At 39.6% G+C, this 72,089-nt stretch overlaps 1 protein-coding gene across 1 annotated transcript; it reads right to left on the bottom strand.

Annotated features, from left to right (window-relative positions):
- Window positions 1–14,053: 14,053 nt before the first annotated feature.
- On the bottom strand, window positions 14,054–48,854 carry LOC114655857 (uroplakin-3b-like). The gene is made up of 6 exons (XM_028807132.2): window positions 48,666–48,854; window positions 30,867–31,034; window positions 26,147–26,312; window positions 23,499–23,575; window positions 22,600–22,729; window positions 14,054–14,380 (listed from the first exon to the last, which is right to left on the bottom strand). Exons 1-6 carry the CDS (start codon window positions 48,724–48,726, stop codon window positions 14,239–14,241), a joined length of 744 nt encoding a protein of 247 aa, XP_028662965.2. The 5' UTR covers window positions 48,727–48,854; the 3' UTR covers window positions 14,054–14,238.
- Between the last annotated feature and the right edge of the window lie 23,235 nt (window positions 48,855–72,089).

Genomic DNA, 72,089 nt, shown 5'->3' with positions numbered 1-72,089 from the left:
AGTAGAAACCATATGTTTATATGGTTATTTTTATATTGTCATGCTTGGGTCACAGATTTGCGCAGAAACACAGGAGGTTGTAGAGAGACAGGAACATTATTCAAACACTGCAAACAAACATTTGTCTCTTTTTCAAAAGTTTAAACTGTGCTCCATGACAAGACAGAGATGACAGTTCCATCTCACAATTAAAAGAATGCAAACATATCTTCCTCTTCAAAGGAGTGCGCGTCAGGAGCACAGGCTGTCAGAAACAGAGAGGAAAGCAAACAAATGAATAGGGCTGTTTGGCTTTTAAGTATGCGAAGCACCGCCGGTACAAAGCTGTTGAAGGCGGCAGCTCACACCCCCTCCGTCAGGAGCAGGGTGAGAGAGAGAGAGAGAGAGACAGAGAAAAACAAAACAGTGAAAAATCAATACGTGCCCTTTGAGCTTTTAAGTATGTGAAGCACCATGCAGCATGTCGCTTCACGAAGCAGCTGCACACAGAAGGTAGCAACGTGAAGATAATCTTTCAGCATTTTTAGACGAGCGTCCGTATCGTCTAGATGTGCGAACAGCCCCCCTGCTCACACCCCCTACGTCAGGATCAGAGAAAGTCAGCGCAAGAGAGACAGAGAAAAGTAAGTTGGGTAGCTTCTCAGCCATCTGCCAATAGCCTCTCTTGTATGAAATCAACTGGGCAAACCAACTGAGGAAGCATGTACCAGAAATTAAAAGACCCATTGTCCTCAGAAATCCGCGAACCAGCAAAAAATCCGCGATATATATTTAAATGTGCTTACATATAAAATCCGCGATAGAGTGAAGCCGCAAAAGGCGAAGCGCGATATAGCGAGGGATCACTGTAGTACCAGCTTGCAGCCTGAGAAGTTGTTTGCTTGTCAGTTTTTCAGGAGGAGCACAGCCTTTACAAAATCTAGCTAACACTGCCATCTGGTAGCATGCAGTGGAATAGCAGGCTGACAAGGCTCTATGTGATTTAAAAAACAAAATGCACTACTCTCACTGACTATTTTCTCGTCCATTCACTCTGTTCGTGGATGGAAAGGGGGGGTTAATGAATGCAGTTCTATGAATGAATTCAGTTTTAACGCAACTACATGTAGACAAACAAAGGCCAATAGCTTATTTTTCGAAAAAATTGGATCCTGTAGCTACTGCTCTCCCACCTTTCCTTAGGGCTGTGGCTGCTACAACTGAAGCTGTACTGGCTAGTATGGATATTGTGCTCATGAGCCCCCTAACAGTAAAGGTACCTCACGCCGTTCATTCTATTTTAGTACAGGCTAGGACCTCACATCTCACAACTGAAGAAGAAGGGGAGCCCCACAACTGTCATGATGAAATAACTAAGATTATAAAACCTACGATTGGAAAATGGAACATCTTCAACCAGCTTACAGTGGTCAAAGGTGACCTCCTGCTGGAAGCAAACCAAATTGTCAGAAGGGAAAATTATAACAATTTATACGGATTCCAGATATGCTTTTGGAGTCTGCCATGATCATGGAGCCTTATGGAAATTAAGAGGATTTAAGACCAGCGCTGGCAAACCGATCCAACATCAAAAACTGATTGAATCCCTCTTAGAAGCTATAACTAAACCATCAAAGTTAGCGATCGTTAAATGTCAAGCTCACATAGGAAAACAAGATCCTGTCAGCAAAGGAAACGAATTAGCTGATCACTTTGCTAAACAGGCTGCATATAATAACACACCAATTTCTTTATTCCAACAGAGAAATAACCAGGACCCTGATAATCAACTTGTTTCTTTACAGAGTGCAGCCACGGACAGAGAAAAAAGAAAATGGTCCAAAGAAGGGTCCCTTCTCTGATGGAGTCTGGACCCATAGGCAAACTCACAAACCTTTCCTACCAAAGGCTTCTTTCCCAGGTATGGCAAAAATCGCTCATGGCCTAGACCATGCTGGAAAGGACGCCATGATTCAAGATGTTGAAAAACACTGGGAAGCTGTAGGCTTCTCTACATATGCAGAGCAGTTCTGCAGGCGCTGTGCATTATGTCAAAAGTTTAATGTAGGAAAGGGCACCCAGGTAAGTCCAGGTAAGTCCCGCCGTTACACCTAATCCAATGGGTCCGTTTGAACACCTCCAAATGGATTTCATTGAACTAACTCCGTCTAAAGGTTACCGTTATTGTCTAGTAATTGTTGATGTGTTCTCCCGATGGGTAGAAGCTTTTTCCTTCTAAACACGCTGATGCTAAAACTGTAGCCAAAGCTTTAATCAAAGAAATTATTCCTAGGTGGGGCATACCTCAGAAATTACAAACTGATAATTGCACCCTAAAATCTAAATTAGCAAAAATCTGTGAGCAGACAAATTTATCCTGGCCGGACGCTTTGCCTCTGGCCTTAATGGGATTGAGGGGAAGAACACACCGGCAATTAGGACTGTCGCCGTTTGAAATTCTGACCGGACGACCCATGCCTGTGAGCATGGTTATGGGAAATGTTAACCTGCATACTGTGGACAATGATCTTCTCTCTTGTCTTACAGTCTCCGAGCTTCTCTGAAAGAAGTCCACGAGCAGGTTAACCAGGCCTGGAGGACTAATCTTCCATCTAAAGACACGCCGATTCCCTTAGACACTTGGATCCTCGTCCGTGACACTCGGAGGAAACATTGGCATCAGCCAAGGTGGAGAGGACCGTTCCAAGTTCTTTTGTCCACACCACATGCAGTGAAAATGGAAGGATTGCCCGCCTGGATTCACGCCTCACATTGCAAGAGATGGCACCCTTGATTGCTTTGCTACTATGCTTTTCTTTTCCCTTGTCTACTGCCCTGGTCACCTTGACTTTCCCGTTAGGAATCACCACATCAGTGCAGGTTGATTTCTGCTCTATTATCAACTGTGGGACTGGTCGACAACCCAGTGGACCTGATCTGACGAATACGTGTGTATGACTGTTACGAAGTATTATTGGGGGAGTAACTGTGACAACTGGCAATGGGTTTTTGCTAACACTGGAACTGAGGACTGGGGTTATCAACCCTTTGAGGCCCAAAAATACGGTTTGAAAAATCGGTTTTCTATCATAAAAGGACATGCTTCTCATAAATGTGCTGACAACCATTGTAACCCCTTGATCATCACTTTGAAGAACCCCTCTTTACATGACTTAGGAACCTATATATTAGGGGCATATGTATCTGGAACAGACCCTTTAGGGAGATTTCTAATTAAGATTGACAATCCTGTTACTAACACCTCTCATTCTCCTGCACACACACCCGTCTCCCCAACTTCTGGTTCAGACTTTTCTCCTGTTAAGATTATGAATATTTCCACCCTTTCATCCACTTTTTCAATTGAAACTGGCTATGGCGATCAGAACCGTTGGTTGCAGTGGGTATTATATTCGGCTAAGCAAGTAAATCAATCTGATTGCTACGCCTGTGCTACGGTCAGGCCACATTTGGCTACCGTCCCTTTCCCTCTTTCTAATATTTCTGACCCTGTTGGTCTTCCTTGTCTCCTTGCCCTTTTTACCTCTCCATCCACACCGAAAGAATCTAACTGCATTACACTTTCTCTCCTCTTTCCCCCCACTCCACATATGACTCCCCCGATGTTCCAGTCTCATGAAGGCAATTATACCTGCTTCTCTAGTAATTATAGTTCCCCCTTCATGCTTCTCGCCGAAAAGGGGGGTGTATGTACTATGTTTGGTGATGCGTGCTGCACTTACATCCCTAATAATACGGCTCCCGATGGATCAATCACCCGTGCTTTGCCAGGTTTAACTGCCCTTTCATATGAATTAGCTACCAATTCTGGCATTTCTAACCCCTGGGGCTGATGGCTCAGGTCGGTTTTTATTTCACTGGCCGTTGCTTTTATCATTCTGTTGCTTGTGGCCTGCTGTATCGTTCCCCTGATCAGATATATTGTTTCCCAGTATTTCACTGCCTCCGTGGCCAAGGCTTATATGTTACACGAAGGATGCATGCTTCCAATTTCTTCCTCCTTTTTTTCCACTCCTTCCCCTTCTCCTACTCTTTCCCGCGTTACTCCTATGTAACCCATATTTTTGTTGGTTCAAAAAGGGGGGAATGTAGAAGAAGAATGTTCTCCTCAGCACCATGTATTTTGTGTGTTTAGTAAATTAAAATTTTTATAATATCTATTTTTCTAACTTGCCAGTGAGAGACGCTTTGGCTTATGAACTAACAAAAATATGTTATTCCAGGGTTCAGGAGAAATAGTGTCCACATGAATAAAATCTAAGCTGTTTCTTGTTTTCCCTTTCTCAGAGTGAATGTTTCAGGGACAAGGTCACAAGGCTGCAGAAAGTACATGTAGTTTATGCAAAGGCGTCTCTCCTGTGCTTAGCTTTGAGAACACAGATAATGCTTAGCTCAACAGACATATTGTTTAACTTTACTGTTCTGATAAGGATGTTCTTTCTGTCTTATTAATCATGAAATGCTGAATTATAAAAACCCCTCCTAATTTTTTTCTCGGTGTTCAATTGAGATTTGCGGCAATAAGTTATGCTCTTTTGAATCTCTACTTACTGTGACTCCGAATGAATAAAAATAAAGAGACCTGAAGAAATATTATCTGCCTGCTTTCAGTGTGCCTTTTTCGTCCACAATACCAAGTTATCATGTTATGAATAAGTGTGAATGTGTTTAAATATAACAATCCTCTGTTTATATTTCATCATTATATTTTGTGTGTGCTGTATTTAGCTTTTCAAATTATACTTGTTATTACTACATAGCCTGCTGACTCGTAAGTGGAAGTGGGAGATGGCAACACATGATAAGAATAAATTGAACTAAACTAAAAAAGCTATGGATGCAAAAATCTACCTATTCTGCATATATTTAGAAATATATAAGGAGCAGAGCATTGATATTTACATAAAACATTTTTAATGGAAAAGGTTTTCATTTTTATATTCATTATCTTATTTGGGTTTAGAGTTGTGGAGTTTAGGTCTTAATGTGTCCAGATTCCCTGCATACCCATTTTGTTACATAACTGAGCTGTAATAATTTTTCCTGTAGAGAGTTCATTCTGCATATAGGCTAAAATGCTGCATATATGAGAATAAGGTTTTTTATATCATTTGTTCGGCGGCACGGTGGCGCAGTGGGTAGCGCTGCTGCCTCGCAGTTGGGAGATCTGGGGACCCGGGTTCGCTTCCCGGGTTCTCCCTGCGTGGAGTTTGCATGTTCTCCCCGTGTCTGCGTGGGTTTCCTCCGGGCGCTCCGGTTTCCTCCCACATTCCAAAGACATGCCGGTTAGGTGGATTGGTGATTCTAAATTGGCCCTAGTGTGTGGTTGGTTTGTGTGTGTCCTGCGGTGGGTTGGCACCCTGCCCAGGATTGTTTCCTACCTTGTGCCCTATGTTGGCTGGGATTGGCTCCAGCAGACCCCCGTGACCCTGTGTTCGGATTCAGCGGGCTGGAAAATGGATGGATGGATGGATATCATTTGTTTATCAAGGACTTGTTCCAGTCTTATGTCCAGTTCTGGGCTGCTGTAATAAGCTCTGGTCCCTTGCAGTTTGAATAGGCGCAACCAAGTTCAACAATGGATGAATGGATAAACACACATTTCACTCTGTCATCAAAGTCATGGAATTAGTTTCTTAAAGTTCTATAGTGACATCCAATGGATATTAAAGTGAATTGCATTTAAAGAAAATCAGAATCATCTCTTTAGCAGAGATAAGTGGAACAAAAAAATTGCCCAAAAATTTTCTACAGCCTGAGTCATCTCCTATTACATGTGTAGCTTTATAGTTGTATCACATTCTCGCTTTTTTTCCAATTTTTCTTTCCATACAACTGATACATATTATACATGCATTTTTATCACTCTTTAATTTTATATTGTTTTTTATCAATATGCTGCTGGAGTATGTGAATTTCCCCTTGGAATTAATATAGTATCTATCTATCTATCTATCTATCTAAAATGCCAAAGGGATTACTACTGAACACAGTGACATCTAAAGAAATATCTTCAATATCCCACTTCAGCAAGGCCAGGTAGCTCAGCAGGCTAATGCAGGTTTACAGAACAGGCATGGAAACTGTTTTATCATGCAGAACAAATAGCCAGGAGTCTAAAAAATTCACATATTTTGTTACTGAGACTGGGCTGGATTTTCTCCTGACCCAGAAGTTTCACCTGCTGAATGACATATGCCAATTATTCCAAATGAAATATGAAAGATGAACTACTTTCTGTTATCCATCTATTGAAATGAATGATGCCAAAGCAAATTCTATTGAATATTCCTGTCCCTAGAGCACAACATTAATACATCAGTCTACATCCACTGTTGGATGTGGAAAAGATATAAAGAAAAAAATTAGTGTTCCCAGACATAACTCCAACTGCACCTTTAAATTTGTTGATTACACCACCATCATAGGCCTGATCATCAACAATGATGAAAAGTTCTGACTCAGTAATGCCAGAAAATGTCATATAGCTGGACATAGACTTCAGAAAGCAAAAGGAAGAATACTGCATTGGAGAAGATCCTGCTGAAGGTCTAAGTAGCTTTAAATTTTTTTTTAATGACCATCACTGATGAAATGAAATGTGCATAACACATTTTGTCTCTTGTCAAAAAGGCTCAGCAGCAGTGCTACTTCTTCAGACACCTGAGGGTAGCTAACATTTCTCCATCTGTTCTCACAAACTTCTACAGTTGCACAGTGGAGTCCGTCCTCACTGGCTGCATCATATCTTGGTATGGCACCTGGTCAGCAAAATAACCTAAAGTGTTGCAGAGGGTAGTGAAGGTGGCTCAGAATATTACTGGCACTGCCTTCTTTTCAGTATATATACTGTATATACAGTGGTGTGAAAAACTATTTGCCCCCTTCCTGATTTCTTATTCTTTTGCATGTTTGTCACACAAAATGTTTCTGATCATCAAACACATTTAACCATTAGTCAAATATAACACAAGTAAACACAAAATGCAGTTTTTAAATGATGGTTTTTATTATTTAGGGAGAAAAAAAATCCAAACCTACATGGCCCTGTGTGAAAAAGTAATTGCCCCCTTGTTAAAAAATAACCTAACTGTGGTGTATCACACCTGAGTTCAATTTCCGTAGCCACCCCCAGGCCTGATTACTGCCACACCTGTTTCAATCAAGAAATCACTTAAATAGGAGCTGCCTGACACAGAGAAGTAGACCAAAAGCACCTCAAAAGCTAGACATCATGCCAAGATCCAAAGAAATTCAGGAAAAAATGAGAACAGAAGTAATTGAGATTATCAGTCTGGTAAAGGTTATAAAGCCATTTCTAAAGCTTTGGGACTCCAGTGAACCACAGTGAGAGCCATTATCCACAAATGGCAAAAACATGGAACAGTGGTGAACCTTCCCAGGAGTGGCCGGCCGACCAAAATTACCCCAAGAGCGCAGAGACGACTCATCCGAGAGGTCACAAAAGACCCCAGGACAACGTCTAAAGAACTGCAGGCCTCACTTGCCTCAATTAAGGTCAGTGTTCACGACTCCACCATAAGAAAGAGACTGGGCAAAAACGGCCTGCATGGCAGATTTCCAAGACGCAAACCACTGTTAAGCAAAAAGAACATTAGGGCTCGTCTCAATTTTGCTAAGAAACATTTCAATGATTGCCAAGACTTTTGGGAAAATACCTTGTGGACTGATGAGACAAAAGTTGAACTTTTTGGAAGGCAAATGTCCCGTTACATCTGGCGTAAAAGGAACACAGCATTTCAGAAAAAGAACATCATACCAACAGTAAAATATGGTGGTGGTAGTGTGATGGTCTGGGGTTGTTTTGCTGCTTCAGGACCTGGAAGGCTTGCTGTGATAGATGGAACCATGAATTCTACTGTCTACCAAAAAATCCTGAAGGAGAATGTCCGGCCATCTGTTCGTCAACTCAAGCTGAAGCGATCTTGGGTGCTGCAACAGGACAATGACCCAAAACACACCAGCAAATCCACCTCTGAATGGCTGAAGAAAAACAAAATGAAGACTTTGGAGTGGCCTAGTCAAAGTCCTGACCTGAATCCAATTGAGATGCTATGGCATGACCTTAAAAAGGCGGTTCATGCTAGAAAACCCTCAAATAAAGCTGAATTACAACAATTTTGCAAAGATGAGTGGGCCAAAATTCCTCCAGAGCGCTGTAAAAGACTCATTGCAAGTTATCGCAAACGCTTGATTGCAGTTATTGCTGCTAAGGGTGGCCCAACCAGTTATTAGGTTCAGGGGGCAATTACTTTTTCACACAGGGCCATGTAGGTTTGGATTTTTTTTTCTCCCTAAATAATAAAAAACACCATTTACAAACTGCATTTTGTGTTTACTTGTGTTATATTTGACTAATGGTTAAATGTGTTTGATGATCAGAAACATTTTGTGTGACAAACATGCAAAAGAATAAGAAATCAGGAAGGGGGCAAATAGTTTTTCACACCACTGTACATATGCTGCCATAGAAAGGTTCATAATCTTATTAAAGACTTCAGAAACATTGTACAGTTTCTTTTTTTCAGTCCTCTCTTCTGGTAAATAGTACAGGACCATTTACTCTTACACCTCTGTGTTCAATTATAGTTTGTAAACATAAGTTTTAAGGTTGAGGAACAGTCCATCATAACAATTCAAATATTTTATATGTTGTAACAGACATGGGCGCAAATAGTTTGGGCACCAACCTGATGAAATATCATTTAATGAAGTTAAATGAATGGAGAAGGAACTCCGAGTCCAGCTCAGGGTGGCGAAGGAGCAGTACAGGAGAAAGCTGGAGCAGAAGTTGCAGAATAACAGCATGAAGGAAGTGTGGGATGGGATGAAGATCATCACTGGCTGCAGCTCGAAGCGGGGTGCCACCATTGAGAGAGACGTGAAGAGAGCAAACCAAATGAACAACTTCTTTAACAGGTTTGATCACCCTAACCCACTCTCACTCTCACCTCGGAGTACTGCACCCTCCACACATCCTTCTGCTGATACCAGCATAGGAGAGACATCCCCACCCATAATTACAACAGCGCAGGTGAGCAGAGAGCTGAGGAGACTTCGTGCCAGCAAAGCAGTGGGTCCAGATGGAGTATCGCCACGTCTGCTGAAGGTCTGTGCATCGGAGCTGGGGGGTCCTCTACAGCGCATATTCAACCTGAGCTTGGAACAGGGGAGAGTCCTAAGGCTTTGGAAAACATCTTGCATCACCCCAGTCCCAAAGGTATCATGTCCTAGTGAGCTGAATGACTTCCGGCCTGTTGCTCTGACATCACATGTGATGAAGACCATGGAGAGGCTGCTGTTTCACCACCTGAGGCCACAGGTTCAACACGCCCTTGACCCTCTGCAGTTTGCATATCAGGAGAAGGTGGGAGAGGAGGATGCCATCATCTATATGCTACACCGATCCCTCTCCCACTTGGACAGAGGCAGTGGTGCTGTAAGAATTATGTTTCTAGACTTCTCTAGCGCCTTCAACACAATCCAACCTCTGCTCCTTAGGGACAAGCTGACAGAGATGGGAGTTGATTCATACCTGGTGGCATGGATCGTGGACTATCTTAAAGACAGACCTCAGTATGTGCATCTTGGGAACTGCACGTCTGACATTGTGGTCAGCAACACAGGAGCGCCACAGGGGACTGTACTTTCTCCGCTCCTGTTCAGCCTATATACATCGGACTTCCAATACAACTCAGAATCCTGCCACGTGCAAAAGTTCGCTGATGACACTGCTATCGTGGGCTGCATCAGGAGTGGGATGGAGGAGTATAGGAACCTAATCAAGGACTTTGTTAACTGGTGCGACTCAAACCACCTACGCCTGAACACCAGCAAAACCAAGGAGCTGGTGGTGGATTTTAGAAGGCCCAGACCCCTCATGGACCCCGTGATCATCAAAGGTGACTGTGTGCAGATGGTGCAGACCTATAAATATCTGGGAGTGCAGCTGGATGATAAATTAGACTGGACTGCCAATACTGATGCTGTGTGCAAGAAAGGACAGAGCCGGTTATACTTCCTTAGAAGGCTGGTGTCCTTCAACATCTGCAATAAGATGCTGCAGATGTTCTATCAGACGGTTGTGGCGAGCGCCCTCTTCTACGCGGTGGTGTGCTGGGGAGGCAGCATTAAAAAGAAAGACGCCTCACGCCTGGACAAACTGTTGAGGAAGGCAGGCTCTATTGTTGGCATGGAGCTGGACAGTTTAACATCTGTGGCAGAGCAAAGGGCGCTCAACAGGCTCCTATCAATTATGGAGAATCCACTGCATCCACTAAACAGTGTCATCTCCAGACAGAAGAGCAGCTTCAGCGACAGACTGCTGTCACTGTTCTGCTCCACTGACAGATTGAGGAGATCGTTCCTCCCCCAAACTATGCGACTCTTCACTTCCACCTGGGGGGTAAACGTTAACATTTAACATTATACAAAGTTATTGTCTGTTTTTTACCTGCATTATTATCAATCTTTAATTTAATATTGTTTATTGTATCAGTATGCTGCTACTGGAGAATGTGGATTTCCCCTTGGCATTAATAAAGTATCTATCTATCTATCTATCTATCTATCTATCTATCTATCTATCTATCTATCTATCTATCTATCTATCTATCTATCTATCTATCTATCTAATTGCAAACAAGCATCAACAAGTGGTATTGATGCACTTTACAATGATGTTCTCATCAATTTAAACTTAAATTAGCTGAAAACATTGTCTCAACTGGCATTTAAAGGTGGGGCTAGGTGATGTCTCCGGGGGAACATTCAAGGTGTAGAGGAGAAAAATGGAGATTCTGTTAGTGTCAGCCACATGGTGGTATTGTTGGTCTTACATGCACATGTGACTATATATATATATATATATATATATATATATATATATATATATATATATATATATATACAGTGGTGTGAAAAACTATTTGCCCCCTTCCTGATTTCTTATTCTTTTGCATGTTTGTCACACAAAATGTTTCTGATCATCAAACACATTTAACCATTAGTCAAATATAACACAAGTAAACACAAAATGCAGTTTGTAAATGGTGTTTTTTATTATTTAGGGAGAAAAAAAAATCCAAACCTACATGGCCCTGTGTGAAAAAGTAATTGCCCCCTGAACCTAATAACTGGTTGGGCCACCCTTAGCAGCAATAACTGCAATCAAGCGTTTGCGATAACTTGCAATGAGTCTTTTACAGCGCTCTGGAGGAATTTTGGCCCACTCATCTTTGCAAAATTGTTGTAATTCAGCTTTATTTGAGGGTTTTCTAGCATGAACCGCCTTTTTAAGGTCATGCCATAGCATCTCAATTGGATTCAGGTCAGGACTTTGACTAGGCCACTCCAAAGTCTTCATTTTGTTTTTCTTCAGCCATTCAGAGGTGGATTTGCTGGTGTGTTTTGGGTCATTGTCCTGTTGCAGCACCCAAGATCGCTTCAGCTTGAGTTGACGAACAGATGGCCGGACATTCTCCTTCAGGATTTTTTGGTAGACAGTAGAATTCATGGTTCCATCTATCACAGCAAGCCTTCCAGGTCCTGAAGCAGCAAAACAACCCCAGACCATCACACTACCACCACCATATTTTACTGTTGGTATGATGTTCTTTTTCTGAAATGCTGTGTTCCTTTTACGCCAGATGTAACGGGACATTTGCCTTCCAAAAAGTTCAACTTTTGTCTCATCAGTCCACAAGGTATTTTCCCAAAAGTCTTGGCAATCATTGAAATGTTTCTTAGCAAAATTGAGACGAGCCCTAATGTTCTTTTTGCTTAACAGTGGTTTGCGTCTTGGAAATCTGCCATGCAGGCCGTTTTTGCCCAGTCTCTTTCTTATGGTGGAGTCGTGAACACTGACCTTAATTGAGGCAAGTGAGGCCTGCAGTTCTTTAGACGTTGTCCTGGGGTCTTTTGTGACCTCTCGGATGAGTCGTCTCTGCGCTCTTGGGGTAATTTTGGTCGGCCGGCCACTCCTGGGAAGGTTCACCACTGTTCCATGTTTTTGCCATTTGTGGATAATGGCTCTCACTGTGGTTCACTGGAGTCCCAAAGCTTTAGAAATGGCTTTATAACCTTTACCAGACTGATAATCTCAATTACTTCTGTTCTCATTTTTTCCTGAATTTCTTTGGATCTTGGCATGATGTCTAGCTTTTGAGGTGCTTTTGGTCTACTTCTCTGTGTCAGGCAGCTCCTATTTAAGTGATTTCTTGATTGAAACAGGTGTGGCAGTAATCAGGCCTGGGGGTGGCTACGGAAATTGAACTCAGGTGTGATACACCACAGTTAGGTTATTTTTTAACAAGGGGGCAATTACTTTTTCACACAGGGCCATGTAGGTTTGGATTTTTTTTCTCCCTAAATAATAAAAACCATCATTTAAAAACTGCATTTTGTGTTTACTTGTGTTATATTTGACTAATGGTTAAATGTGTTTGATGATCAGAAACATTTTGTGTGACAAACATGCAAAAGAATAAGAAATCAGGAAGGGGGCAAATAGTTTTTCACACCACTGTATATATATATACACTTATCAATGCGCATATACTGTACAGTATAATCTTGCATGCTATATATTACTTTTTACTTATTAATTCATTTTTGTATTGTATTTTTGTCAACTGTTTCAAGGAGACATGAAAGTAAGAATTGTATTGTACTATACACATGGCAATAAACTTGACTTGACTTGACTTGATGTAACAAAGTGCTGAATTATCCTGATGGGAATATATCTTCCAGAGATCACTACTTTCTTTTACCTGAAGCATTAAGACTACCAGCACTGAGAATGTCACATGAGAGAAAACTGCAGAGCATGATGATGAGAATGCCATTCCATGGATATAATCTGGTGTTCAGACTTCAGAGGGCAGCTCACATTTCTCCATCTCTTCTCACAAATTTCTACTAGTGCACAGCACTGTGTTTTTTCCTAAGTGCAAATCACCTCCTACCACACCTCTTCTGCTGTCTTCTGAATGCTGGAAGCACATTCACGCCCTCATGTTTGGTGAATTCCAAGTACCAGATTCCTCACCTTCTGTGTTTGGCTTTCACTCAGAGTAGTCTGGTGCCCTTCCACTTTCATGTGTGACTGCTCAGTCCATTATTTTGACCACCATAATCATCATGGTGCATGGTAGAGAAGTGGTTCAGAAATACAATTATGTTTAATCTATCGACAGCAGCACATGTATGAGTGTTTTAACCAGAGCAGAACATTTACAGAAGTAAGAGCAGGACTGGCTGTGTATCTGTCTTTCCCAATTCAAAAAGCAAGCCTCTGAGGTCTCACGCTATGAAGATCTTTGAGCTGCTAGGTCAACCTCTCTTCTAGGAAATCTTTCCAGGTTCAATGTACATAGCCGTTTAGGTTCACAATGGCAAATGATGACAAGCAGAGACTACAGATTGCCTGAAGCAAGTGGTGGGCATTTGGACATCTTTTGGCATTACATCTGTATTTCATCACCTACTGTATACTGTAAAGATCTGCGGGGATTAGTCTTGTTGGATGTGGACAACAAAGGAAGGCAAGAACTGTAAAAGTTAAAACAGAAGTTGTCATTGTTATGGTGGCCAATGAGAAAAGAGAAAGGAATTGAGTGAACAAAAGTTTGAAGTCTCCTGTATACATCAATGTATAGGGAACATGAAATCAGGGTTATAATGAAATGTGCCCTACGAGATATACTTGTGTGGTGTAGTTAAACACTTTTATTTATAGAAATTTGGAAATGTAATACTAGGCAACAATTTAAACAAACATGTACTGAAAACAGAAAAATAAAAATTTTCATAATGCACATGAAAGCAGTGTCCATCAGAAGTTTATGATAAATTAAAACATCTTATTTCATGAAACTTCTTCATCTTCATAAAGCGCCCATCCTTTAGAAAAAATAAAGAGACAGCCTTTCCATTTAAAGAGTATAGAGCATTTTACATATACATATAAAATAGGGAAATAAAAACATTTGTACATTTATGAAATTAAGCCTTCCAAGCATGGGATTCAGTTTCTCATGAGTTAGAATACTCTTCATTATTTTGTGATGTCCTTTAAATCCACAAATTGAGCAAAAGAAGCAAGACTGACAAACTAGACCCAACTCAGCCACTGTCTGGAAAGAAACCCTATGTAAACAGCAACAGAAGAAGTTGGTCAGTGTACGAGCAGCAGTACACGTCATGAGTCCAGAGTTAAAGATGTGCTGTGTCGGTGCCTAAGGAAGACAGGACAGCTGGCGGGTTGTTTAATATGGATGTTTGATAGTGGGTACTGTACTGCTTGATGTTCATCACAGGGGGGGTAATGTTCTCTTTTCCTCTGAAATGGCTAGAACTGGAAAAAGAAAACAAAAAGGTTGTTGAAAGCAAACTTAAACCATGCTACTTGAGAAATCATAATAGGCTTATCATGAGTGTATAAAATAAAATTCATTTTCATTACTGGAAGATTATTAAAGTCACACATTTTACACACTTTGAAACATACAAGCAGTCAACAGGCAGTTTCAAAAGTAAGACATTTTTACAAATAACTGCAAATCATTTAGTCCATCAAGCTTGTTTGGTTAACTAACTGTAGCATAATTAACAATATTTTCCTGGTGCCACAGTGTCTTTAATTTTGAAGCTAAATTGATCAAATAATTTTAACCTACCACCTTAATTTTGCATATTGGTTTCAGCAATCAAAGCTTATAAAACAGCAGTTTGAGTTAATATGTAGATTACAAAAAAGAAATTTTAAAATGTCTCTATTCCTCTACCAGAATCGTAGTTTGTATCTGCTGCACTCATTTTAACTGCTGTGTAGATGTCTGGACTGTGTCTAAAAACACTTGCATTGGCTTTGCCAGTAATTCTTGATGTAATTCCCAAGACAGGACACGGCTACTTTGTGTTTTTCATTCATTGGTGGATGGTCGTAATGTTACACTGTAAAAAGCTGGTGCCACATGTACCAAATCATTCAAGATTTATATTTGTCAAGGAAAAAGCTTTGTATCATTTCTTATTGTTAACTTCTAATTTACAGGTTGCTACATGTTTTCTGCCCTCTTATTCATGATTTACAGTACATAAGTATTCACAGCCTTTGCTCAATACTTTGTCGATGCACCTTTGGCAGCAATTACAGCCTCAAGTGTTTTTGAATATGATGCCACAAGCTTGGCACACCTATCCTTGGCCAGTTTCGCTCATTCCTCTTTGCAGCACCTCTCAAGCTCCATCAGGTTGGATGGGAAGCGTTGGTGCACAGCCATTTTAAGATCTCTCCAGAGATGTTCAATCGGATTCAAGTCTGGGCTCTGGCTGGGCCACTCAAGGACATTCGCAGAGTTGTCCTGAAGCCACTCCTTTGATATCTTGGCTGTGTGTTTAGGGTCGTTGTCCTGCTGAAAGATGAACCGTCGCCCCAGTCTGAGGTCAAAAGCGCTCTGGAGCAGGTTTTCATCCAGGATGCCTCTGTACATTGCTGCAGTCATCTTTCCCTTTATCCTGACTAGTCTCTCAGTTCCTGCCGCTGAAAAACATCCCCACAGCATGATGCTGCCACCATCATGCTTCACTGTAGGGATGGTATTGGCCTGGTGATGAGCGGTGCCTGGTTTCCTCCAAACATGACACCTGGCATTCACAGCAAAGAGTTCAATCTTTGTCTCATCAGACCAAAGAATTTTCTTTCTCATGGTCTGAGAGTCCTTCAGGTGCCTTTTGGCAAACTCCAGGTGGGCTGCCATGTGCCTTTTACTAAGGAGTGGCTTCCGTCTGGCTACTCTACCATACAGACCTGATTGGTGGATTGCTGCAGAGATGGTTGTCCTTCTGGAAGGTTCTCCTCTCTCCACAGAGGACCTCTGGAGCTCTGACAGAGTGACCATAGGGTTCTTGGTCACCTCCCTGACTAAGGCCCTTCTCCCCCGATCGCTCAGTTTAGATGGCCGGCCATCTGAACTTCTTTCACTTATGGATGATGGAGGCCACTGTGCTCATTGGGACCTTCAAAGCAGCAGAAATTTTTCAGTAACCTTCCCCAGATTTGTGCCTTGAGACAATCCTGTCTCAGAGGTCTACAGACAATTCCTTTGACTTCATGCTTGGTTTGTGTTCTGACATGAACTGTCAACTGTGGGACCTTATATAGACAGGTGTGTGTCTTTCCAAATCATGTCCAATCAACTGAATTTACCACAGGTGGACTCCAATTAAGCTGCAGAAACATCTCAGGGATGATCAGGGGAAACAGGATGCACCTGAGCTCAATTTTGAGCTTCATGGCAAAGGCTGTGAATACTTATGTACATGTGCTTTCTCAATTTTTTTATTTTTAATAAATTTCCAAAAACCTCAAGTAAACTTTTTTCACATTGTCATTATGGGGTGTTGTGTGTAGAATTCTGTGGAAAAAAATGAATTTAATCCATTTTGGAATAAGGCTGTAACATAACAAAATGTGGAAAAAGTGATGCGCTGTGAATACTTTCTGGATGCACTGTACATGTCTTGTTTCTTGGCTCTGATTATGTTTATTCCTTTTTGGCTTATGATTTACTGCTGTGTTCTCTGTCCACGTTTCTTGCTACACATATTGAGCTTTATTGTTTTAATTATAGTTTTCCCAATTACAACCCCTGTGTGAATTCTGACTGCTGTTGCCTTGTGCAAGCAGTACTCCAAGTGGTGTACAATCATATGCTGTATATTCTGTTAAAGTCTTAGATGCAAAACTAGCTATTTCGCATCAAAGAAACCTTCAAGTAGTATTTAATAAAGCTGTAATTATTATGAAATAAAACACTTCTATGTGTTTTCAGCTATATGGTAATATAAATCAGTTTATATGAGTTATATCTCTTATATATATTTCTCTTCTGGTTCGTCCTGCTTCCATTTCAAAACTGGTTCTGCCCACACGCAGCCGACACGGCATTTCTCGATTCCTATTCATCGTCTTCCATGTCATGCAGTATACTGGCCTGCTGAGTGTAATACATCCAACAAGTACTTGAGGTGCTGCCACAACGGTAAAGTAGCTTTACCACCTTTGCGGGAGCCACCTGTGTCTTTACAACAGCTTCTTACACAGAAAACATCAGAAGCTAAAAATTATCGTGAACACATTCGAGAATACAACTCTTCTCTAGAGTTTGCTTCCATGGGTGCTCAGATAACTCAACCTCCTGGCCACGGACTATACTGTTTTAAGAGACACGGGCAAATTTATCACCAAATCTCTCCACTATACGCATATAACACTTCTACCTCTCCAGGATATGAACAGTTGTATGTTTTTGACACAGCGCAAGCTACTGAAGTACGCTTACAAAATAAAGCAAACTCTGCATGGAGCGAAAATGTACTTCTCCAGCTAGAACCATCAACACCTTTGCTAAATCATACAAACACACGCATGAAATTGCTCAGTCCAATCCAACAGCATCTGTATGAATGGTTTTCAAAGAAAACCCTGGGTAGGATTTACGACGATACAATGCCCCGACATGTCACACCGATGTTGCAGCGATTTTCATCGGAGAAGATGGCGAACTGCCTGCCAAAAAGGACATTTGCATCTATCCCATAGGCAACTCCTGTAAACAGATTTCCACGCTCAATATGAATTGCCATCCTATGGTTTACACACTTTTATTCCCTTACGGAGACATTGGCTGGCACAAAGATTTACAACATGTACCCGATAAAAGAACCGCCAAACGAATAAGGCTTACTCAATACCAATTTTACATGTACAGATTAGCAATGAGGAATACATTTAGTATTTTGCACTCCAGCGGCAAACTATTCCAACAGTACGTCGTAGATGCGTATGTTAAAACATAGGGCGCGTATCTCAACTATCTCAGATTACATCAACAAGATCTGCGCGTGGAACAATACAAAGGACTATCAGACGCACTGCAAGCAAACGCTGAAAATAACAACGTACATGTTGGCAAAATGATCATATTACCGTCCACATTTCCAGGAAGTCCAAGATACGTGCAACAAAACTAACAGGATGCCATGGCCATAGTACGTAAATTTGGAAAGCCTGATTTATTTATCACTTTCACTGAAATTTACAAAGTTTCACATGTAATCCTGCTTGGCCGGAAATTCTACATGCACACTGCGTCTTTCATGAAGTAGTTATTTCTTCTTGATTTCTGAATTCCTTTCTCACCATTTTCCGTTCCTATTTGTACAAGGGGGCTCCGCCCCCTGCTCGCTTCGCTCGCCTACCCCCGACGTTTTGAACCCATGCCCACTGTGCAGCCACGTGTGAGGATGACGCACGTTTAATACGGAGTGTTCGCCCGTGCCACTCTGGGGCCCCCCACTGTTAATACGGAGCTCCGTCCATACTATTATGCGGTGCATTGTGGACTACTGCGGACCCCGTAGTGTTTCCCGTTTCAGTTTGTATCTCGGTCAGTCCAGCTTTTGTTTTTGAAGCTTTTGAATTCCGGTCTTCATTATTTGTAACCTGCTGTCCATGTGTTTGGCCCCCTCGTTTAACCTGTTTATGACGTTTTACTTTGCTTTCTACTCTGTCTTTCATTTCTGATCTCGCTTTATTCTGCTTTTGTTTCAATGACACCTGGTCCGTGGTGAATATATTTTCCCTTTTTCGAGTAATAATTTTCATTTGTTTGCGATACTGTGATGTTTATCGTACTGTTAATAATGCATCACTGTAATGTGATTCACCTATGCTGTATAGTTTGGACGTGTGAGGATGACGTATGTTTAATACGGAGTGTTCGCCTGTGTCACTCTGGGTCTCCCCACTGTTACAACGAAGCTCTTTCCGAACTATTATGCGGTGCATTGTGGAGCACTGCGGACTCTGTAGTGTTTCCCGTTTCACTTCGTATCTCGTTTAGTCAAGCTCTTTCTTTTTGGAGCAGTGCCTGCCTGGTCTGTGGCATTTCAGACGCACGTTGTAGGCGCCTGCGTTCATTAATTATATCCAGGCAGGCGCGTGTTTGTATCTTGGTCACTCGAGCTGTGTCGTGTTGAATCTGTGCCTGCTTTGCCTACGCAGTTTGAGACACGCGCTGTAGGATGTGTGGTGTGGACGTTTAACTGTCGTTGTTTCTGCCTTTACTAGGGGGCTCCGCCCCCTGCTCGCTTCGCTCGCCAACCCCTGGTGTTGGGAATGACAAAGAGCGTGATGTATGAATGAGATATAGAATAGTGTGACGGTGTAGATGATGCAAATAGAAAGCAAACAATAAAGTGTGTGGCACAGTGTAAAGGTTTATTTGAAAATTTCTTTGTACACGCCGTTTAAGTGTAAAAGGTAATTCCAGCTCAGAACTTGTAAGGTCATTTAAGATGGTTATTGTTGTGATCAGAGTCAAGTTTGTCAGAGCTTAGAAAGAGTTGTGTCTCTCCAGGAAGTAATGCAATGACTTGGGTATTAATGTTTTCCACATTAATATTTTTTGGACATAATATAGTGCGTTGTTTTAAAAGGGGCATTTGGTCTAATGAGATTGCTGTTCCAAATGTCTCTGTAACTAAGTCGTCGCAGATAAAGGCTTGAGGAATTGTAATAATATGTGGCTGAAGTCCATCTGTATTGGTGAGTGTACCATCTCTCAGTTGTAATAAGCAATTGTTATGATCTGGTTCTGGACATTGTATCTTTTTTACTAACTGTATCTTTTGAAAGCAATGCCAATTGTCTGCGTATTTTAAGGTGCACTGAACAATAGCTGAGTGCATGGCATCTGGAAGAATAGCTAAGCACTGTCTAAAATCTCCTCCTCATAAAAGTACCTTTCCTCCAAATCCAATATTATTATTCCTAAACGTTTGTAGAAGTTTATGAATGGTGTTGAGTAAGTGACTTCATGCCATTGAACATTCATCAATAAACAACATTTTTTCAAGACGGATGTCACGTGCAGTGCCACCGTTAATGTTCATAGTGAATACCGATTTGTAGGATCTAATGTAGTTGATAAAGATTTCACTTTCAGGTACATCGTCAGTTATAAGCTTCTGTAGATATTCAGTATATGAATGTAAAGAAGGCAGTCTAATTTGACCATTTTGACAACAACGTGTAAATGTATAACTTGTATTGCCAGTTGTTTCTTCAGGGAAGTGAACTGAATGACAATGATTGCAAATGACATTCATTAATCCGAATGAATTTTCCTGGTGTGTTTTCCTTGTGCCGTTTGAGAGGCGCGTTGTTGCATGTCCAGTATTTGGAACGTGTTGTTTTGGAGCTGTAATCGATTTGCCTGTGCTGTGTGAGAAGCCCGTTGTAGCCTTCGCTGCCATTAACGTATGTCTGAGACGGGAGGTGTTTCGTTTTGAATCCGTGCCTGTTGCGATGCAGCACTTTGATTGATAGTTTGCGTAATGTGGATCTAGGATGTAGATTTGTGCATATTTGCATTGTTGATTTGTTTCAGGGTGCACTGTTCCAATGCGATGCAGTATTTGTGCACATATGCGAAAGCAGTATGGGCCATTGCCTTTTGGTGGCCTGATATGAACTATTGTAGGATCTAATGCAGTTCATAAAGTTTTTACTTTTAGGTACATCGTTAGTTAGAAGCTTTAGTTGAGCTTTGCGTTTTTGGAGTCGAGACATTTTTTCTTTTAGAAATATGGATAAGTAATAAGGAGTATTGCACTCACTGTTAATATGGAGTCTTTTCTGCGGTTGAACGGTTAATAGTGCCTTATTGTAATGAGATCCACCTATACTGCATAGCCGTGTATTTTGTTGTTTCTTTCGTGTTCGTGTGTTTGTTCTTGTTATCCTTTCCTTTTCGTTTTGTACCCGTGACCGTGTATTCATGACTTGTTTCTTTCTCAGCATGCGAAATATGGATAAGTAATAAGGAGGATCGCAGTCACTGTTAATATGTTTCCTTTTCTGCAGTTGAACGGTTAATAGTGCTTTATTGTAAGGAGATCCACCTATGCTGACACCTATGCTGTCTAGTGTGAAGGTGTTGACGTTCACTTTAGAATATGTGGCTTTGGGTGTCACTTCTTATGGATGTGTGTGTGTGTGTGTGTGGGGGGGGGGGGGTTGAGGATTGTTGTCGCGCGAGCGTCTTCTTTCTTTTTGTGTTCCTGTGTGTTGTTGAATTCCCCTCTTTGTGTGTGTCCCGTCCCTTGCTTGTAGGGTCTGTGGGGTGGTTTTGTGTTCTTTTTTTGTGTTCTATGGGCTTGTTGAATCCCCCTCTTGGTGTGTGTCCCGTCCGGTGCCTGTAGGGGGGGGGGGTGCCTTGCTGTTGTGCGCGAGCCTCTTTTTTTTTTTTTGGGTCTAGTTTCATGTGCAATGTGTTTCGTGCTTTGCTTGCGTTTGAATACTTTTTTATGTGCCTTTTCCTTTTTTCTGTGCTCTTTGCGCCTCATTTCTCCATTTTTCCTGTGCTCACTCCTTTTTTCTGTGGTCTTGTCCGCCTCTCGCGGCCCCTCATCCGCCTCTCTCGCCCTCTTTTGTCCGCCTTTCTCGGCTCCTCAGCCGACTCTCGCGGACTCTTTTTGCGCCTGCGCAGTACGTCTTTTTGCAGCTACGGCCCATTGCCGGATGTGCCTGCGTCCATCATCCGGTTTAGCATTCTCGGTTAGTAATATGGATATTCTGTATCTCGGTGTGCATGTGTTTCATGCCTAGGTTTTTTTGAAGCTGTTGCATTCTAGTTTTCATCATCTGTAACCTGCTCTCTATGTGTTCGTCCCCGTTCTTTAATCCCTTTATAAAGTTTTACTTTGTTTCCTACTCTGTGTTTTATTTCTGACCTCGCTTTATCCTGCTTACGGCATGTCAGACGGTTCGTAGTCTTTCTCGTTTTACTCTGGGGAGGGGGGCTTTGTGTGGCGCCTGCGCACTACGTCTTTTGCGTCCACGGGCAGGTCCCTGCGTCCATATCCACTTTACCATTCTCGTTTAGTAATATGGATGCTACGGCGGGCGTCGGCTAGTATAACTTATTTCATATGTGTATTTTGATCAAGTATGAAGATTTTTGTTATCAGGACTCTGTTTTTGAGGTTTACATTTCGTAATATGATTCATTTTGACAAAGGTTTACACCACACATTTTGGATGCGTTAGGTGCCTGTGATCACCTCACAGAAGTGGCAGCATAAATATGGCAGTGGTTTTATTGTCTCTCAGGGGATAAACAATGACTTCTAAAATCTCTAGTGTAGTTACTGTAACTTTAATTTAAAGTAGGAGCTAGTTTCAAGTTTTTGGTTTTAGTTTTTACTCTCTTTTTACCTTTAGCTTTTCATTTTGCTCTTATATTTCTTGGTTGCCTGGTTATTTCTTTTTCTTGTTTCTGTCCCTTCCCTGTCCTTACTACAGTGACGCAGTGATTAAAGCTCTACCATGCCTAAGTTCCCAATCTCTGACTCACTGCCTGACCTTGGACGAGTCACTTAACCTGTCTTTGCAACTATTGATTGTACTGTATTCTCATTTTGTAAGTCACCTTGCATAAACAATGCAAGTTAATCTGCTCACATCATTAATAAAATGGGAACAACAAGAAGAAAGCTTGCACTGACCAAGTGAAATAAAGCATGAGTAAAAACAACAAAAGCAGGATCGCTGTCAGGACAGACAGGATGACAGTAATGACCACCATTCCTCCAGATCTTTTTCCAAACCATGTGTCAATGCTTGCAGGATCCTGAGCTGTGGGGAAAAAAGTTAAAGAAATGTTAAGAGATCCAATAATTGCATTTTCAGAAGTGCTGTCATGTAAAAGTACTGCTCCCAGTTGGCTACTGTGTCGGAGACACAAATTATGAAATTAATGAAAATGCATTTGATCGTAAATAATTTTTACCAATTTTGTCAAGTTTTTTTTTTTTCAATTTACAGCTTTCATTTTAGCTTTTTGTCTTTTCTTGTATGTTGGCAATTAAACCAAAAATATATTTGGAGGAAGTAGAGTAGGTTTAGGGTATTTGACATTCCAGCAAAAATAGACCTGAGCATACTGTGTGTAAAATGAGTCTAAAAATTAAAATGTGTCTGGACCAATTACCCAGAATTATTTACCCATCCATTCATTTTCTGGACCTGTTTTTTCAATTATAGAGTCAAATTGACCTAAAAGATAGACCAGTCTCATCAGGCAAACATCAGAAACCAACTACGGAGGTGGTGCTGATTCATGACAGAGCAGATTCATATGCTCATATTAAACTATGTCAAAGTCCTCAATTAACTCCATCACTGTCTATAATATGGGAAGAAACCAGAATACCCAGAAAGAATCTGCCCAGTCATAGGAGATTGTACAGATACCACAAATTCAGCAAGCAGCCTGGAATTGCATTCTGGTCCCTGGAGTTGTGAGGGGTCAGTGCTGTAGACTTTGCCACCACACTGTTCATTATCGTAATCCCTTTATGTTTAAAATTACAGTCTACATTAATAAAGTTGGAGAACTACTTACGTGTTATAAGGTTGATATTCGGTGACCAATCAGTCTCAGCAACTACTTTATTGTTATTGACAACAAAATACTTTGCACTAAAATGTAAAACATAAAGAGACAATACCAAATCACTTTTATTGAAGATGTCTACTTGCTATTTGTATAAGTACTTCAAACTGTTCAAATCTGTTTTAGAAGATTTCCTTCCAGAAATTACAAATTCCACATTTAGTGACTTCTTTTCTTCTCATTATGTTTTATGTACATTGCAGGAGCTGTGCCCACTGATAAATTATGACCGCTGTGGTTCTCATTTAATGACATAATCTGGATATTGTAACTTTTTCTTCACTGAAAGTTGAGGTTTTACTATAATAAAGTACATTACTTCTGCCTTGTGTAATGCTATACATTACCTAGATTAAAATTTAAGACATGTACAAGAAATTGGTTGACGCTCATGTACATTGAAAGCATTTCAGTGCCTGACCTGGAGGTCATTTCGTGGCTTATATTAAAGGCCACTTGATAAGTTTCATTAAAGACTTCTTCAGGGCTTGTGCTAATAAGCGACGTTTTTGCTTCCTTTATCGTTAAGTTCTCGACTTGTACTTGAGATCACTTTGTGTCATATTGATTTTTAAGGACTATGCTGAAGATAATTTTAGTACCTGAAATAGCACTCTGAAGAAGAATGCTTCAGGATAAAACTCAAAATTTGGCCTTTGGACTTGCAAGTTAGATCTGACATGTGATCCTGTGCTTCTTTCCTGGGTGTGGACTGACAGCAACATTGAAGCTAATACTAGAAGACTGCTAAATAACAAACATTTAACTAATTAGTATAATGAATTAATTATTTTTTTGTTTGTGAAGTGTATGATGTGGAATGCATTTAATGTATTATATGTTTACTTGCTTTATGTAGGACAAGTGCAAAAAACAATTTCCATTGTCTCTGTTTTCTTTGTTGCTGTATGTAACAAACTCAATTTTGAAAGTCTCTTTGTGTCTTGTGTTTGAGAATGCTAAAGGTCACTTCACAGGATTTGCATTAGATGCCTCATTTGGAATTGCCCTAATGTCAATTGATGGCTTTTGTGAAAGTGTAACTCACTTAATAGTGTGCAGGAGCCATGACTGAGTGAGCTGCAGCCACTGAAACTTATTCTAAGGCCTATGATTTTGGTCATTTTTCAATTCTCAAAAACTTAGTGGGCATTGTATAATGTTGTAGGGCCTGGGCTACTACTATGCTACTGCTGTAGTCTTTTTTACTGAAGAATTAAGATGTGGTACTTAAAAGTATACTCTACCCAAAAATGATTTTTTCTCCCATTTATTACTTACTTTTTGTTGTTTGCAATAATACACAAAATTTGTTTAATCTTATGTTTTTATAAAGAATGGGGATAACAAAGTTGCTGATACAGTAGGCTTCTATGAGGAACAATGATGAATAAACAGCAAACAATAGCAAAACATTCATGAAAAAATCTCCATTTACTCGTATCATATAATCTCTAAGTCAGATACTGTATCCAGTCATATGCCCACAACATCCTAAACACATGTAATTTAGCTAAAATATTGATAAATAAACAAAGTCCAGAAAAACATCTCATGAATGGGATCAAGCTTTTGAAATGAAGACTTCCCTCTCCTCTCATTTGATGATCAATAAGTCACAACACCATTTTTCTGGGTTTTTCATTGGCAGTTTGTGAAACTGTACAGTTGAATTCACGTAGTGCTTGTTGAAGCACCTCAGATATGCACAAATACAAGGCATACATTCCATCTGATAATGTTTTCACCTGCTGGTTCTTTCTTAATTGTTTACCTTCCTCAGATCACCTTCTGCAGTGCTGATATGATGTGAAGCACCACGGTAGCCAATGAATGAGCTAATACTGAACAGGATTTCTGACCAATAAATTAGGTGAGGAGGCGGGTCCTCAGTTTAAAAGATCACTCTCGTTTGAGCACGCTTCCCAGCTGCTCAAAATCAGTTTTTCAGAAAGTGGCTAATTTGACAATAATTTAGCCAAAAATGCACGTTTGGGGCGCTGTGAGCATATGACTGGTTGCTCAGCATGTGCATTATGCAACATGAGTAAATTACATTTTTTTCATAAATGTTTGAAATTGTTTTCTGTTTGTTCAGAGTTGATCCCAATAGAAGCTTATTGTGTCGGGAAGTTTGGTATCTCTGTTCTCCATAAAAACACGACATTAAAATTTTTTCTTAACCATTATTAAAAACAGAACAGGATAAATAATCTATAAAAAAATCATTTTTTGATGGAGTATTCCTTTAAGTCATTATACAGTGTTTGAAAGCTCCATTATGAAATGAGCTAAATGTCTATTTATTAACAAAATGAGAAGTCATAAAATGCCCTCAGCTGCTTGCCATTTAATGTATATATTATTGACTCACTTTAAAACTGTATTTAATATAAAATGCATTTAAGTAGCTCTCATGAAGTTTACATTATTATATAATGTGACTGTTTCACCTGTTTAGTTTTTATGATATGATTTTATTATGCATTTTATAACATATATTAAAACAGTTGCACAATACATAAGACCATGTTTGGCTGTTACACATTGTCATCTAATAAATGTTAACACTCTCTATCAGCAAGGTGGTGCCTTACCTGAACTTAGAACCTGTAATGAAAGGTCCATTTCTGAAAACTTTCTGGAGAAGGTTTATTGGGGCACTGGAAAAGGCGGTCTGCATACCCACAAAAGTCATAATAGGAGGAGCAGGAAAAGAGGGTGAGAAAGGGTTTGTGTTTTGAGTATCAAATGTATTTTGTTCTGTTAAGGAAAGAGGAATAAATTATTACAGCATTGGAGAACAAAAATAAAAACATTCAAACAATTAAAAATATTTACCCATGCATATATTTCCTGTACTTGGGTGATCTAGTTAAGGATTAAAGTGTCCTATGCACCATAGCATAAGGTGTGAGGCCAGAACCCGCTTTGGGCAAAATGACACCCATCTCATACTCACTTATACTGTATGTACTTGGTCAGTTTACAGATGTCAATCAGTAAAACACATACATCTTCAGGACGTAGAAGGAAAACTGTAGAACCCCATAAAAATCTACACAGAAGTAGAGTAAGAGATTCAAACCAACTTTCCTGCCAACACCAATTTCTAACAACTTCACACAAAAGAAACATTTCAAAATTTGTGGACTACAGATTGGAGAATGATTAATATTGCTTTGCTAGATTGTGGTACCATGGATAAATGGGTATGGTGTCAATATGTATGATTTTAGGTTTGGGTTCAGTTTATTCTTTTATAGGTCTCTTTATTGAGGACAGGTTCAAGGTATTTATAAATAGTCACAAATACAAAAGAGTAAGAGAAAGGTACAAGCTCATACAGCACTTATCAATTTAACCAGTCATTTACAGAGAGATAAAAAGAATTTGGCTAAAGTGTAATTAAAATTAAGCTAATAGAAGATCTTCCTAGTCTGTAATTGAGGGATAGGAAATAACAGTTCTTGGAGAAAAATGCATCTATGGGGGTCCATAGTTTTCTGAAGTAATTAAAGTCAGAATTTGTCCACTTGATCTCCTCCATGCCTCTAGGCATTCTACAGTGTCATACAGCACATATAATATGACTGCCTGGGGCTGTGTATTATTGTGAATGGTGGAAGATCCAGGCAAGTCTTCATTATCAAACACGCTTAATGCAATTCATGATAATGGGGGGGGGGTCACTGCATCAGCCCGCACTTACATGTGTGTCAGTTAACACACATATGTGATGGTGCGGGTCAGCTCCACTCTCCCAGGTGATCTAGGGAGCCTCTTGAACCTGCTGCTGCCAATAACGTACCCGAGGGATGAGACAGCAGATGAGGACACTCACATAGAGCAAGGGGTAGGTGCATAAAAGTGTGAAAGTGCTTTTATTAAATACCAAATTAAACCAATTGTGTCCTAAACAGTGCAGTGCATCAAAATTCTTCAATAAATAAATAATCCAATAAAACCAAGTAGAGACAGTGGAGGTTAAAATCAATCCATAAATAAACCCTTAAAAACGAGGTTAAAATCTAAGAGACAGTTCCTCAAAAAAAATCATGAGCCTCATTGCTTACATCTAAAATCTGGCATCTCCTCTACTTATCCTGTTTCATAAAACAGGCTCCTGATCATTAAGCCCCAGACCTGCCATACCACAACATGTCTTTGGGAAACTGACAAAGGAAAAATCCCACTCATAAACATGAATACTGTGCAGGTGCACACAGACAGCAACCAGGCCATGATCTGAACCCAGGATTATAAAACTGTGAGGTATCAACACTGCATAGTGTACTATGGTGGAAGATACAGTATATACAATACTTGGGAATGGAGTAGAAGCTAATGATGATAATGATTCTGCAGTTTTGGGGTGTATTGATAAGGGGGATGAGATAGAGTATAGGAGTCATGGGGAGAACAGTGTTTCTTGGTACAAAGAGAATTGTCTACAAACTTAAAATCAGCAAAATCAAAGACTGATTACTGACTTTTGCTGCACCAATGAGCCTCTATGCTCAGTTGCAATTCAAGGAGTGGATATAGAGGTGGGACACTCCTACAGGTGCTTGGGGGTCCACACCAATGTCAGGATAAACTGGTCTCACAACTTAGATGAACTATATAAGAAAGACCAGACTCTTTTTCTTATGAGACTGCATTCCTATACTGTAGGTAGTGACATCCTTCATACTATCTACAACTCTATGATGGCCAGTGCAATTTTGCCTGGCTGGTAATATCACTTTTTCAACAAACTAAAATAACAGGCTCAGTGATGGGACGCACTCTGGACCCCCTAGAGGTAGGAGCAAAGAAGAGAATTAAAACAAAACTGAGTGTCATTATGAAAATTGTTGCACATCTTCTGACTGACACACTAACACTGAGGACTTTCAGCAAACGAGTCATTCAGCAGAAGTGTGTCAGGACATGCTACTGGGGCTCCTTTATAACAAAATGGCATTACACCTGCATAATGTCTCACTGTGACTATGACTGCCAAGTCAGAATTTTTCTTTCTTTTTAAGTTTTTTTTCCTTTTTATTCATTCTAGTGTGTGTTTAGATCATATCTATCTATCCAAAATGAAAAGTTAAACCATTGTACCTTTTTCTTTAATACATAATTACCTTATGTATAAAACATGCTCTGCGGTGGGTTGGCACCCTGCCCGGGATTGGTCCCTGCCTTGTGCCCTGTGTTGGCTGGGATTGGCTCCAGCAGACCCCCGTGACCCTGTGTTTGGATTCAGCGGGTTGGAAAATGGATGGTTGGATGGATGGATAAAACATGCTTACACATTTCTTATGTGAAAGTGTAAATTTATAAAACACAAACTTGGTGTTAAATTGGCTTAACGTTACGGCAAATTTTGACCATCTCAATGACGCATCAGTCACATTCTGATGTTCTTGAAGTAATCATATTACAGGTAACTGACATGCTCTCTCAATACAGCTGTCTTCAGTGTTGGTAATAACACCTAATGCGTACACTTAATGTTATTTTTCTTAATGTGTAGCCTACCTATTTTGTCATTAAAAAGGGTGTGCTATGTGCTGTTTGACATAACTGCCAAAGGCAGCGTTAGCCTTTCTGGAGGATATCGTCACTGATTTAGAGTTTTTAACGCTACCCTTTTTGTGCTTTGTACTGAATTGGAGCATATATTACAGAGACAATCACACAGAAATCATGCAATTCCTGTTCTGTTACAGATTTTAACAACTGTAGGTTATTTGGCAACAGGCTGACCAGTCAGGAATCTTGCAGATATCCCTGAGCTGTGTCACATCATCTTAAAAGGATGGTTTATTTAAGATGCTACCCACATACATTCAATTTTCTTATGGCCATGGTGAAGGAGCCGAGATAAAAATGCAATTTGCAGCAATTGCTGATTTTTCTAATTAAACTAGTGCAACTGACTGTACACATGTTGTGATAAACGCATCATCACAGAATGAATTTGCTTTTGTAAATTTCAAGCACTTTAATTCAATTAATATACAACAAATATGTAATGCTCACATGTGTCTGACTAACATTGTTGTGCGGCTCGACCCACAATTCCTTTCTTTTATCAAATAATATTGTGGAATGCAATTCAGGTTCATACTGTGTATGATGATTTGCTTCTTAATAAGTAGGGCTAATTTGTTGGATTTCAATTAAGTTAATACATTGCACGGTGGCACAGTGGGTAGCGCTGCCGCTTTGCAGTTGGGAGACCTGGAGACCTGGGTTCGCTTCCCGGGTCCTCCCTGCGTAGAGTTTGCATGTTCTCCCCGTGTCTGCGTGGGTTTCCTCCCACAGTCCAAAGACATGCAGGTTAGGTGCATTGGTGATTCTGTTTTGGCCCTAGTGTGTGCTTGGTGTGTGGGTGTGCTTGTGTGTGTCCTGCGGTGGGTTGGCACCCTGCCCAGAATTGGTTCCTGCCTTGTGCCCTGTGTTGGCTGGGATTGGCTCCAGCAGACCCCCGTGACCCTGTGTTCGGATGCAGCAGGTTGGAAACTGGATGGATGGATGGATAATACATTACAGATGATTTACATAATCTTTCTTTCAGGTGATAGTGGGTACCCTCTAAGAGCCTGGTTCCTCACACCACTCACCAACCTACAAATACCACAAGAGAGGAAATATCACGAAAAGCCCTCTGAATATGGTTCATTGAACATTGGTTCATTAACAGGTAGTTGGTGGTGTTTGAACTCATTAGATCACACACTGCTAGACAGCCCTACAAGGGTTTGCCACATTGTGATGGCTTGTGCAGCACTGCATGGACTGATCTGCCACCTGAGATAGGTACATGGATGACCCAGATCCTATTCCTTAGGACATCAACGCAATGATGAATTGGCAAAATTATTTTACTTTTTTACGACTTCAATAAGAATGTTCTTACTATCTTTCAGTTTTGAGGGTGTAGCCTGTGTCAACTCACATTGTGTTTCATTTTTTGTGATCTTCCATGGTTTGTGGTAAAGACATCACTCAAGAGCATGGCCAAATTTGTATGCTGATTAGATCCTAAATTTTCAGGAAAGGCATTTTAAGGCCATATATGGTGGCAGAGAGTCACTAAAAGCTCGAGCACAAGTGCATAGTTTTAAGTTGATTTGAGAATTATGAAAGAACTTATCATGGTACATGGCATGCATACAGTTTTATAAATCTAATTCATTTTTTTGTGCATAAACCATTTTTGCCTTTCAGGCATAAGGAAAATTACAGTTTGGAATCTAAACAAACTTTTACACATTCATTTCTTTCTGCTTAATAAATTCAATGCTGAATGCTACTCACCTGCTAAACTTTGGGCGAGAACCAGCCAGACCTGACACCCTGTGGTACAGCCTAGTGCTGCGAAATTGAAGAAATTCACAGGTGATCCCAATGTAAATGTTGTTGCAGTTATCCGTCCCACATAGCCAGATGAGGTGATTTGTGGCACATAAAGAGATTTCGGAATGACTGGAAAAGAAAAGGAAGTAATGAAATAGAATTTGAAGCACGAATTAACATCTGCCCTTTTCCTGAGCAATGCAATTACCGGAAACAGTGTCTCCCATCAGGCCAAATTACCTTGGATCGTACAGACACCCAAGAATGCCACAACACAACACACCCTTGGACTGACTGTCCTGTGAATGATAATTTGAATACTAAAACACAAGCATGAAGTAAAAAAATATCTTTCAGTCATCAGGATCTTTACTGTGCATATACTGGTTCACATTTCCTTAATCTTTCTAATTTCTTATGATATAAATGTTTGCCCAGCTGGACCTTTAAAATGACTGGCAGAAAGAGTGCTAACACTTGAGCTCTTTAAAGAAAATGAAGGCTCAAGGATACAGAGCAAGAAGAATCAAAAGGAGGATGCCAAGTCTGGTGTTGCAGAAGACAAACAAAAGGCCAAAAGTGATTCAAGGGATGAAGTGGAAGTAACCACAGGAGTGGGACTGAGGTGATGAAGTCCAAAGTCAGCAGGAGAGTTGGGGTGATCACTCATTAGCAGGAGGACAAGGTCAGGGTTATGTGTGAGAGACATGAGAAATGAAAAGAGAATCAAAAGACAGGGTTTCAAATACCAAGGCACAAATGGGCAGCAGGCTTTTATATTGATCTTCTCTTGATACTTTGAACTTAATAAAGTAACAGATTGTTACTGAGAGGCAACATTTAAGTAAAGACACATAGTTTTTCAATTAAGGGCAAACTTGATAGTGTACACAACAACAAAACACAGTATATATAACAACACAGTATACAACAAAACAACTGAGTTTCATTTTGCATACAGTTCAGTGAAATTGTGCCTAAAATTAGTTTTCTTATGATTTCACAATTGTTCAACACCAAACTCACTAATATGAGGTTTTCAGGTTTTTAAACATTTTTAAGGTGGGGGGGGGGCAATAAATATTGATCCCCATCGATCATTACGAAACTGTTGTCTGCTTCCTCCATTACCTCTCAGTCTCCCATGGCTTCTTTTATGTGACTCCACTTGCTCTCATCTGCCTCGTTCACTGCCCACCCATACAAGTACATTCACTCTGCCAGTTCCACCAGGCACCTCTCATTTGGGGCAGAGGTAACACCATCTGTGCTCACTTTTCTCCTGAGTCTGTCAGATCCTTCCAGAGACTCGCCAGTGGCTACACTCCTGGACCAACAGTGCTCTCTAGCTGTGTCCCTGTTTTACACTCTGCACCAGAAAAATTGCACCACACTTTTGCATATGGAGAAAAAGGTTATAGATGAGATGAAAATATATGTGCTACTGGTGGGGTTTTCATTTGTGGTGGAATACAATTCCATCCATCCATCCATTTTCCACAGGGTCACGGGGGTCTGCTGGAACCAATCCCAGCCAACACAGGGCACAAGGCAGGAACCAATCCCGGGCAGGGTGCCAACCCACCGCAGGACACACACTAGGGCCAATTTAGAATCGGCAATCCACCTAACCTGCATGTCTTTGGACTGTGGGAGGAAACCGGAGCGCCCGGAGGAAAACCATACAGACACGGGGAGAACATGCAAACTCCATGCAGGGAGGACCCAGGTCCCCAGGTCTCCCAACTGCGAGGCAGCAGCACTACCCACTGCACCACCGTGCCGCCCTGGAATACAATTCATTTCATTTCTCAAATTTTTTTTTGTAATGTAAAATTCTAAGTTTAGCTACAAGTTCAGTTTTCTGCAAATCAGTTTGTTCATCACTAGCAGTGAATTACCTTCTGTATGGGGACTAGAATTATGTTCAGGAATTAAGCTAATAGAAATTAACTGTGATGAGGGCTTCATAAAATTATTTTTGTTTGTTAAAAATCTCAGATGATAATGGATTTTGCTGCTATGAACTGTCATTTATATATTTGTAACATCTGACATTTGTGATAATTGTCTGAACCAGTGTTACTGAAAACAAGTTAAGCTGGTTGCTTAAGAGTAAGAAACACCCTGCTGCCAGTCATCACAAGTACTAAAGTTACACCAGCATCCTCTATCCTCACCTCAGATGTCAGAGATTAGTATTACCTTTGTTTTCATAAGCTGTGGATAAGGAGTGAGAGCACCATCTTAGGGATAGGGAGTTAGCTGAATAAGCCCCAGAGGAAAAGCGACTGGTATTGGGCCAGAAGCTGCCAGAGATAAGGAAATAGACATTACCAGTAAGCTTTATAAGGTCAGACGATGAGTTGATCAAGGTCTTCTGCCACTATCATGACTAAGCTACATGTGCAGCGTAGATGCAGTTAAGACACTGAACAGGAATGTAAGACTAGAACTTCCTGGGGGTCTGAACATCTAGCAGTATCAGATTGAACAGTGTGAATTACCTCTGTATTGTAATTTATTATTTTACAGTATGTATCTTATAAAGTACATACTTCTGAGAAAAAGTAACTATATGGCCTAACAGTAATATCAAGAGAGAAGCATTTCATTATAGCGTAGTTTCTAGAATTCTTCCATCCATCCATCCATTTTCCAACCCGCTGAATCCGAACACAGGGTCACAGGGGTCTGCTGGAGCCAATCCCAGCCAACACAGGGCACAAGGCAGGAACCAATCCCGGGCAGGGGGCCAACCCACCGCAGGACACACACAAACACACCCACACACCAAGCACACACTAGGGCCAATTTAGAATCGCCAATCCACCTAACCTGCATGTCTTTGGACTGTGGGAGGAAACCAGAGCGCCCGGAGGAAACCCACGCAGACACGGGGAGAACATGCAAACTCCACGCAGGGAGGACCCGGGAAGCGAACCCAGGTCCCCAGGTCTCTCAACTGCAAGGCAGCAGCGCTACCCACTGCGCCACCGTGCCGCCCTTCTAAAATTCTTAACAGTGTTTATTTTCTGTATCTACTGTCTGCAACTTCAGTCTCAGTCAGTCAGTCATTATCCAGCTCGCTATATCCTAACACAGGGTCACGTGGGTCTGCTGGAGCCAATCCCAGTCAACACAGGGCACAAGGCAGGAACAAATCCTGGGTAGGGTGCCAGCCCACCACAGGGAACACACACACACACACACACACACACAAAGCACATAATTTAGGATCGCCAATGCACCTAACCTGCATGTCTTTGGACTGTGGGAGGAAACCCACACAGACACGGGGAGAAAATGCAAACTCCACGCAGGGAGGACCTGGGAAGTGAACCCAGGTCTCCTAACTGTGAGGCAGCAGCGCTACCCATTGCACCACCATGCTGCCCCAAGTTCAGTCTGTACTTGTTTTTTTCTAAATGCCTTTACCAGGCAGACTATTTTTTGCTTTTATTATTTTTATGTTCAGTGAAGGTTAGAACAGGCTTCTTAACATGTATACATCCTTGCACCCTTGCTGCTATCATTTGCTACAATTATTTGATGCTTTGTGAAAACTGCTTTCATTGGAATACACTTTTGGTTTTGGATGCTCTCCATATGTGTTCTACAGTAGTTGTATTTTGTTTTGCCTAATAAACAAAGTGTCAATCTGCTGATCCTCTCACGTTTATTCCATGATACCATGTCTTGATTTGCTTTTGCTTTGACATAAAAGTTTATAGTCTACCAGCAGTGCCACCCATTTAAATGTGTTGAATTCTTAGTAACCAACAAAGACCTCAGCATTAATGTTTAAAGTGCGCCATCTATTGGAATGTATTTTGTAATGCATACAGTAATAAAATGCATTGCATTTGTCATTCCAACAGATAGCCAATCACAAACATTTGTAGTAATAAAATTTTTAATAAAATATTTGTGATGCACAATCTGTTGGAATGACAGAGACATAGCAACCAGACATACACATATTGTTCTGAACATTATAATATTAATATGAGTCAAATGCCTGTTCTCTATCTTGCATTTTCCACTACTCTGCCATTGGGGACTAAGTGCATTATTTAGGTCAGTGGGAGAAGATGGTGTTATTATGGATTCAATGAGTCCCATGATCTAAGTGTGCCTGCCAGCAGCTACGCTTTTTTTTTTTAGAGAGTGAGCAAGTGAAACAGGGAGGTAGTCATCTGTAGAATAAATGACCTTATCATTGTATATGGGGGCATGTTTTATCCAGGGATGTTCCGATCAGGTTTTTTAAGGTTGATACAGATCACCCATTTCTTGTTACCTGATTGGCTCATTCCAATACCAATTCCAATTTTTTTTCCTTTATCCCTTTAAAAAACGTTTTACACTAGGCTGATGCATAGCCAGACACTTAGAAGCCTTATGTTCTATATTAAAGTGTATTTTTATAATTAAACTATAGACTACAGGTGTTAACTGTTCATTTTTTATTAACAAAATGAAATTCTGTTGGCTTATTGTTCAGTGACCATAAAATACTAAAATAAATACATTTTCTTTAAAATACATACAAATGAAATGTGTACAAAAATATTTATCCATTATACATATGGCATAAAATAAAATACAATGCTTCTCATAATTACTAGCTGTCATATTGTTTATTGTTTTCTGTAATGTACTGTACCTATCTGAAACAAGTGTTATTAAAAAAAAGGTAGTTTTCACCATTTCTTTAACAAAAATATATATATACTGTGTGTATATATCTTACAGGTATATATAATCATCTAGGTATGGAAGTGTGTGTGTCTGTCTGTCTGGCCCGGAAGTCCAAGGCTACAGCAACAAGAAATCAACTCTGTCGCCAAAGTGAAACTGCCAAGAAAAGAGAAACTTACTTAGCTGCTAATACTAATACACAAGCGTGTCGAGCACATCGGCAAAACGAAATCTCAGAGGAGAGAGAAACTCACTTAGCCGCTAACAGAAAACGGAGGTAAGCACGTCGGCCAAGCCAAACCACCAAGGAAAGATGCCTTCAAATAGCCGCTAATCCACAACCGATGCAATTGATTGATTGAAGGGCTTTTTACAGCACAGGCTTACACAGCTAGTGTGTGTGTATGTGAAGCCCAACCCTGTAGGGGCCCGTGGTCACCGCCAGTGGGCGCCCCAATGCCTGGAGAGCCCTGGACCTCAGCACTCCCGCCACACCAGAAAGTGCTGGGGGGAAGAGGAGCAGGGACACCCGGAGTGCTTCTGGGGATACAGCTGGTTCTTCTGCCACACTGGGGCGTGTCGGTGGAAGATTGCCGGAGCACACCTGGAGCACATCTTAGGGATAATAAAAGGGGCCGCCTCCCTTCATTCAGGGCTAGAGTCGGGTGGAAGAGGACAAGGTCTGGAAGGAGAGAGAAGGAGGCGGTCTGAATGAGAAAAGGCATACTGTGGTTTGGCCTGGACTTGTGAGGTGATTGGTGCTACGGCACTGGGTTTGTGCACTTTAATATTGTATAATAAACATGTGTTGGACTTTAAAATGATGTCCATCTGTCTGTGTCCGGGCTGCTTCCCATTATATATATATATATATATATATATATATTGTGGGAGATGGCCGGTCGTTCATCCCAGCCAATATCCCCAGGCCATTAGATGGAGCTCCCTGTAGCATGGAAGTGCCCCAAAGACCAGCAGGGAATCATGGACAATGGAGTTTTTATTCCCGACCCTGCTGGACACCGTGGGGCCCACCGGAGGACGCTGCAGGGAGGCTCAAGGACTTACATGTGCCCTATAACCCGGAAGTGCGTCTTAATTACTGCAACAGAGGAAACGTCGTACTTCCGGGATGAAGAAGGAAAGTTTTCATCCGACCCAGAAGTGCTAACGAGTCACATGGACAAGGATTCAGGAGCACTTCTGGGTCATGGACTATAAAAGACTGTGGGAAACCCAGACGAGTGAGCTGAGCTGGGTGGATGGGTGGCAACGCGTCTGGGAGTGGAGGATTGATTATTGTATTGGTTTATTGTGTATTATATGAGTATAGTGGAGTGTAGAGTGCTTGGTGCACATTATTATTATAAAATAAAGTCATATTGGACTTTTATCTAGTGCCTGACGTCTAGTCTGAGGGTTCAAGGGGTCGACAGTGCCTCTATCTGTTACTATATACAGTGGAACCTCGAGATACGATCACCTCTGTATACGAGAAATTCAAAATACGAGGAAAGTATGAGCGAAAATTTCTGTTCTAAATGCGAGCATTGGCTCGCGTAACGAGCCACGAGCCAGGCTGTGGGTATAGCTCGCGGCTTAGCGAGGGGGCGTGGTAGCAGTTGCGAGCCGCGATCTGCGGTGTCTGCGTTTCTCACTTAAGTGCACAGGTGGGAAACTGCCCACATCCATGATTGTTCCTGTGGCTGATGGGCTGCAGCTGCCATGTCCTCCCCGCATATATAGAGAAGCGCGAGCCGGTTAAGGGGGAGAAGAAGTGAGAGGAGAGGAGAGCAGAGCAGAGCAGAGGAGAGGAGAGGAGAGAGGGAGAGAGAGAGAGAGAGAGAGAGAGAGAGAGAGAGAGAGAGAGAGAGAGAGAGAGAGAGAGAGCAGGCAGGCAGGCAGGCAGGCAGGCGGGCGGGCAGGAGAGCAGGCTCGCGTGTAGCTGAACAGTGAGCTGAACAGGCGAGCCAAACAGCTGAAGCAGGACGGTGTAGAGAAGGTCAGCTGCATTAAGAGTGTCTCGCCTGTTGCAGAGCCCGCAGGTGAGACGCTAACAGAGAAGAAGCACCGGGGATTGTCGTCTGTTTTTTAAAGACTGCATCCTTTTGACGTTTTAACCTCGTGTTAAAGGATTGTTATTCTTGTGTATTTTAAACCTCCACTTCACAACTGTTTTAAGGATTATTTATTTAAACATTTATTGAATGCTCTACTGCACTTTGGACACCTGTTTTGATTCTTTTAATAATCAGTTATATTATTTACCAGTGTTATTTATTAAAGGTAGACTACAGTATATATAATTTATCAGTGTTATTTGTTAGGAAAATTGATTTTTATGTTAATATATTTGGGGTGCGGAACGGATTAACTGGATTTCCATTATTTTCAATGGGGAAGTTTGTTCTAGATACGAGAAATTCGCTATACAAGCTCAGTGCTGGAACGAATTAAACTCGTATCTAGAGGTTCCACTGTATATGTATATATATATATATATATATATATATATATATATATTGTCACACACGTGCGAGTAGGAGGCAGCTAAAGGGTCTGAGTAAGTGTAATAAAACATCCGACCAGGGGGTCTGACTGTCTTTCTCAGTTCCCTACAGACCTTTCCCAGGAAATCCTTCAAGGTTCCAGCGCCTCAGAAGACATCACTTCCGGTGCCGGCCCCTTTACTGACATCACTCCCGAAGCCGGCCCCTTTGCTGATGTCACTTCTAGTTCTGACCATTTTGATGACATCAGTTCCTCTGCAGGCCTTTAAAGCCTCCATCTTGGGCTACTATAGTTAGTTCTGTTGTGGACTTTAAAAACTTAAAAAACTTAAAAAACTTAAACTTAAAGCTTAAAAAAACTTAAACATTTGCAGCCGGGAAACACAATATACCGGTGGCTGCCCCAAATCTTTATGATGTCTTTTGTGTATTATTATCACAATATATATATATATATATATATTCACAATATATATATATATATATATATATATATATATATATATATATATATATATATATATACATATATATTTATATATATATATACACTGATGGGGAAGAGAAGGACCAAGCACAGACTGAAGACAACAGACAGCTCAGTGCCAGAAGAAGAAGCCCACTGGAGGAAGGAAGCTGTGGGAGATGTGATCCGAGCGGTAGGTCCCGGACTCAAGGACTGTTTTCCCTCAGAAAGCAGCCCCTCCCCGTCCCCTTCTTCTTTTGTTGCTGCAGGGCGGACCCATAGACCGGAGTTCGTCAGTTCTCCATCCTCAAGAAGTACTATATAAGGCACTTCCTGGTGCCTTATAAAAGGAATCAGCAGCCACTACTCGAGAGGCCAAAGTTGGGTGGAAGAGGACAAAGCTTGAAGGAGGAGGAGTGGTTGGCGTGTAAAGGCAAAAGGAAGAAAGGAACCTGGGGTTCTTTACTGAAGAGCTGTGCTGTAAGGGTGGGAAGCAGGGGGAAGCTGTTTCTACACCAAAAAATAAGGTTGTGTTGTACCTGCACTTATATCTGTGTCTGTCTGTATCGGGTAGGGTGGCTGCTATGCTCCCCTGATGGTCCACTATATATATATATATATATATATATATATATATATATATATCTACTCTATATATATAAAATCCTAAGCCTAATAGTGCAGCGATTTTGTGCAACGATTTTATGTCACACTCTCTGTCGCACTTTAAATCGGGCTTATTTTTATACCTACATATATATGTGTGGTATCATTTTTTTCAAAATTTATCAAACTTTAATGTGATGTTGTTAGATTTTCAGATTCTTATTCCGTTTTTAAATTATAAACTAGAAATATCAAGAAAGTCATGGATTTTAATATCAAGAAAGTCTTGATTTTTATTTTTGATCGAGCAAACTTTCTTTGACAGGAACAAACTATTAAAAAAATGATCTGTTCATAACACCAATGTTTGTATTTAGGTGATTTAGTTAGCTGAAGTTCGAGTTACGCTGCAACTAGGGGTTGGGCGCTGAAGGCGCCGGGGGGCTTGCCCCCCTAGTGTATATATATATATATATATATATATATATATATATATATATATATATATATATATATATATATATATATATATATATGTGCACTCACACAATCAGCTAATTGGCATTAGCAAATAAACACTGCTTAAATGTAAATATACCTGTACTTACAGGTTTAAATCATTAATTTCACTACAGCTTTTTTGCTGGTGAAATATATGTTTACTGTGTTTATATAGGTGTATTTTTTGTTCTTCAGTGTATCAGCTAGACATTTATAATTCTCAAGGTGTAGTTATAAATATGGATTACAATTTTAATAATGCAGTACTTGTTTCTTGCCAAAAGTTAAACTGTATGACACACAGTGACAAATAATAAACACAGTACAAAAACTTTAAAAAATCCACAAATGTATCAAATGTTCATAAGTTGTTCATCAAGAAGACTCAAGACTAACATGCTTAACAAGTTTATATGTATAAAGATGCATTTTTCTGTTAAATAACAAGACTATTTTTAACTAAGCAGCAATTTCAAAATCGTGTTTGTCTTTTCTTTTTACAAATGAAAATGTAATCTGATGCACTTAAAACAAATTCAATGTCCAAATTCAAAAGGTGTCTGTTTTAATTAAAAGGACAAAATAAGAAGGTCTAAATTCAGTAAAGTAGCTTTTCTTGCAGTTTGTTTAACTGCACAGAATGACTTTACCAATTCCTTTTTCTCAGTTTATTATTCCACTTTCTTTAACAGCGTAAAGGCTAATATTCCAATCGTCTCTCAGTCTCTTGTAAAACAAGTGTTGTCTTGCTTTGTCTACACTACAGGAAGTTCAGATTTAAAAATAAAAACACACACACACTCAATTACCATAATACCTTGTGTGAAGTAACACTGCAGCTAAATTAAACCTTAAAAAAGCAGAGACTGGAAAAATTGAATTTTGTGTTTGGCCTATTTACCAATCACCGATCAAATCTTTTTTAGTGAGAATTGATCGATCAGAGCATCTCCAGAACGTTTATCCAATAGCCACATTAGTTTGGCACATTTTGAAATAAAACACAGTGATCTATTGGGAAGCACTGGTTGTATGACTGATTCTTTAATTGGTCATTCTAGGCACACTCCATTCTGAATGGGTAACTGCTGTTAGTTAGTACATCATTGTGTGAGCTGTGCCCTTGTAAGATTGAATAACAGACCACCTTACTGTGTAGTTACTTTATGCTTTTTAATGTGCAGCAGTTGGTAATGACTATGCAGAAATGTAAGCCAAGTAGTGAGAAATGTAAAGAAGAGAAAACATTATTAGAAATCACACCATACAGTGGAGAAAAAGTGTGAAAAAAGTGTGGGCTGTATATCCCAAGTGCTGTTAAGGGTCAGAGTCAAAGAGGGTGAGTCTACATTAAATGTAATCTGTGCAAGTAAGAGAACGTACTGTATATGTTTGAAGGAGAAATGCCCCCCAAAGCTATGCCACTATAAGACACCTGTCTGCCTCATGTAGGCCGGTGCCTGGAATTTGTCTGAAAATAAAATGTATGTCAAGCTGTCAGTTGCATTTTCCATTTTTTTTTAACATTTAACACAATATTATATATATAATTTATTCCAGGCTGGAACCTGCATGAAATTTCACCATAGACATTTCTCACTTTTTCTGCTTTCTGGTAGAGACTGGTGTATTTATTTAAAAAAAATATTCCAACAATGTTAACAAGATAAAATATGATTATTTGCTGTCAATCCATCTTGTGTTGGTGGCAAAATGTGGACCTGAGGGTGGAACTGCAATGCTGAAGAGAAATTGCAGATGAGTCACTTCAAATGTTTTTCATCTTACTCACACTGTTCTAACCCACAACCCTTTACAGTATATAGAAAATTTCAGAATAAAGTTAATTAAAGTATCAAACAGCCTTTTAGTGCAGCCTGATACCTTGTATCTAAGGAAATTAGACTTCAGCATAATTCAGATTCAACAATTAAGTCAAAATCAGTATGTTCCATTAGCTGCTATAATTTAGCAATAATTAAAAACAAAAAGCCACAGTCTCCAGGATCTGAGCTTGACACGCATAAGGTGACGGTCACCTGCTGTTGTTGTGATCTGCCCAGAGAAATCCAAAACTGTGATAAAAGCTACTGGGAAAGAATTAAATTCAAACATTAATAAAGAATTAACTTAATTAATTAATCATATAAAGAACTTTATAAAAAAAACTGGACTAACTACTAAATAAATCAGAAAATTAACCTAAAAACTATTCAATAATGAAACAGAAGAATTAAAAATAATGACATCTAAAAAGGAGAATGCAAAAAAAATGCAATGATTTAATTGAGAAGTTGTCCAAAGTACACCTTTTAAACAGCAAACCATGAAATATAAGTATTTAAAAGGGCTAAGAATAGTTGAGGTGGAGGGGTGGGGACAAATACCAGACAGGTGAAAAATATGGATTGACAGGTTTGAACACAAAAAGAAAAGGTGTGGTCCAAATAACAAAGCAAAGATTCCTGTCTACCAAAAGATATTTCCCTAAATAAATTGTTTTATGATATTGTCACATAAAATGGCAAAGAGAGGAGCAGACCTCGAAATGACATGAAAACTCATACCAGAACTTCAGTAGTTTTCCTAGAAACAGGTCTAACCCCAGACGGCATGGCCCCAAACTCTAAAGACATGTTTTAAATCCTGCACAGGCCCAAAAATATTCAATGTATACCACAAAATGTCCTTCATGGGAAAACATTGCTATAAACCTCTTTATTTTCTGCAGCTGTAGCATGCAATTTGTAGCATACTGCTAAAACCAAATCAATTTCAATTTTGGGTTTTTTTCTTTCACATCACCACAAAGGAGTGAAGTGTGTTTTTTTTTTAAATTTGACATTCTGAATAATTTCCATACAAAGACAAAGTAAAATGCACCATTGTGCTCATTATTGTGCTTTCTCCACAGGAACTGCTGCCCTCACCCCTTTTACCTGGCAACTGTCTTATCCTAGTTGAGATAGGAACACTTCTGGTGGGTTTTTTCCCCTCTACAAATATTTATTTATATTATACACTAATTATGTATGTGTCCTCCCTTCATTTCATGGGTGAAAAGACAGACAGGAACTAAACACTTTTCTTTTTGTGTAAATGGCATGCATTTCACCAGAAGTGACATTCAGTTTATTTTGCACATTTTTTTGTGAAGCAAAACATTAATTTATGTTGTGAATTAAATTTTGGGAAAATTGTTTTGCTCATCACTAGACATAAACAATACAGCTATAGCTGTACAAATTCACCCCAAAACAGAAGTGCCCATGAAAGAAAACCACAACAAAATGCCATTATGATGATGTCACAAACAACATAGTTAAATATAATAACCAAAAGAAATAAGCAATAAAATTGAACAAAATAAAATCATATCCAGGGCATCAAAAACTAAGATGATTAAACAAATTAAACCTAACTACTGTATAGAAATAACCAAAAAAAATTAAAGGAAAGAGTAAAATCTAATATCAAAATTCAAAACTTAAAGCTGATGTCACATTACATAACTTTCCATCATGGGGTATACCAGACATGCCAGCCACACAGTGGCGTAGCTAGGGGCAGGCGAAGAGGGCTGTCCGCCCCGGGCAGCACATTTTTGGGGGCAGCATTATTGGCCAAAAGGCTCAGTACAATGCGCGTGTAAGCAGCAGGGTTCAGAAAAATATCACTCATAAATGAAAAAAGTAAAATTCTCTGATTTTTATCCACCAATGCTTCAAAAATAATTTTCAGACTGTCTTTCTGTGACGACATCAGACACAGCAGTTAAAATTTATGAGGCAATAACAAAAATAAACATAAACATTACACCGATAATAATTTCTAGGAAGATAAATAACTAATTTACAATTTATAATTTTGTTTCGTTATCAATCCGAATGCATTCTTACTCTGCGCAGAAAACATCCCCACCTATCACTTGTACACTACACTGGTTCTGGTTTTTGCAGTGTAATTATATTAAACTAATAATTAGAACACGGCTTATCAGTGCGTCTACACTATATTCTTGTCTAGTCGATGCTTATAAATAATTATATGTGAAAAATTATTGCTGTTTCTTTATATATGAATAAATCTATGCAAAATGTATCTTAGTTTTTCTCTTTACATCATTTTAATTTTCTATTTAAATAGGTTAACATATTCAGATATATTGGAGTGCGGCAAATTGACGCACCACCCCACCCCGAGCGGCACAAACTGTAGCTACACCACTGCAGCCACAGTCTCTGATCTTGTCACTCTCCCATGTCAAATTATATGACTGAAAATAATAATAAATAGCTGAGACAACTAAGGGCTTCATATGGTCCTCTCATGTAAGTACATCCCAAATGACTGTAGCACCAGCAGACAATTACAATTTAAGGCAGGAGACTGGTGTAAGACTACTAACATATGAAACATAAGAAGCAGAGTCAGGGAAAATAACAAACTAAAGAAAAAGAAAGCAGCTGCAAGAGAGCTGTGAGTAGGAGGAAAAAATTACCATTGAAACTAGAGACTGTAACAGTAGGGTCTAGGCTCCATCTCTGACTCCTCGTTTTCTCCGCAGTTTGCCATGGCAGTTCCTATTAGTATTGGCATATCGATGTGTGGGGTAATGGAAATAAAAGAGCGAGTCTGAATGTTGTGCTGTATTGTGCCACTGTGCCAAGCTTTCTTGTTTTCATTATTTAGCATTAAGTGGTTTCTTGCCTTTTGGGAGTTGTGTTTTGGATGCACTGCTATTTTGACAATTGCCTGTCATAAGGATTACGTTTTACAAAAAATTTTTTTTTTCATTGGGCCATGGTTTTTAAGTTTTCTTCGTCACATCTACAGCTCATGCACTTACACTTTGTCCTCATGCTTCTCTTAGTCAAGTAATCACAGATAGAAAACTGAACTCAGAAGGCAACCACCTTTGTGGGTACAGTTTGGCTGAATAGCCCTAATATCCCCAATCTACTGACATTCACAAACATTTCTTTATAATGCCAATTCATGAGCTTGTACTGACTCAATAACCAGAGCCTGATTTAGACATAAACTAAACAAGATATTGCTGAGATCCTCACAGTATAAAGTGGCCCTCACAATGTCAGTTTCTTTCCTTTGTGTATACTTAAAAATCTAATCAAGCATCGCATTTTTGCCAAGTTCAGTTATTACGCGGACTTGTTCTTTATCACTTACTAAACAGGATCTCTATTGCATCTTATAGTTAGGGCTTTACCATGTCTAAATCCAGCCTTAGTTAGTTTGTTTGGATTAAATGCTCCCTAATATTTACTTTGTAATGACTTTAATGTATGTCTATTGATTTGTGAGTTCCCTTACATAAAAACAAGTCCTAATATTTCCTCTACATTATCTCTTTTCTCATCCACAGCACCAACAGGTGCCAGTCAGAGTCCAGAAGGAGGCGCCACTTTTTTCTTTTTGTGTTTTTTTAAGTGATTTTGAATCCTTTAATCGCAATATACAATTTCTTATATTAGAAATTTGTCAGTTTTCGCATTTTTGGACCTAAGCCAGCTGCGGGGCAGACTTCCCTCAAGACAAATTTGCTCTACTGAGCAGTATTAGCTTAAGAAGCCAATCCAAGGCAAGTGCTACCTATTAGTTTTTGTTCCTTTGCACCATTGTGTGCCAGTCTCCTTTACTAATTGCCAGCACTTTATTAAACAGGGTGACGCTAACAATTCTTTGGACTCCTCCAGTGTCTTCCCTCATTCACAACATGCATTTGTAAAAATCTATTGCAACTTGTCATGAATGAAGAAGAAGAATATAATCCATTCATTCATCCATTTTGTAAACCTGCTTTATCCTGAGCAGGATCACATAGGGCTGGAGCCTACCCTGGAAAGCATCTAGTGAACGGCCGGAACAGTCTCAGGAGAGGGTGCCAGTCCATTGTAGGTCTAAGACACACACAACTCACACACTAAATACAATTTAGCATCACTAGTCCACCTAATCTTCAGGTCTTTGGACGGTGGGAGCGCCCATAGAAAACCTGCACAGACACAGGGAGAACATGCAAATTCCACACAGGGAGGACCCAGGATGTGAACCATGGGCTCCACCATGCCACCATGCCACATAATATCATATTCATTTTAATACAGTAATATAGTAGTATCTTTCCCAGCCCATGACCGAATTTGGTTGCTGTGTACCAGCTGCAGCTATGGCAACAGGCCTGTTTGTTACAAAGTGGACAGACATTGCACAATTTAAATACAAAAGGAGATGAACTGATGATTAGAGTAGTTAAGTGCTATAGTACATGGAAAACTTTCTGAAAGTGTCAGTTGTCATGTGGAAAGAAGAACAGCATGATCTGAAAGGTATTTTTAGTAATTATGTGCTTATATGAATTATGTTTAAACCTAAGATTTATTTTGTATAGATATAGTCAGTATATCTATTCAAAAAAAGAAATCCTAGAAAAATGACAAATACTGACTTTGGTGTTTCTGGAAATACACTACAGTTAAAATTAATCATAATAAAAAAGAATCATTATACTGCACTTCACACAATTCTGGGAAATTTAGACTAAGTTTAATGGGACAGAAAATAGAGAGATAGGTTGATGGAATTAGCACTATAAATAGTAATTTATCAATGCATTTACTACACCAGAGAGCAGTCACACATGCTGGGACCATCCTGAGGTGTGCGAAAAAACAAAACAGCCAAACAAAACTCTCTCGGAGAGGGTCCTGAATGGGAGTAGCTGAGAAGTAGCAGTGCTAACCAGTGCCCCCCAGGGCCATGATGAGGAACACTTAGCAGTACAGTGTGTATGTTAACAAACATTATTGTACAGTCTCAAAACTGGTACCTGATATTTGTTTTGTCAGAAATACATGATCCTAAAATGAGAATAAAAATAAATGAAAGTTATACGGGATGTTGAAAATGCTCATTCCTTTCAGAAATGTTATCATTACTGAATGTGTTACAACAAATTTGTTTCGTTTCATTTGAAAGACACAGAATGAGTGTTTTAGTTAAGTTAATGTTTGGAGGATGATTTGTACAATCCTGCTGACTATTACACATTAGACGGTAAGCAGTTATCACCATTGCGAGTCTTAATTTTTGAACCAATATAAGATAAATCATGCAGGGGTGGGTAGGGTTCAATGAGGAATGCTCGCTGCCTATGTTAAGAAGTTACCCTGCTCTTTAATAATATAATCATCATCATCGTCATCATTAGTCCATTTTCTAACTTGTACATTTCAGTTCAGACTTGGGGTAGCTCTTTACCAGCAACACTGGCAGGAACTATAGTCCTCTATTATTATTATTATTATTATTATTATTATTATTATTATTATTATTATTATTATTATTATTATTATTATACCGTTGTTGTTTTAGATGTTTCATTTTTTATGTTTTGTCACTTGTGAATACGCCGCAGTCTTTATTCTGCCGTTAAGGTATTCTTGTCACTCAAGTCTTTTATATAACAATGATCCTCGTTTTTGAACAATGTAACTTATTGACATTTGAAACCTTGACACCTGTAGGGTAACTAAGATAAAATCTGTTTTTGTTTCTGTCATATTTTACAGACAGTAGTACGCTTTAAAATGTATCTTTTATATATTTTATTAATTAACTCGTATTAAAAAAACAAACTACGCGTCGTTAACGTGTTCCTGAAGTTCGATTCTCTCGCTAAGCTACAAACTTAATGCAAACGGCAATGAGGAACTGCTTTCTTATCTCAACTATTTTCTTCATCCATGTAGTTTTTTTGTTTCTTTCAGATCTATGATAGGCTGTCCGATGCATTTTAGAGATAATAAGCCGAAACAGGACGGCTGTTTACAATATACTAAATCATTCCTTTAGTGTGATTCAGCAGATACCCACCCAGTTGGGTTTGACGCTTTGGGCGTACGTCATGTCGTGCCTATAATGCTATCACTCCATCAATCACCCGAAACTGCTTATTTTCACGGGAGCCTACCAGGGCGGCATGGCAGGTGCCAGTACGAGACTGAAGTTTTAATTCGTCAGTCAGTCTTTAGAATGTGAGAAAATACTGGAATAGCCTGAGAAAACACACACAAGCAAGGGGAAAATGTATAAAAGCCAACCACATATTATCCCTTCACACTCTGAAATTGGGTCTTTGGAGAGTTGAGCCACCGTGCTCCCTTACTTTAAAGAGAACAATTAAAACTGTGATAACGACTTAGAATTCACTTGTTTTTTTCTTACCTCAGAAACATATTACAACAAGTGAACGACATCAGTTTTAACCATTATGAATCTGTTCTCACTTTCTGTCATAAACTCAACGATCTGGAATGAAAGTCGAGTCAATGAAGCAATATGACAAAGAATTTGTGAACCATTTTTATTTTATAGAGTGACCATCAATTGTCAGAATTACAAAGTATTTTAAAAAGTAATCCGATTTTGAATATTGTATAAGATGACAAACCTTCCATCACATTTTATTCACTACTGAACCCGGTTGTTCCAATTCCCAGATGCGAGGACAGCCATACATCGCTATATCGTTAAGCATGACCATCACTGGCCTGGAAGTGAGCCCATCACAGTACACACTCATCATGTACATTCCCATATTTAGCCGTCCACTTTACAGTAACTAATACATTTCACCTACACGCATGCTGGAATATCGGAGGACATAAAGAGAAACCAACCCCTTGCAGACAAAAAGAAGCCAATAGTGACCAACAACTTTGTGACATGAGCTGCAGCTCCTCTGTGCCATCCCACAGCTTAATTCACTTTTAATGTTCTTACAGCAACATTACAATTTAAAACCGTAATGAGTGACACTACATAAACGTTCAAAAAACACATTTCCTCTTGACATGCTCGCTTTTGTTTAAAGCCTTAATTAAACATCAGTCAGTTGACTCTATGTGATAAAACATGGCGGAGAAAGACCTCCTGGTCATCTGTTCTTACCTTGGCCACTGATGGGGACCACTAATAATAGAACCAGTACCGTCCAGACGTATGGCTCCATTTACGATTCAGCTGGATAGCCCACTTATCACGACTGCAAGAATCTACAGAAAAAGTGACAGTCGAGACCTTGGACGCATCTAAAGAAGCAGACCTGCCCGGTACTTTTGCGGTTCAGTATTGTCATTCCGGCGCCACACCCAGCATAGAGGCACCTGTCGCATTCGCACCGCCCACCAAATGCCCAGCCCATAGACTAGAGACTCCCTATTCATCCACTTTGCTTGATCTTCTCTTCACTTTGCTTGATCGATTTTCTGATCAAAGCAGAAATCGGCACCTTCACCTTTTATCTCATTTTTTTATTTAGCGGAAATCCTAAGCTTTCTGCTCCGGACAACTTGCTGGTTGCTGGTACAGCTCAGAGCTCTGGGTAACCCGCTTTAAATGCATGCCGGAGCGCTGCATCTGTGGAATTTGCATGGACTCCCGTTGTGTGACTAGTGTTCCAGGTCCACCAACGCTCATCCCCCATACGTGTTATTTTAATTACCGCCTGTAAACGACCCCATATGAGTGTGTGGGGGTGATCGTGTGAGTGTGCCTTGCAGTAGATTCGGGTCCCGCCGGGCGTTGGCTTCTGTCATGCGCCCAGTGCTACCGGTTTAAACATGGACACCCCGTGAAGTTGAACGAGATGGATGGGATTTAAATTCTAAATACTTTACTGCGTATTTTTGTGAATTGATCTTTATTAAAATACTGTTCCGGTGCCCCATGTTTCTCGCTAAACATTTAAGTCTTCCTCTGTTCGTTATTAGTACAAAAGTTGGAACTGAGATATTTTGCTTTAAAGTTTCTAATATTTGTAATACTCTCCAAATTGTGCTGAGCCAAGCCGGGCGCAGTTGGGGTGTGGCGCTACACCTTTTAAGGCGTGAGCTCAAATGACATTTAAGAAATCCTACAGTTTAACCCACGTACCTGCCCAGCCTAACTCGAATTTGTCGAAATCACCAAACAGCAGAACACTGGAACAACTGTGACGACAACAGGCCATTTTCACCAACCAGCTCATCCATCGGTCATCTAGATCTTAACATCAAGTTAAGAGTGAAGACCCCCAAAGCCCCAGTCTCCACAACACTATGTCCATAATTCTTTGGCAAGGAGAGCAACTTTGTAAGAGTTGTCCAGAATACGCCCTTAACAATTTGCAGCAGTATCCCCATATTCTTATGGTGTCTCCTGACATTTTTGTCTCTGTCCCTCTTTCAGTCATCCTCTTCATTTCATGTCGGTTTTAAGTTTACACTTCAATTGCAATACTTTCTGACTGCTTCTGTCTTTTGAGTCACAGTGTCATATATGTCCTATAAATCTTTGCCTTTAGTTTTTATTCTCATGCATTGTGTCATTGTATAATGTCTTTATTTTGTATTATTCTACAGCCTATGCTGTGTCTGTCCTATATGAGGTTAATATGGCGTTTAAAGGCTTAAAAAAGTGAACTCGTGTTTCTTCAGAATTTTCCCTAGAATTTCAAATATTTGTATTTATCTACAAATCTGTCTTCCTGTTCAGAGGACGCACCTGCAATTTACTTTGTTTTGCCACAGATTTTTTAATGCCAGAGGAAATGCTGTCTCAGTGGTCATATTTAAGGATTGCTTCATCTTATGAGGAGCCTCCTCTTTACAACAACACACATTACAATATTTAGGAAATGTGTGACAATGGAGAATGACTGCAGTTAAAAGAGGCTGACCTCACACCATAAACTCAAATTTGTCAATGAGATACGTTTATAGGGCCATTGGGTACACAGTACACTCTTAAAAATCCTGTTTTTTTAGTGGCACTTTTTTGGTTCTTGACTAGAATGTCTGGTTCCTTTTTGAACCTTCGTTTGACAGACTGCCATTTCATTGTAGGAAGGGTTCTTGGCATATGAAGTTGGTTCTTTGTGTTTTGAAAAACTTCCTAATATGGAGAAAAAAGTTGAAATGTTTAATGTATGATAGGTGACCTAGCAGGACATAACAGATTAAGTCCAGAAAACCTGGACTTGGCCTGTGCTACCAAGAGTCCTTTTAAAATCATGAACCATTGGTATTTCACACATCTGTTACCATCTATGGTTATTTACCATATAGAGCCTGTTACATATCTGTGAATATACATCTGCAGATGCTTCAGTCTGGACATCAGTGATGTTCCTCAGACACATTGAGTGTTTCGGGTCTTTCAACATCATACACTCTCCTGCAGGTGACCCCACCAGGGTTGATCAGACCCCAGCCTGTGTCCAGACGGCTAGCTACTCTGACCCCAAGCCTCTCTTCCCCTGAGCCATAGCCATTTTGAGGTTGTTTCTGCCACTTCGATGGCACTGCGTATGGCTAAATAAATAAAGGTACTTTCTGGAAAATTCTTGAGGACAGGTCTGCTGGGTACCAAAAATGGTATCGATCTGAAGAACCTCTCTGGCACCTTTATTTTTAAAGATTTTAAGGATTTTTATTTGCACGTCTCCTTGAAACAGCTAAAAAAAAATACAGTACTCTCCAGTGACATAAATAGTGAGTATAACATTTAGATGAAAATTCTGTCTTCCCAAATTTGAAAAGTATTAGTTGTTATAATCTACCAGCAACAAATTATAAACTAAATGTGGAAATGCATTCTGCACTTCTGTACAATGCACATTATCAAGATAAAAATCAAATTGGCATATCCAGAAAAAAAAACACTGTGAGGCAGGGTTATCAAGAAACAAATATGCTGATTTCAACATCTAGTCTATTTGTGATGTAGTCAACAGTTTCAGTTTGTTATAAATGGAAACTAGGGCTTGGATTTCATGTGTAATGCATTAGCAGATACAATGCCGATAAAAAATATTCACCTCCTTGGAAGTTTTCACATCGCACTAACAGCCGGATTAACTGTACCATTCAATGCTGGCCAAAAAGTTTGAATTCTTTTGGAAATATCTCTCCATGTCTGAAGGAGATTTGAATGGAAAACCTTTATCTTTATCAAGACAATATCCCAATTACCTTAATGATGAGGATTTGGGAACGGAAATTCAACATTTACCCTCAGTACATAAGGCAAGTTTTGAAAATACACAATTAAAACCTTTAGATCAAACATTTGAATAGAACAAAAGACTTGGTGATCTGTTTCCAAATCTACGTGTTAGCTTACAAATACGTTTAACAGTTCTGGTAACAGCAGCTTTTGCAGAGATGGCAAACTCAAGCTGATTACGAATTATTTTAAGGTTTACTATTTCTCAAAAAGGTCTTCTGAATTTGGCCAGGCTAAGTATTGCATCAAACATTGACAACACAAATGATTTGGATGTTGTCATTAGAGATTTTTAACAAAAAAGGCAAAAAAGCTTGTATTTAAATAATTACCAAGCCTATTTTTTACTTTTGATTTATAGTTCCTCCATCTTATATGCATTGTAGAACTTGAAGTATAAATAAAAGGATGTTCAAATGTGATTTGTTTTACTCCTGATCTGCAAGTCTACATTGTAGCTTATAAAGTGCATACTTGTTTCAATGACTCTTTTAATTCTTTGCCATGTAGGACGGAGTATAGGTGCATAACGCCTCAAATACAGAGAATCAATAAAGTGCACCATTCTGTTCCATACCTTTTATACCCTTACACTTTAAACAATAGTGGATAACAATACCATGGCAAAAAAAAAAATCTATCGATTTATGGATAGATGAACTTGTAGATGTATGGAGATGGGAAGCAGTGGGCTTGATATAAAAGTTCACTTCATATGAGGATGGACAAGTTCATCAGAACATTTAGAAAGAGTAGATCAGGGATGAGCAAGAACATAAAAAAGACTCAGCTGTGCTAATATTATTATCTTTCTTTAATTTAATATTATTTATTGTATCAGTATGCTGCTGCTGGAGAATGTGAATTTCCCATTGGGATTAATAAAGTATCTATCTATCTATCTATCTATCTATCTATCTATCTATCTATCTATCTATCTATCTATCTATCTATCTATCTATCTATCTATCTATCTATCTATCTATCTATCTATCTATCTATCTATCTATCTATCTATCTGTCTAACACTTTCAGATCGTGGAATATTTATCAATTTATTCATTAAATGCACTGCACTGTTTGCATTTTGCTTTGGATAGGTTTGTTATAATTAAGTACAACCTACTATGTCCTTATTGTACTCGCTCATCCCTGTCACTGCAGACAGTCACAGATTCAAACATGATAAAGATGCTGAAGCCATCCAGGACCTTCACACAGGACATACCCTACATATGTTGTCCAAGGAAGCTGTTCCTGATCTGCTCAAAGCACCTGTGAGGCCTCATCTTGAATATTGTGAGCGGTTTGGTTCTGAACATAACAGCACTCGATAAAGTCCAGAGACAAACTACTAGGCTGGGCTATAACCTTTGAGGAAAGATTCCAGGGAGTTGCATCTTTTCAGTTTAATCAAATGTGGTGACATGATAGAAGTGTATAAAATTATAAATGGAATTAGTATGATAGATGCTAGTGTTTAGTTTAAAAGTAAGTTCTTGACTTAAGGATAGTTTGCAGAAATAAGGTGAACAGGAACTGAATGGCCTGATCTTTTCAAAACTTTTTCTAATGTTCTTTTTTTTTGTCAGACTTTTTAAATTAAAGTTAATTAAATCCCAGTCCAAAAAAACCCCATAATTAAATAACTATAATGTACAATCTGTTTGTTTTTTTGTTCTCTTGACAGAGAATTGTGTTAATCTTGCTTATGAATACTACATTTTGAGTGTTTCTTTCAGTCTGTATTACAAACCACTATCATGGCAAATCTGAGATAAAATGATTGTGATAATTCATCATTTGGAAGAGACCGTAAAGCACGGGTGTCTAACTCCTGTCCTGGAGGGCCACAGTGGTGGCAGGTTTTCATTCTAATCATCTTCTTCATTAGATACCAGTTTTTGCTGCTAATTAACTTCTTTTGCTTTAGTTTTAATTAATTTAACTCAGGGCCCTTTGTCGTTTCTATTTTCTTAATCAGCAGCCCAATAATAATGAGACACAAAACAATCCGCCACATGACCAGCTCACCTGTGCCCATCACACAATTTTTGGAAAGGTGAAGGTCTCAGTAAGGTTGAACTCTCAGGTCACCAAAACATCTTGACAGTGTTCTTAGAAAAAAAACAGAAAAATCAACAGTTTTGGAAATGTCTGCTGTGGCAAAATGAGAACAGCAATAAGCCAGGGAATTACACAGCGGGTTTAATTAACAGCAAGAATCAGCTTGTCATTAAGAAATTTGTTGGAGTGAAACTGGTTGGAATCTGAAATCCCAGTTTAGCTGGTTATTTGTTGGGTCGTTTCACATCTCATTCCTGTTTGGCTGTCATTTAGTGAAGAAAGGAATAAATTCAGAGGACTGAATCCTTAAAAACAGGGCTATTAAAATGAAGGGAAAAGGAGTTAATTAACAGTGAAAACTGGTCACTGGTTAGGAAAAGGGTTAGAATGAAAACCTGCAGCCACTGCGGACTTCCAGGCCCGGAGTTCAACACCTCTGCCGTAAAGCAAGGTCAGTAAATAAGGCATCAGTTCTTGGACCCAGGGCTGTCTAAACAGCATCATACACCCCTGGGCAAAGTAGAGCACTGGGGCCCATGTTTTAATAGCAAAACAGAAACATACAGTACATAGGCATCAGAAAAAATGTGGGCCCCAATGCTCATGGGACCCCCGGGCAACTGCCCAGCATGCCCATGCGTTAAGTTGGCCCTGCTTGGACCCACTTATTCTAATTTAGGGAACAGTCCAGTACATTATGGGTTAAAATCAAGTGACTTGCAAATATACATGCAATATGTTTGAGTGATTCAAAAGAAAGAATAACTTAAAAATAAAAAAACTAGGTGATTCACAAGCAGCACAACCAAAGCACAGCTAGATGATCATCAAGAGGAACAGAACAACTGACGATTTCCAGGAAGAAGGGAGAAGCAGGAAGCTCAGCTCAAGCCATCCTGAGGTACATTGTAAAAACCCCACTGAGTTGAATAAATATCCAGTACACCTGAAAATTCATAGCCATAGATCACCTGCTTCAAGTACATTCTGACATGTGCTGTGTTATCTAGTAAACAATCCTTCCATGACACTTTGTCTTATTCATGAAAAGAGTAACTGTGTAATTAAACCCTTAAATAACATGTCTGTTGGTCGTGCTCCTGGAAGGCAAAAATACCAGTGTTAAACTAACACTTAAATGAACTCTTATATTGTTACATATATACATTTAACACTAGCAATATTGTAAAGCTGTGTTGTTTGCACTACTGTGTAAGTGTTTGGTAGGTAGTGCAACTATAACGCCTATTGTTGCCAAAAAGCCGTTTTTCTAAATGTTTTAGTTAGAGACTGCCTTACAGAAAGCAACAACCTACCTGCATATTATGCTATAATGTTTCCAATTGAAAATTTCCATTAATATTACTTCAAAAACTGTATCACAAGCCCCAGAATGTGGTGCTTTTGTCTCTTCCTGGGACACAACCTGCAAACAGCTGGTTCATGTTCTCCATGTCTGCATGAGTTTTTCTTTAGGTATGTTTCAAATGTTTCAAAGTTCTATCAGTTTGATTGGTGATTAATGTGAATAACGTCCTGTGTGTGCAGTGTTTCCTGATTCAGAAGTCAATTCTTTTGCCCTGATGCTGCTCAGATGGGCTCCCTGTCTCCCTGCATTTAACCACTGGCTTTGGAAAACGGGCAGTTCAGTGTGAATCCTAATAGATCAGCCACAAGGGAATTGTCCTCTTTAAAATCAGAATGCCATGTTTGACACTGACATTTTTGCTTTGTATTTGCTTTGTTGAGATATCTCAATGAGATTTAATGCAGTTATCCCTTCCCGTCATGCTGGAATACTGATGGGTAGTGTTCACACTGGGCTTGGCAGTTCTTGTTATGCATGTATGACAGAGCTGAATATTCCTGTGTACACAAGATGTCACATCAGCTTCCTTGTACTGTGGGAATGTGGCAGGGCCTGTTTTTGAAGCAAGGTACTAACATAAACAAAACAGAAATCTTGCTTTTTTTGATAAGCTTTATTGAGCTTAAAACATACTGCTGTATGTAAAGCTCAAACCAATATGTAAAAGACAACACAATCAAAAATACAATATCCCCAAAAATAGAGAGAGAGAATGAAAACGTATTAAAATTTTTAATCAGTGCTTAAGTTCCACACCTACCCAGTTTGGAGAGGTATGAGAACAAAAGGCCCATTATAAGATCGTTGCTCACCTACTGTAAAATAAAACATCAAAAGAATAAAAAAATAATAGAGGCAGTGGCCCAGGAGGCTCATTTTATATTTGTTCAGTTCAAGTTCTGTATTACTTGCCTTTTCTTCATTCTCACAATAAGACTAAAGTGACCAATGAATTGATTGCTCTGTTTTTCTAGTGGTCAAATTATTGACTTCTAATAATAATGTACAGTATAATCATATTATATGACTTGTGTACTTTGGAGTTCTTATTTTAATAGATTTTAGATTTTAATTTTAATATAGCCGGCTATACTTCCTTAGAAGGCTGGCGTCCTTCAACATCTGCAATAAGATGCTGCAGATGCTTTATCAGTGGCGAGTGCTCTCTTCTACGCGGTGATGTGCTGGGGAGGCAGCATAAAGAAGAGGGACGCCTCACACCTGGACAAACTGGTGAGGAAGGCAGGCTCTATTGTAGGCACATAGCTGGACAGTTTGACATTCGTGGCAGAGCGACGGGCACTGAGCAGGCTCCTGTCAATCATGGAGAATCCACTGCATCCACTAAATGGTATCATCTCCAGACAGAGGAGCAGCTTCAGCGACAGACTGCTATCAATGTGCTGCTCCACTGACAGACTGAGGAGATCGTTCCTCCTCCACACTATGCGATCTATCTATCTATCTATCTATCTATCTATCTATCTATCTATCTATCTATCTATCTATCTATCTATCTATCTATCTATCTATCTATCTATCTATCTATCTATCTATCTATCTATCTATCTATCTAATATATGAGAGGAAACTTTATTTTTTTATGTTTAGCAAAATTCTACAATTCCCACTGCCAAGCCCTGCCACAAATAATATTTCAGAAAAATCTCAATATGTGCTTGATCTCAAACTCTTTTCCATCCCATGACTTGAGGATTTTGCTCTTGTGCCCATGTGGATTTTACTTATTTTCTATGGTTTCCTCCCCAAACCCAAAAAATGAGAGAGTAAGGCTGATTAGTTCGAGGCTGTGAATGGTGCCTGTGTGAGTTAGTGAGTGTGCAAAGCAGTGGGATCATATTCAAGACCCTGTGTTTAATAAAGCAAAATCTGGTAATGAACAAATGAATTGATGAATGAATAAAAACATACAAATAAATCAGAACATCACTGAAAGCACAAATGCTAGAGGGATTGTCTTTGAGTCAAGAGAACAAAGAACAAAAAGTTGTGAGAAGGGTTACAATAAAGTGAAAGAAAAAGTGTATCTGTTCAGTAGTCCTGTCTCCTTATCTTTTCGCTCCATACACCTCGGACTATATATATATAACAGCAGGTCATGTCACTTGCAGAAATTCTGAGATGATTCTGCAGTTATAGGGTGTATAGATAAGGGAGATGAGACAGAGTACAGGAGTCAGGTGGAGAACTTTGTTTCTTGGTGCAAAGAGAATTGTCTGCACCTTAAAATTAGTAGAACCAAGGAACTGGTTATTGACTTTCACTGCACCAAAGAGCCCCTATGTCCGGTCCCTATTCAAGTAGTCGACGTAGAGGTGGTTCACTCCTACAAATACTTGGGGTCCAAATTAATGACAGGTTGGCCTGGTCTTAGAATACAGAAGAACTATATAAGAAGGGGAAGAACAGGCTTTTTTTTACCTAGGAGACCACATTCCTTTAATGTGGGAAGTGACATCCACATCTTCAATACCTCTGTGATGGCCAGTGAGATCATCTATGCTGTGGTGTGCTGGGCTGGTAATATCACTTTAAGAGAGACAGCCCGAATCAACTGGCTAATTAAAAGGGCAAGCTCAGTTACAGGATGCATTCTGAACCCACTGGAAGTCATAGCAAGGGAGAGATTTAAAACAAAACTGAGTGTCATTATGAACAATCCTGCATATCCTCTCTCTGATACGCTAACAAAGTAGACTTTCAGTCAACAAATCATTTAGCAAAATTGTGTCAAGAAAGACTACTGGGGCTCCTTTATACCAACAACAATACGTCTGCGTAATGCCTCACTGCAACTGTGACTGACAAGGCAGAAGTTTTCTTTCTTTTTAATTTTCTTGGTTTTTAGTCATTCTGGTGTGTGTTCAGAATATAATTTTTGAGAATATTTATTTATTTAAAGAGATTCTGTAAAAAGCCAAATTTCACCCTTAAATTTCATAAAATTCTATCTATCTATCTATCTATCTATCTATCTATCTATCTATCTATCTATCTATCTATCTATCTATCTATCTATCTATCTATCTATCTATCTATCTATCTAGTAGCAGCTAAACTGTCAAGTAAGAAAAAGACCAGAGGCAAAAGTAAAATAAACATAAGGGGAAAAGGAAGGAAATGTTTCATAAGTTTGGGTAAAAGAGAAAAAGGTAAACCTTAAGATATAAGGGTGTGTGTGTGTTTGCATGTTTTCTAGCTTGAAGGTAGACATAGTCTGTCTCTAGGAACACCGGTGTGCAGTACTCCTCTTCTAAGGTGTGAGTCGTTTGGCTGAGGTTGAGTTTCAAGTTCCAGCACCGCCTGTTATAGTGCTGAAAGGCTTCAGTGTAATAAGTTAGCAGGCTCACCTAATGTCTGTCTTTGTCAACATATAACATAACAAAAGCCTGGAAGAGAAAGGCATTTCATAACAGAACATGAAGAATGGAACAGGGCCGAGGGACACAAACAGGTAGACCAAAGAATTCAGACAAGCTGGAGGTGACAGAAGAAATGCAGATAGAGCCATAAGCATGCAGCTGAGTCATTCTGCAGGAGATCTTGATGTTTAAGCCAAGGTAGGTTAATTATTTGTCTGACCAATTTTTAAGTATTTTTTAAAAAGAGAAATATATACAGTAGACCCATTTAAAGTAAAATCGGAAGGATCAAGGAAAAAGAAGGAATTACCTTGAGCTTTTCTTTGAGAAACAATGTTACAAATGTTTTTGTCAAAGTTTACCTAGAGCAGTGTTTCTCAAACTGTGCTGCGGGCCCCCCTAGGGGAGCACGAAGTAACAAAAAGGGGGGCGCGAAGATGTGAAAAAAAGAAAACAAGAATTGAAAATATGAAAAATACATCTATTGAAACCAAAACAAATTAACTTAAACTACATTCTGATACTACAAAAAAAAATATAGAGTTAGATAAATGTCAATAAAAGTTCAGTAGGTATAATAAAATATGCATCTATGATATATCATTAATTAAAAAAGAACAAATTAGTATTAGTGGGCTCCTTTCAAAAAAACCTTAGGGGGGCGCGATTAAAACTGTTATGAAAACTCGGGTCGCAAATACTTAAAGGTTGAGAAACGCTGACCTAGAGTTTGTGGACACAACAGATGCTCTATTTTAACTGTTAAGATAGTGTTTATTTAAACAACATACTTTAAACTGTAATGCAGTTTTCATTGACATACTTAAAAATTAAAATAATCTTTGGGCATATAAATGGACAGTAAAAGGTTGTCATAGTTTGGAGAAGTCAGGTCAAGCATGAAGTGTGGATGTAAAGACCATATGACCTTTATGTTCAAACTTCAGGGCCCACACTGCAAGAATGAGATGAGAAAGTGAAGTGCAATTGGGATGAAAACTGTCAGATCTCATAAACATATGGCAAAGGTGTAAGAATTGTAGATTATAAATGTAAATGATTTAAAATTGGAGGAGAAGTGGAAATAACTGAAAATGCAAAGATAAACAAGAAACATAGAACACAAGATGGAAATGTATAAAAAGGGAAATCACCAGGACATGGAAGGATTACAATGGAGTTTTATAGTACCTCATCATTTTGGAATTGATCAAAAATTAATTGTTGCAAGCATTTCAAGAAATATTAAATATGATGGCATTAAAGCAAAATATAATAATACTTACAAGTAAGTAAATGTATGCATCGTAATAATCAGGTGAGATTGGAGACTTGGTTCGCTGGTTTGAAAGCCGAAGCATTTTTCAATTTTCTAGTCACTTCATGAATGAATTTGTTATTCATTACATATTTTTCCAACAATGAGTCATATTCAAAAATAATGGTGATAATAGAAGGTAATTGCACATACTGATGGTGTACATAAAATATATTTTTTAATACTATTTTTAAATATCATGTGGATGAAATTGCTTTCATAGGCAGCAGATTTCAATTCAAATTATGAAAAGATTCACATGTTATTGATAGTTGTTGTGGAGGGTCTATGGCTAATTATATCACAAATTTCTTAAACATAACATTTTTCAAAGAAAAGCTTGAAAAAAGTGTAATATCTATGCGGCAGTCTCAAGGTAAAATTGTTGGCTGCATCTGAACATGATCCACTATATGTTCAAAAGTTTGTGGACACCTGACCATTACACCTATATGAGCTTGTTGGACATCCCATTCCAAAACCATAGCTATTAATATGGAGTTGACCTTACATGTAACTGCATCCATTCCTCTAGGAAGGCTTTCCACAGGATTTTAGAATGTGTCAGTGAGGTTTTGAGCACATTCAGCCAAAAGCATTTGTGAGTTTGGGTGCTGATGTTCAACAAGCTGAATTGCATTTGGCGTTCCAATTCATCCCAAAATTGTTCAATAGGGTTGAGGTCAGAGCTCTGTGCAGGCCATTTGAGTTCCTCCACAGCAAACATAACAAACCAGGAACTTTGTTTTCAGAAACCAACAAGTCCCTGTATGATGTAAGCCCTGGTCACTTGTTGGCCAATTTCATTTGTTGTGTTCCCACCACACAACAGAAACTGTAACCTATATGATAAATATGTGACTTGCAAAGAAAAGTAATGCAGTGCAAAGTGAAGTGTGTTCAGGGGTTATTGCTACGGTGTGGTTCATGGCACGGCACCAGGAAGGCGGCTACGAAGAGAGATGTGGTGTGAAGTGTGGCACAATCGGGAATTCATGGGCGTTTCCCCTACCTTATTGCTTCAAATGGGGGGAGGGGAGAGATTATTGTTTTAATGCAGTACATAGAGTGACACACTGTAGAAGTGGCTATGAAGAGCAATGGGATACAGAGTGCAGCTCTTCATCTTCACCAATAATTCTCCAAATTCCAAACTACTAACAGATAGCTTGTAGACAACCAATCAGCAAATTTCATCGCCCAAACCCACCCACAGTGGTTACTGGTTGAATGAAAAGTACATACTCTGGAGTAATATCTAAAAGAAGAACCAGGAACTACCTAACAGGAACAAAAAATGTCTCGAGTTTCAACAGTGGGAATGCTACAAAAGTTCCTGAGACTCTAAAAAGTTCCTGGTTCCTGAAAAACGTTCCTGCGGTGTTAAAGTGCTACCATGTTTTTACAGGTATGGCTTTTTGCTTAGGGGGCACAGAACAGAAAAGGGCCTTACCCAAACTGTTGCCACAAACCTGGAAGCTCACAATTGTTTAAAATGTCTTTGTATGCTGTAGGTTTAACTGTACCCTTCACTGGAACTAAGTGGCCTAGCCCAAACTTTGACCAACAGACCGGGACCATTATCTCTCATCCACCAACAAATCCTGGCATCCAACAAATCCAGATTCATCCATCATACTGTAAGATACTAAGCTTGACTCATATGTTTCCATTCCCCCTCACTCTAATGGTGGAGTGTTTTGTGCCACTCCAGCCAAAACTTGCCATTGCAAATAGTGATCTTAGTGTTCAGCCATAGAAACCCAGGTCTTGTGCAAATGTTGCTTCCAGAGGCACTTTGTTGATTTTTACATGCTAAGAGCTTCCCTGTTTGGTGGCCTAACTCTGTGTGTTTGCTCTTCACAATAGTAGCACTTATAGTACAATTGACTTGAGCAGATCTAGCAGAGTAGAAATCTCACATACTGACTTGTGGCAAAGTTGGCATCATGTGACAGTGTTACATTTAAAGTCAGTCTACTACCAATTTTTGTCATTGGCGGTTGTATGGCTATGTGCTTGATTTTCTGTGCCTGTTAACAATGGGTGCAGCTGAAACACCTGAACCCAATAATTTGGTGGGATGTCCGCATACCATTGACCACAGAGTGTAGATAGAGGGTCCTTGTGACACTTTGTGATAAATTGCAGTGTCAGAGAATACTGAATAATTATAATCTTTAGATAATGCAACTATGAGGTTGTATTTGGTGTAACAGAAATACTGAGTACACATTTAATCACTATAGCATAAAGCATCACCAAGCCATCTTTTATATATTTCAATCTAAGTTAAGTTGCTTTTATTTTTTAATTTTAAATAACATGAACACGATGCCACTTACCTGCTTTGATTACAAGGAGCAAGAGAAGTGAGCTGCTGTGACTGAGGTGTTTATCCTCAAAGACAAGTGTAGAATCAAGAATATTAGTATATGAGACATTCGGGTATAGGAAGAGGCGGTGCTGAATAAATAAATAACATCATTACTGCCACACTGAATAAATAAATAATATCATTCTTAGCAAACTGAGTAAATAACCCTTCCCCAACTGGGACACTTTTTTAATGGAAGGACTGAGGGAGAGAACATGTACAGGGCATTATCTGCCCCAGAGTGCTAGATGGCAGCCCCCCTGGGTTGCAGTGGTGCCTTGGATTCCCACAGTGTTTCATGGGAGTTGGAGTTTGGCACAGCTTTGTTGGATTCCATGGGTGCCACCTGGGGGTGCTTCAGAGACTGTGGAGCCCTACTTTGTTTCACTTGGAAGTGCTTCCAGACCACACTAACAGGCCCTTGGAAGTACTCCTGGGTGCAGGATAAAAGAAGCCCACTGCCACTGCCAGAGTTTGGAGGGAGAGGGATGAAGCTTGCTGTAGGAGGAGTGGAGGCAGTTATACAGAAACAGAGATAGAAAGAAGAGAAGAAGACAAACTGCTGAGTGCTTTATTGTTATTATTGTGCTTGTGTACTGTGCACTGCAGGTGGGAAATGATTTGGGGAAGTATTTCCCATACCCCAATAAAGCCTGTGTGTGTTGTTGAACTTGTGTCTGCATCTGTCTTTATTATTACACCCCCTGGAGGCCACAACATCTAACGTGAAACATTCCTATAGTAATGCTTAGTCTACATCTGAACCCACTCCATTCTGTGACCTGCAGTGAAGTCGACCTGCTTCAGTAAGCACAACTGCAGGTGTTTCTCTGGCTTTCGAAGAAGTAAAAGCATAAAAGCATTGATTACATCTTGCCTGAAGAAGGGGCCTGAGTTGCCTCAAAAGCTTGCTGTGGAAATATGTCCCAAAAAAGAAGAAACTCCACAAAGATAAAGTTTTGGGGACCATCCCTATATATTGTCCTGCAGACAATTAAAGCAAAAATGCAAAAATAAATTATCAAAAGTCCTGAGAGGTAACAATTGACAAAGTTTATGGTACAAAATGGCATTTAAATACAGTAATGAATTATGGGAACAGGAAATGGTTGGCAGGAAGTGACGCTGAATGCAGGAGTCGGAAACAGCATCATCTTGGTGGAACTGGAAGTGAAGTCAGTTGAGAAGTCCAGATGTGACGTCATATCAAGTCGCAGGAAGTGATGTCATGGTGGCCATTTTGGGACCCGGAAGTAGAGATAATTATTTTACCTCAGTTTTTCTGTAGAGAGGAAATTCAGGTAAGTATCGCGTGACAATCCTTTATCTCGCGATATTTCACTCACCTTTAGGCTTTTTGACTGCCTCCTAATCGCACGTGTGTGACATTGCATATTGTAATCTTTTTAGTTAGCCAATAAAAGGTGTAATTTTGCTTGACTTCTCACTACATTCATAATTGCTAACACATTACAACACCCTAGTACTGAAGAAGTAAAAGAACAAATTACATACATGTTGAAGTAACTGATCTCAAAGCAAACCTGAAACAGTTAACTAATTAGTAGTTGGATTCACGCAGAATGTTTCTGTGTTTTGAAAGAGACAATTTTGCAGATTCACCAAAGATTTTCAATAGGAGATTTTGAAATTTCAAAAATGTATACAGCATCCTGTATTCAAGATATCTCAATGAAAATTGAACAGTTTTGACAAATTTGTTTGAAGGATAAGTGTGACAAAAGTCAACAAAATCTGTCAACTGGGAGTGAAGTTATTTCATGTAGACAGACTAATGAAGAGAAAGATAGACAGACAGACAGGCATGACAATTGGAGTAGGTACTTTTCACACTATATGTGAACGCACCTAAAAAAGGTAATGAAATAAAATAAAATGGTGATTGATCTCCTTATTATGCCAAGATTATAAAATCCCTAATAAAAATTCATTATACAGAATGAGAAAAATTATTATGGATTGAATAGAATATAATGAAGCATCCATCCATTCATCCATCCATCCTCTTCCGCTTATCCGAGGTCGGGTCACAGGGGCAGCAGCTTGAGCAGACTTCTTCTAGCTCTTTCGGGGGAATCCCAAGGCGTTCCCAAGCCAGCTGAGAGACATAGTCCCTCCAGTGTGTCCTGGGTCTTCCTCGGGGCCTCCTCCCGGTTAGACGTGCCCGGAACACCTCACCAGGGAGGCATCCAGGAGGCATCCTGAAAAGATGCCCGAGCCACCTCATCTGACTCCTCTCGATGCGGAGGAGCAGCGGCTCTACTATGAGCCCCTCCCGGATGACTGAGCTTCTCACCCTATCTTTAAGGGAGAGCCCAGACACCCTACGGAGGAAACTCATTTCAGCCGCTTGTAGTCGCGATCTCGTTCTTTCGGTCACTACCCATAGCTCATGACCATAGGTGAGGGTAGGAACATAGATCGACTGGTAAATTGAGAGCTTTGCCTTGTGGCTCAGCTCCTTTTTCACCACGACAGACCGATGCAGAGCCTGCATTACTGCGGATGCCGCACCGATCCGCCTGTCAATCTCACGCTCCATTCTTCCCTCACTCGTGAACAAGATCCCGAGATACTTGAACTCCTCCACCTGGGGCAGGATCTCGCTACCAACCCTGAGAGGGCACTCCACCCTTTTCCGGCTGAGGACCATGGTCTTGGATTTGGAGGTGCTGATTCCCATCCCAGCCGCTTCACACTCGGCTGCGAACCGATCCAGAGAGAGCTGAAGATCACGGCCTGATGAAGCAGACAGGACAACATCATCTGTAAAAAGCAGTGACCGAATCCTGAGTCCACCAAACCGGACCCCCTCAACGCCCTGGCTGTACCTAGAAATTCTGTCCATAAAAGTTATGAACAGAATCGGTGACAAAGGGCAGCCCTGGCAGAGTCCAACTCTCACTGGAAACGGGTTCAATTTACTATTTACTGCCGGCAATGCGGACCAAGCTCTGGCACCGATCGTACAGGGACCAAACAGTCCTTATCAGGGGGTCCGGTACCCCATACTCTCGGAGTACCCCCCACAGGATTCCCCCGAGGGACACGGTCAAACGCCTTTTCCAAGTCCACAAAACACATATAGACTGGTTGGGCAAACTCCCATGCACCCTCCAGGACCCTGCTAAGGGTGTAGAGCTGGTCCACTGTTCCGCGACCAGGACGAAAACCACACTGTTCCTCCTGAATCCGAGGCTCGACTATCCGATGGACCCTCCTCTCCAGGACCCCCGAATAGACTTTTCCAGGGAGGCTGAGGAGTGTGATCCCTCTGTAGTTGGAACACACCCTCCGGTCCCCGTTCTTAAAGAGGGGGACCACCACCCCGGTCTGCCAATCCAGAGGCACTGTCCCTGATGTCCATGCGATGTTGCAGAGGCCTGTCAACCAAGACAGTCCTACAACATCCAGAGCCTTGAGGAACTCCAGGCGTATCTCATCCACCCCCGGGGCCCTGCCACCAAGGAGTTTTTTGACCACCTCGGTGACCTCAGTCCCAGAGATGGGGGAGCCCACCTCTGAGTCCCCAGGCTCTGCTTCCTCATTGGAAGGCATGTTAGTGGGATAATAATGAAGCAAGTAGAGTGAAAAACTGGAAAGCTGAAGATATTTTACTCTTGTTAAGAGGCTACATAAAACTTATTTTAGTAATATCATGTGAATTTAAATAAGGTGGCACACGTGCTGCAGTACAATAACCAAAATGAAGAAATTCCCATAAATATAAAACAAAATAGATAAAGGAGTGTATAAATACAGATCAAACTAAACGTTTTTTAGTTTAGGTTCAGTTAACATCAAATGTGAAAACCTTAATAGCAAAAGGAATACTGGATATTCAAAATAAGCATTGTGGTCATCTGAGAGAATGACATATTGAATGACAAGATAAATGTTGGGGTGTCAAGCTGGCTTGTGTGATGGTGCAAGTACAAACAAAAATATCACCCTCTGACATTCAAAAAAATAAGGTCACTGCCTAGCAAGGCTTCTTTCAGCTGCTTTTTCTGGGTTTGTAGGAGCTCTATCCCCTCTGCTCTTCAGTCAACAAGTGACACCTCTTTTCTAGCAGCTCGGCTTTTTAAGGTCCTGGGACTAGATGGGGCGGAGTCAGTTTCCCTCACTGGGTGGTTTCTCAGCACTGTGGAGGCAAAGTAAGACAACACAGTTAGCAGCAGCACCCCCTCTTGGCTCATGGAACCTGAATGGTGGCCCTCTGACGTGCAGGCATGACAGCATGACATTATATTAATACAAGACAGCAGAAGGGCAAGACAGAAAGGCTACTGAAACAACAGAATAAACAAAAGAAGAAATGCTTCATCTTATTAAATTAAAACCATATGCAATATCATAATGTGCTGTTTTGATTTTCTGTAAACTGTAGTGGAAAATACACTGCTTATGTCACTTTATTTCACATACTGTTTAGTTAAAACACTACATTCACCGCTCAGGTTTAGGATCATTAATGCGTGTTAGGATAGTGTGTTCAGTATATACAGTATATCACTAAATACATGGGAGGAAATCTTTAAAGTGTAAAGAGCCATGGCTGCACTTCCTCTACCAGAGGAGTTTGTGAATGGTAAAGAGCGTGTTTTCAAATATCTTTTTGATGCACAACGATAAGTGGTTCATGAGTTTTTATCCAACTTTATGGCCTTCTGCCAGTAACTGTGCCATCTTTGAGACCACTGCAATATGCAATCATGCTATTCTGGTGGATGGATAACAAGTGTTTGGGGTTCCTTAAAAAAAGGTCTTTTACAAAGAACACTTAGACAGATTCTGAGTATCTTAGCCTATGTCTCTCTGTTTAATTGTGCCTCATTTTGGTCGCTTGCTTTATTGACCATCATTATCCCAACCTGCCAAGAAATATATTTTGATTGTTCATTAACCATAGTTCTCAGGAGAAAAAATATTTGATCTGGCCTCTGCATCTCTCTTCTTCACATCTATGTGTTCTTCCTGAAGGCTTAGAAGAGAAAGAATGAAAACAACAGACCAGGAGATGAATATTAATCAGAAGTCAGAAATGGGTCAGTAATCAAAAGAAGCTGAATTTGCTGTCAAAGCCTGATCAGGAATCAAAACATGCAGTCCAAAGAAAGTGTAACGTTTTCAAAACCCAGAAATCAAAATAAAATGTGCACTAAGCTCCTTGTTCTTTACCTTTAATCAATTATGAATTGCTTATGATAAATGACCCATCGCATGTTGGTAATTGTTTCTATGATGTTACACGCCACAATGTTTGAAACCGCATCTTCCGGCATCCTGATGGCAGGACTCACAAAATGGCGCTGCCTGTGAACAAAACAAAATGGCATCACAGTAGTACATAACAATAACAACAACAACAAAAAAATAGACTTTATTCTAGAAGTTGTGAGGGCTAAAAATAAATAGCCAGTAATGTTCCTTGATATCAAAAACCTTTGAATACACATACATTTCACAGAAAATAATTATTAATCCCAGAAGTATCTGGATGTGGCAGTTGGTGCCACTGATGTACTTCCTTGCTGCTTTCCTGCATATGGAAAAGTTACCTTGGATTAAGGAATGTTGGAATCATTGGAGAGAAAATCCCCTCGTCAGATTGGACGGCCAGCAGAGACTGCGCTATAGAAAACCCAGGAGTGAGTAGGCGACCAGTTGGTTGTTGTTTTTGAGTCTCACTTTTACATTTTAATCTCCACCATTGTCAACTGGCCATATTTCATCAATGAATTAATGGACAGATATTGTTAGTTTCCGTTTATGTTTAATCAGTTTCTACCCTGTTCTACATGTATATGTGTTCCAGTTCTGTATTTAGTAATTAGTATAATCTATGCTTGAATTTCAACTGAGAATCACAGCTCCCTGTGATTGTTGTATAGTATTGTATAATTTTTTTAAAGGTATGACACATAACACTACGTCATTTGGGGAGAAATTATACTTTCAATCTAAAGTTGTACCTGATCTGTCCTACAACATAAGAATGTCTATGGCATTGTATGGGCAGAAATGACACGCTCGTTCAACTGTGCACAATTTGAAGACAATTTCAACATTTATCAACATTTATTCTCCGACTAACATTTGATAAATAATACAGTATATGGGAACTTTTAGGAAATAATCATATGTTCAGATTTAGGACTATCCTGTGTACATTTCTTTAATTGAATATAAATACTAGATTGTACAGTAAAAAACGGTGGTGTAACGAGGCCACAAGGTGTAAATGGCAACTTTATACCGACTGGAGCTGTCACCACTGGTTAAAAATGCCACAAGGGAAAAAAGGTCAATTGTCATTTAAGAATGAAATATAGACACAAAAATGTGTATTGAATTGGATTAAAGAGATAAGTTGCCATATGGTGATGACAAATCAGATTGTCCTGTTCTAAACAAGATATAGCTACTGGGGAACTGTGGAAATAAAAGTAAATGAGTTGAAAAAGAAGACGACTGAAAGTATCAGTTTTGACAGAGCTTGGACAAAATTATCAAAAAGCATTCCAAGTGTGTTTATTAAATAGTTCTGGGTGTATTACATTGGCATCCAAAAAGTCATTGTTTGAATAAGATGTGCAAAACAAGACACCACCCATTGTGCGTAAGATGAAAAGAATGTAAAGAAACAACAAAGAAGATTAAGGGAAATTTTGTAAGGAAATGAAATTGTACGTATCCATTCATGCTATAATCTGACAGTATTAAGGTTATGCACTGCCAACCAGGAATGAAAAAAATATTTTTGCAAGTCAGTTACTCAGTGGAAACTTTTAGATACAAAAATATTAACAACAAGCATATCTAAGCAAAGGTCATACAGTTGGAGCGGTGATGAATCATGACTCTCAGCCGTCATACCGTCTACACTGTAATTATGGCTCTCACTTTAATTTGCTTTGGTGGAGGTGGAGCTCCTGGCAGTCAGTCAGTGGTAGTCTTAGGCTAATGAAATGCCACAGTCCTGGGTTAGATTAACAGGAAAATTTTCTTCTCTTTGTCTTATTACCTTTAATTTTCAGTACGTGAGGAGCTTAGACCATATTTATAATATAACCTCTGCTTTTCTCTAGCCCAGTTGGTGGGCTATACTTGCTATTATTGTTACAATGTCAGAGTCCTAGTTGGTGATCCACCGGGAACTTCAATAGCAGGACAGCAAGGAATCACTTGGGATTAACTCCTAGTTGTTGACCATCTACTGCAATGGGTAGTGTTCAGTGACTAAGGGGGTCTATTAAACCACAAGACTGTCACTCACTGTCTTTGTGATCATACACTGTAAAAGAAATGCCAGCATTTCACAGGAATTAACTATAATTTTTCACAATAAAATATTTTTTGTGTAATCTCAGCAGGCTAAGCCATCTTCTGTAAAAAGGCAGCAAATTACTGTAAAATTATATATAGACTGGTCTGTGTTGCATTGTGGGATGTTTTTAGTTTGTGGATTTTCATAGCGCTTCACTGATATGTGTGGTAAGATGATAGTTAAAAGTGAAATCCTGGCTGCAGGGACACTGATGGAAACTTGTTTGATTTCCTGCAAACATTAGAAAGTGTTCATTCACGCACAAGGAATATGTGACCAAGTAGTGAGGTGGACAGGAGGAGAACTTCAGGGGCCTCCAAAACTGAACTTGATGTACATTTTGGGGAAAATGATGAAACAAGCACAATTCTGGCTACTTAGAATTTCTTTGTCTGAAAAAACAATGGAAGTTGTGTTTATTTTCAATCCAAAACTTTGATTCTGGTACTTCTGCGTCCTAAATAGCAGTGGCTATAATAACATCCCAGACAGCACCATCATAAATCTTGTGTATGGGAATGAAGTTCAGTGAAAACATTGTTACGATTATTTGTTCTTTTTAAATTTCTATTTTATTTTTGCAATTAAAACCAAAGTTGTTATGGTTTTTGGGGTTGCTATGTTCATTTCCAGTGTTACATTTTTGATCTAAGGTTATTTTCAAGTACAGGGGTCCTCGGGATACGACACAGTTCCGTTCCTACAACAGTGGTGTAACCTGAATTTTGTCGAACCACGCCCAAGCCTAAGTCACTTACCTATCCTAACACATTTGCAAAATCATAATCTAGAACATAAAAACACAACTAAGCCACAGAAAAAGGAAAAGGACGTAAATATACTGTACTGTGCACTGCACTGTAGTAACAGAAAAAATGACTAAAAATTAGTGTAAAAAAAATTCCTTAGCTTTATTCCTTCTGATCTCTTTACAATGTTTAATTTCACTTCCATTGTGATGGCTTTCCTCTTCTTCAAAGCACTACGATCTGAAGACTCTGACTTTCATTTAGGAGCCATGATAAGGGCCAAAAAGTTGCCAAACAAAGCAACACAAACAGAACACTTGTGCCACACGCAACCAAACTAGTTAGCCAACTCCTTCACTCATACGCCATGTTACTGTGTATTCTTCCGCTGTGTGCAACCAAACTAGTTCATCCACGTAGTCTGTAAGTACGACAGCTAACAGCGTAAGCCAAAACACTCACGTCTCAATTTTTTAAAGTTTTTATGGGAGTGAACGTTGTAAACTCGAAACGTCGTATGTCGAGACATTGTAACCCGCGGACCCCCTGTAGCTTGAATATTTCTGCTGCTTTTTCAATACGATCTTGTGTTTTTGTGGGCACTGCCATTTTCTGGTGAAGTTTATACTACATTGCTGTAGAATTGCCTTGATAATGTGCGACGCCTGACGTAATCTTCACGATGGCGTAAAAGGTAACCCTGGGTGTTCTGGGTCATCTGAGTTTGGGATAACAACAGTGAACCTTATGTGTGCTTTTGCTTTTCTTGCTTATGCTATTTAACGACTATTTGGCTTGAACGTTGGGATTTTGTTTCAGTTTTTGCGTAAAGATCACTTAGGGTTCTCATTTATGAATTCAGCTAGTCTTGGTCACACGTTTATTCTTCTGTCCACTATACTTTCCATCTGCTCAGCATAACAACCGTGAATCCAAAATGACACTGTGATGACATCAACAAAAGGTTGTTATAAAGAGTACAGTATTAAAAATAATGCACCAAAAGTGTTCTTTACAACAAAAAAAAAACAAACTAAAATAATAACACAAGCTACTTAGTCTGTTGAAGACTTCACAGTTACTAAATTGTTGTTTAAGGGATTTGTTTTTACTGCATTGCCTGCAGGCTCTCAGAGAATATCCTTCATATTGTGTGTGCTGCAGGCTTCTGGAGCACACTTGGAATTTTTTCTTGGTTACTTTGACTTTAAATTCTGTATTTGGTGGCTGCCTTTACTGAAATTTCCAGGTGTTGCCTTTTTATTCAAACAGTCCCTTTGGCTGTTTGTTTGCAAGTTTTTATTCTTCTTCATTTCTCTACTGCTCTGATATGAGTCAACTTAATCTCAAACCAAGAACTTTTGGGATCATAAAATAGGTGTTTAATTAGACTGGACCGCAATTCAGACTGAACGAACGGCAGTCATGCCGCTCGCTGCTGTAGGCCATGTATTGTATTGTATGGATAGTTAACACAAACGTTAGTTTTAACAAGTATGGCTAATTTTTACAGAATTGAGCGAGCTATGGACCTTTTTGGCTGTTCTTTCATTTCCTGGAATGAAATTGTTTGTATGCTGCTTGGGAAACAACGTTGCTATTATATTAGGTGTTTATTTTTTGTTCTTTTTTGTCCACCTTATTCCTTAATAACTACTTTTTGGGGTGATTTGAGGCCATGAATCTATTTCTATCATTAGTTCTTTCAGATTAA

The sequence above is a fragment of the Erpetoichthys calabaricus genome, chromosome 8 (genome assembly GCF_900747795.2).
Source record: "Erpetoichthys calabaricus chromosome 8, fErpCal1.3, whole genome shotgun sequence".
Classification (NCBI taxonomy): Eukaryota; Metazoa; Chordata; class Cladistia; order Polypteriformes; family Polypteridae; genus Erpetoichthys; species Erpetoichthys calabaricus.
The sequence above is the reverse complement of the archived record's forward strand: the minus strand, read 5'-3'. Positions and strand labels throughout refer to the sequence as shown.

Excerpts from the sequence above, each read along its gene's own strand:
- LOC114655857 (XM_028807132.2), bottom strand. The coding sequence starts at position 48,726 with ATGGAGCCATACGTCTGGACGGTACTGGTTCTATTATTAGTGGTCCCC. Across the intron at positions 31,035-48,665 it reads GGTCCCCATCAGTGGCCAAG|TCATTCCGAAATCTCTTTAT; the intron begins GTAAGAACAGAT and ends TTTCTTTTCCAG. Across the intron at positions 14,381-22,599 it reads CTCATGCTTTATTTCACTTG|TTCTAGCCATTTCAGAGGAA; the intron begins GTCAGTGCAAGC and ends TTCTTTTTCCAG.